The following is a 68,448-nucleotide window of genomic DNA, read 5'->3' on the forward strand; positions in this document are numbered from 1 at the left end:
TCCAGCAAAGCTATCATTTAGAATGGAAGGGAGGATAAAGTGCTTCTCAGATAAGGTCAAGTTGAAGAGGCTCATCATCACCAAGCCCTTATTATATGAAATGTTAAAGGGAGTTACCTAAGAAAAAGATCAAAAATAGGAACAGTAAAAATGACACCAAACTCACAGTTATTAACGACCACACATAAAACAAAAACGAGAGCAAACTAGGCAAACAACTAGAACATGAGGGTTGTCAATAAGGGAGTGGGAGGGGGAGAGGGGGGTAAAGGTACAGAGAATAAGTAGCATAGAAGATAGGTGGAAAATAGACAGGGGGAGGGTAAAAATAGTGTAGGAAATGTAGAAGCCAAAGAACTTATAAGTATGACCCATGGACATGAACTATGGGGGGGGAATGTGGGAGGGAGGGGGGTGGGCAGGATGGAGTGGAGTGGGGGGGGAAATGGGACAACTGTAATAGCATAATCAATAAATACATTAAAAAAAAAATAAAATAAAATGTTTTTTCAATGCGCTAACAGGATAATTACAATTTCTGGCAGATTGAAGTGTATACAAAACCTGCAAAAATAATGGTGTAACTTTGCTGCCACCAAGTGGTATGCCAGTGTTTTTGCAGTTGTAGTTTAAGTTTTTGAATGCTAATGTTCAAACCTAGTTCTGAAGTCACCATCACAAGCTCCGATCTCTGGTATGCAAATACTAGTAAAGACTTTAGGAATATACGGTCTTTTCCCATAACATGCAGGAAGCATTCACTGCATGATGATCTCCAGAAGAAAAACATATCATCTTGCCTATGAAGAGCATACATCTGTTAACAGAAAACAAAGGCAAATCGGAAAAGCTGGAAGATATATGAGAATATTCCTGTAAGAGACTTGAGAAGTTTTAAGGCTATTGGAAAGGATTTAAGTATTCAGAATAAAAACAAGAGAGTATTTCGGATACAAGTAACATTAAATAAACGTATGGATCTGAAATCGTCATGGAATGCTAGGAGGACCATACCCACAGTAAGGTTCATAGAGGTGAGAAAAAGTAGATTAGAAAGATAACTCAGGACAATCTGTGGTAGTCCTTTATTGCCAGGTCAAGAAGCCTGGAGTTTAGCCTATAGGTCACGGGGAGCCATTGATTCAGTATATCGTGCATTTTTACCCCATTTTAGATATAATCCCTCTGACACATAAATGCCTATAAGTTTGTATGAAATAATTTATTTCCCAAACTGAGAATAATCTGGCAGCTAGATCCTCTAATCCTTTACACTGAGTAAGTAATGTAAGGTAACAGAGCCCTGAAATTAAAGTCAACTAGCAAAGAACTGCCAAATATCCAGGGGTAAATATAAGCAAACAAATATTAAAAAGGATGATGACTGAACCTAAGAAGATGTGAAACCTTCTTCCTAATATCTTACTGAGATTTTCTGTTCTGACAGGATGGGTGTAAATTGTACGGAAGGAGAAGAATTCTAACAGAGAAGAAAGAAGAAGAAATTGAGGCTCACAGGCCCTTTTCACAGTAGAGTGTAACGAAGAGTGTGTTGGGGGAGGGGTAGCATCGGGCAAAGGAATGATGGACTCGGACAACTGCAAAGTGGGACATTGGATGTCCAGGTAAAAGTAAATCCAGCACTGAGTCTGTCTGCTTTAAATGGTCGATGTAAAATTTTTAAGAAAAACAGAAAGCTTATTGTGGGTCATATATAATTGGATGCTATACTGATTTGTTCATAAAAGTGAATTTACAGTGCATCCTGAAGAATTAAGGCTCTCCAGAGTGAGGTTCAAATAGCAGTTCCTCAGTCTTTGCATGTGCCAGATCATGAGGGAAACTTACACACAGCCGTCCTAAGGAGACATGGTAATTCTCAGAGAAATACAGAGACAATTCATTGTGTTAATGAAAACATTCTCTTAATTTAACATAATATACACAGATGTTTCTGCTCACTAAAAAACAGCTCTTTGTATTACCATGCAAAGCAGCGGTGGTTTGCCTTTAATCTCCTCCAACTCTCAAGCTGATTCCTGGGACCTAATGATGCTGAAAAAATGTTCCATCCCAGACTCCTTAGCAATAAGACACAGCAACATTAGTTATTAAAATATTTCCTTTAATTTGTATATTTTGTATACAAGTAAAATTCATAGGCAAGGTTTCCTCTGTATAATACAAAAGGAATATGAGGTTCTATCCAAATATTAGGATTAAAAATTAGGAATCATATTCCTCCATTAAATAGAAGCACCAGTGGAATACATTAGAGGGAACTCTAAAGAGTAGATTTATCTTGTTATTCCCATTCTGGCCTCTTAAGATAAAAGCTTAGTAATTAACTTTCGATCATGTAGTGCTCTGATAAATGCCATTTAAAGATACAAATTTTCCTCTGAAATTGCTTTCTTTGTAGTTTTAAGTTAGTGTTTTCATTGTTTATTTTATTAGTGCTATGCTCTATTTTGATTATTTTTTAACTTTAGTCATTTAAGGAAAATCTTTTATTTCCAAATGGGTAATTTGGTTTTGGTCTCTTCCTTGTTCTCTTGGCAATTATTTAGCTTTAAAATTCTAATTCTGTTGAACTGTAATCAATGAATATGGCCTGCACGTTGTCCCGTACTTTGGGAATTTATTTAAATAGTCTTTATGATCTAAATGATGGTCTGTTTTGTGCATATTATGGTGGTTGTTTGGGGAGGGAAGTATGTTGTCTGCTGACCATGTATGTAAATTAGATCCGTCTGGCTAATTGTGTTTTTGACACATTCTACATCTTTACCTTCTGACCACTTGATCAGTTGATTTGTGATTGCCAATTTCACCTTTAATTTCTACCAGTCTTTTTTTATGTAGTTTGAAGCTATGTTGGTAAATTATAAAATGTTCAGGATTCCTATCTTCTTAATGGAATGTATCTTTTAAAATATAAGTGTATTTCTTTGATCCTTTAAAGGACTTTGCTCTAAATTATCCTGACACATATTGCTAAATCTACATTTCATTTATATCATTTTCCATCATATTTTGCCTGCCCTTATTTTCAAACTTTCTGTATCTTGTTCTTGATTATGTCTTTTGAAAACATGTTTGTAGGCTATTGGATTTGCTCTTCTGCCAATATTCTTTGTCTATTTTTCTATTGGGTTGTTTGGGGTAGGTGGGGGAGATAAATATGAAAAGATGACCAACATCATCAATCATTAGTTAAATGAAAATTAAAACAATGAAATCTCACTACAAACTTGTCGTAGTGGCTAAAATATAAATGCTGACAATACCAAATGCCGACGAGGATGTGAAGCAACTAAAACTTTCTTAGATACTGACTAGAATGCAAAATGGCAGAGAACTCTGAGAAAACAGTCTGGTGGTTTTTTAAAAATTTAAACATATCATTTGACCCAGCAATCCCAAAGAAATAAAACTTACGCTCACATAAAAACCTACAAATATCTAGAGCAATAACAGTCATAATTTCCAAAATTGAGAGAAAAAAACAAACATCTTTCAAAAAAAGAATGAATAAACAAACTGTGGATTATGCATACAACAGAATACCACTCAGCAATTAAAAAAGAAAAAAAGGAGGAAACCATTGACCTACACAACAACATGAATCTCAAATGCATTATGCTAAATGAAAGAAGCTAGACTCAAAAGGTCACATACTATATAACAGTTTTATATGGCTTTCCGGATAAGGCAAAACTGTAGAAATAGAGTGGTTGCCTGGCATGATGGTTAACTTTATGTATCAGCTCAACTGGGTCATGGGGTGCCAAGATATTTGGATAAAGATTCCTTCTAGGTTTGTCAATAAGGGTATTTCTGGATGAGATTCACATCTTAATCTGTGGACTCGGTAAAACAGATTGCCCTCCCCAATATGGGTGGGCACCATTCAGGGCCTGAATAGAATAGAAGGGGGAGAAATGGAGCATTCATTCCCTCTCTGCTTGACTGCCGAGTTGGCACATGGGCCGCCTGCTGCACTTAGACTGGATTTCCACCATCAGCTCCTGTGGTTCTCAGGCCCTCAGGCTGAATTATACTACACCTGCTTTCCAGACTGTCCAAGTTGCATATTACAGATTATGGGACTTCTCGGACTCCACAGTTGAGTGTGCCCAATCCTTTTAATTAATTAATTAATCCTATTGATTGTTTTTCTGGAGATCCCTATTAATAAAGATTTTGCTGCCAAGAATGGGACGCTGCTGTACGAACAAATACCTGAAAATATGGAAGTGGTTTGGAAACTAGGTAAGGGCAGAAGCTGGAAGACTTTAAGTGTGCGCCGGAAAAAGTCAATATTGCCATTAAGGAACTTTTAAAGATAGTGATTCTGGTTAGGACTCAGAAAGAAAAGCAATAAGCTAGAGAAAATAGGGGACCTGTCAAAGATGCTCAGAGCCCTTCTCAACGAATGAGCCAAACGCTCCTTGCTCTTCCCTGTCAAAAGCCTAGGGAAGTATCTGATAGTTTAACACATGTAGAGAGTGTCACCTTCTTCAGTATTGTATCTTCAACATTATAGTCTTTTCATAGTCTTCTTCAATAATATATCTTCAATAGTATAGTCTTTCCAATTCTCCAAACCCTTTAGAAAATTTTGCTTGTATTTTAGTGTTTGAGGGCCAATCAACAAAAACTGATTCATGATGCCAGTACATAAAAGGAGATAATGGGCTGAAGAAGCAAATTCATCACACTTAATGCTTGACAAAGTGACGCTCCACACTACAATGTACATTTTAAACGATGCACCCCCCCTTGCTACCTTTCAACTGTTGCTCCTTCAAGCAGTATTTATAAGCAATTTTGTTTCTCATATATCATTTCATAGTCCTCTTCCCTCCTGATTTCTTCTTAAGAAATCATATTCTCTTATAAAACTCCCTCTCCTTATGGATTTTTCCTGAACTTTAGATTAAAAAAACTAAACATTCCCATTTTTTTACTATAAAATAAAAAATGCAGATATCCTTCAGCCCTGCAATACCTATTCTAGGAATTTCTCCTCCGGCAATACTGTAGCAAACTTATGTATCCTATAACACTATTTGCCACTTCTAAAAAATGGACATGACTGAATAGCCACATTTGAGAAAATGATTTATGGTGTATCTACCCTATGAAATACTATGCAGTCGTTAAAAAGTAAGATCTCTATATGTGTGTATATGTAAGATTTCACATTCGAGAGAAAAACATCTGTAATGCTTTGCACTGAAAGGTGTTTTTCTATACCTAAAAAAATATCAGGAAGCATACAAACCGAACTTTTAATGTTGGAGAAATATTCATGGGTTGTAGAATGGACTGGGCCCGTTCCAATTATATTTCTGAATAGGTTTATTTTACCTCAAATCTGTATTAACGTTGAACTATTTTTTCAATTTTTTACCCGCACAACTTTAAAACATATTCACCAGTTTAAAATTAAACCTCCTCAGAGAAAGCTATTGTCCCTCCTATTACTACTTTACTGTTTCATTTTCATTACTACAATCTGTGACTATTTTGTTTATTAACCTTTTTTACCGTCTCTCTCCCATGCAAAGTAACAGGACAGAGAACCCTTGCATTGTCTCAGATATAAGGTCTCCCAATAAACCATTCGTCTCCAGAAGCACTGAACGGTGTGGTAAATTCCAACACACGAGGAGTGGCAGGTACATTCGAATAGAAAAGAGTACTAAGCTCAGAGGAACGGGACACAGGACGGATTAAGAGAGAAGCAAAGAACTGTGCAAAAAAATAAAAATAGTTGAGTTCAACCCCGAACTCCACGGCGCCTCCGAGAAACAAATAGGCACGAGAAATTGGCGTCATTTTTCAGCGCCTGCATCGTAGGTACGGGAAGGGAATAGAAGTAGAAGAACTGGAAGTCACGTGATTCGTTATTAACCACCTTTCCCTTCCGGCGGAAAGAGCTTTACAGTCAGACCGACGAGGCTGGAGGGAAATTCATCTGTTCTAAAGGAGAGTTTAGGGGTACCAATATAAATTCATCGTCTCCGCGTCTGTTGCTTTTACTTGAAGTCTAACCTGGCGTTGTCCAAACCAAAGATGACAGCACGGGCGCGGGCTTGTACCGTAGAGACGCAGCCCTAGAAGAGCCCCGCGTGGCCGTCTCGGACTAGGTCCTCGCGCCAGCCCCGCGAGCGCAGTCCGGGGCGGGGCCGCCGCCTCGAGTTCCGGCCTCTGCGGGAAGATGGTGGAGGAGGGGAGTCTCCGCGTGGTTCGTTGTGGCGGCAGCGAGTTGAACTTCAGAAGAGCGGTGTTCTCTGCGGATTCAAAGTATGGGGCCACTGCGCTCGTCTGCGGGCCGAGGGGTGTGAGTGAGTCCTGGGATGCGGGGCAAGAACTGTCAGGTGTCTGGGCGAGCCCGGTCTCCACCCAGGGGCGCGGTGCGGGAGCGGGGGCCTGTGTGCAGAGGGGAGTGACAAATCCTGCCGTCCCGTGTGGACGCAGGTTGGGACGCGATCCCCGCTCCCGCAGCGTTTTACCCGCGCGAGTAGATTGAGGGGCCCGGGGCGGGGGGGAGGGAGCGGACCCACGTGCCAGAATCCGCTGGGCGCTGAGCAGTTAGAAATGGCCCAGGCACTGAAAAGGGGGACAAAACCGTGACTCGGAATTACAGAACTATTAATGATTTCTGTTTCTCCACACTTCCCTACCCACCCACCCCAAAGACATTTTGGCAACCTTTTGGAGCTTTGCGTGAAAAGTGGTATTAGAGTCTACGGAATAAAAGCATACCTAAGCCCTGGTGCTGACCTGGGTTCAAAACCTGTTTTTCCATTGTGTGACTTTTGCAAGTTTCTTAATCTAAAAATACGGGCTATTCTTACCTTTTTAATTCCTAAGTTATCACAAGCTGTGTTCCTTACTCAAAATAGTTTTACCTTGAAGATCATTCCGGATACTGCTGCTGTAATAATTTTTCTAAAGTATTGCTGTGATAACATTAACCTAACCTTATTTCTAATCTTAGCTCAGAAACCTATAATAGTCTTCTATTGTCTTAATTATAGCTCTTCTGTCTGGCTTTCCAGGCCAGTTAGCTCAACTCAACTTACCCAGTTGTGTTTCCTGATACTACCCTTTGTGCACAGGTTGCTTATTTCATAGGTGTGTGTGTTCTCCTTCTCTCTCTCTCATGTTAATTATTTCCTTGCTTTTCCTTGCATTGCTGTTCTTTTTCTTTCCCAGCCCTTAAATCACACATCCTTCAGGGCTTCATTTAAATCCAGATTCCTGCTTAAGAACATCCCTAACTTCCTACCTCTGCCTCATCATCAAAGATGATTGAGTCCTGTGTGATAGGCATTGTGATGAGTGCTTTGCACACATTTCTGTCTGCAAGGTTTAGGTATAATCCTTATTTACAGAAATGTTTATTGAGTGTTTGCTCTGTGGGCTAAGCTTGCATTTGCATGCATTGTTTCATTTAATCCTCATAATAACACTTTGAAAAAGTGTTATTTGCCTTATACAGTGGGTAATAATGAGGTTTAGAGAGATTAAGTAAATTCTTCAATGTCGTTCAGCCAGTACATGATAAAGCTGCCATTCAAACCCATTTGTGGTTGACTTCTTAAAAATGCACTTTTTGTATCTTACCATACTTGTGTTATTATTTATAGTAAGTGAGCACAGAATTCCTCCCCTCAGGAATGTCTGTTAGGGGGAGTCTTTCATAATACCACATGGTGAATATTGCAATAGAGCTAAGCCCTCCATCCAGTAGAAGCACATTGGGACTGCTGATCTGGAATGAGAAGACAAGGGAAGGATTGTAGTGGGACCCCTGAGCTGAATCTTAAAGGAATAGTCAGCAGAAAAGAGTGTTGTGTATACATAGCAGAATATTCAAAGGCATGGAGTGTTTCCTTTGGGGGCTTACATTCACATAGTTAAAGCCATTATTCTCTGCTGGGATCACGGAAAGGAAATTCCCTTCCTTTGGGGAATCATATCGGAATCGATTAAGGCAAGTTTTCTTGGCAAACAGTCTCCACTACCATCTCCAGGAAGCACTGTCTAAAGGACTGACTTGTTGATACTAATGGAGTATGTCTTGCTAGGGGAGGAGGTGGTTGGAGTTGTGAACCACTTGACACACTGTTAAATGAAAAAGTAGATCCAGTCAGACCAGGATCAAACCACAGAGGGCCTTAGGAGTTCGGAGTTTGGATCACATCCTGAAGGCAGTAAGTGGTGTGGTCAGATTTGCGAAACTCGTCTTATACAAGTAAGAAAGATGAATTGAAGGGCCACACCTGGAGGCTGTAGAAAGTCCTTAAGGGAGGTCCAGGCTGGAGATGCTAAGACTCTGAACTAAGGTACTCAGGGAGATGGAGAGGAGGCTCTAGCCACTGGGGAGACCAAGTACCCCAGATGTTTGGGTTCTCATGTTCTCTTGATCTTACTCAACAGTTGCACACAACCATGTTGTGACTGACTCCTGGCTACAGCACCTAAAAGATGCAACCTGATTTCAGAGAGAGGAACATGTGAAAAACCAAGTGTCTTTGAGAACTGAAAAATACTAGTTACGCCATTCAACATCAGAATATTTACTCTTATATTATCTTATAATAGTTTATTGGTTCATTTTATCCAGTTAATTAATAAAACCTTTGAGGTTCAGGCAAGTTCTGTTCAACAAACTGGATTAAACATTGGGAATCAAAGTAATACCTCTGGCCTCCAAGATCCTATAAGCAGGTAAGGGAGATAGATATGTAAACAAGTAATTTCAACACAATATGAAAATACTGGGATCAAGTCATGCACAGGATTCTTTGGGATCACGGAGGAGAGATCCAGCCTAAGGGTTCTGTGATTTGTACCTTCTACAGCGGATGGAAAGACACTGTCTGACGTGTATGGTGTTAAATGTAATTGGCACAAAGCAAACATTTTTTTATTTGACAGATACTAGAAGATTTTCATTTCTGAGCTGTGTCCTATGGTTATATCAGGAAAATAGTCAAACAAGTATTATCCCAACTTTATTACTCTTAACAATTTAGTAGCCTCTGTTACATGAGGAAAGCCACGCATCCAGAAAGACAAAAGCAAAACGAGCATTTTAACAAGAAAAGAACTGTCATAATGTCCTTGTACTTGGCTATAGAATGGATTGCACTGACTAGAGAGAACCTTTGACTTACTGTTTGTTAGCTGGTGTCCCCAGTGAACAGTGGAAAATTGGGGGACATGGGAATATGCTGCTGTTAGCAGAACCACTAAAAAGTAAGCCCTGATAGTAAGTGAATGCATAGCACAGTGTCTGCATCCGTTAGTGAGCAGACAGGTTGGTTAAGTCAGCTGTTTTTATTGGGTGGTTCCATAGAGCCTCTGCCCGTGGAACCCGTGATAGGTAAAACAGTGTCCTCATTAATACACTTTCCGGAGTTAATGAACCAATCAGTCTTAGATGTCCCCATAGACTTAAACAGCACACTAATTTAAATGTACACTTTTTAAACTGTTGTTTTGAAAGAAACCTTTGTTACAGTAGTATTTTTCATGGATAATCAAAGATTTTACTATAAAGTGTGTGAAGCTTCTTTTTCTCCCTAATTTCCAGGTTTATCTTCTGTGTCTCTGGGGACTTTGTTAAAGTGTACAGCACAGCTACAGAAGAACGCGTACACGTACTGCAGGGGCACCGAAATCTGGTGACGGGAATCCAGCTCAACCCCAACAACCATCTGCAGGTGCCAAACGATTTATAATTGTACATTTTAATACTGGCTTCATTGTTGCCAGAAAAATTTGAATTGAACTTGACTGGGAAGCCTTCCAGGTAATGATTAGGGAAAGAACTATGTTGATTTTCTGAATCACGCTATTTTTCACTTCTTTTTAATTATTCAAATAGGGTCACAGCCCACAACTACATTGTCTGTGGTGTATTCTGTGAATTAGTTGTTACCCAGAATGGTAATAGCTGTTACTTGACTAAAGGGGTTTTTGGCTGTATGAGTTTCTGAAATTCTGGGTTTGACATATAAGTGAATTTTTTTTTTGTAGGTCTTCTCTTTTATATGCGCTGTGAATATCTAAAAAGGGCATATGGTGTTTGTTGGTCCTCAAACTTATGTGACATCTGAACTCTTGTTTCTGGCACACTTTTTTTTTTAATATTGACCAGGAGATACTGATTTTGTAGATCTGTTCCTTTAAGGATGAGGCTTCTTAGTGTTAATGCAGATGTCACCTAATCTTAAGGCCAACATCTGGACAAACAGAAGGGCTTCTTTAGTCTGTGGACCAACCAGGTAATTTTAGGATATGCTTGGATCTCCCACTCCCTCCACACATCAGCTCTTCTCAGAATTCAAGAATAAGAAGTGGTCATTTTAATCCTGTTCATAACTTCCAGCAAAGCTACCACAGAGTTTTCTCAAAAATACCCTTGCTCTAGTTTTTGATCAAGTTCCACTTTTCTAGATTAGTCACAGCCAACTTGGAAGTTATTGCTTGATTTAAAAATGTATTTGCATTGTATTCACTGCATTATCACAAGGGAAGGAGGACATAAAGTAACATTGATCTTTTCTTTCCAAAACTAAATGAGCTACTCTTGAAGATCAGTTAAGTAGCTTTTCTGCAGGGTTCAAGCACATTTTATCCTTTCTGTCCTGTGAGAGTTTGAGAAAACAATTTATGATTATATATATAGCATTTGAATGTTTGTTTGTTTTTGTAGCAGAAATACCCTTTCATTAAAATTGGAATTTGTGAAGTCTGTATAACTAAGCTTTATAGCAAAATGAAAAACTATGTATACATTGCATAAAAGATCTATTTCATGGAACTGAAAATTTAATAAAATTAGAGGAGGACAACTTTAACAACAGGCTTGTTTGAGGTGAGGGGGTGGGTGCCAGAGATTTTGTGGACTTTGGAGTCACAGTATTTGTCTAACCATTGTTTTGACAGTGATTATATATTTCCCTTATTATATTTTACTAATCCATGTTTATGATTCTCAGGTTATATGTACTAATTGTGATATGTGTTTTTAACTCAATATAAATCATTTACTTGAATAGATCACATTTTCTCCATCATTTTTTATTTCTATAATTCCATATCCTCATTAGTAGAAACCTTAATTGCCACTTCCTTTCAAAAAAAAAATAAAATTTTTTATAAACATAAGCAAAGTGTTTTCACAATACCAGTAACAAAAAAAATGCAGTGACCACTGGGACAAAAATAAAAATGTGTCACTAAGGCCTTCTGGTGCTGCCAACGTAGAGTTCACAGACCAGTGCCACAGATGGCTGGTGGCTGGTCTGCAGTGGGACAAGTAGAGAAATTGAGTGTCCCAAAACTGTAGAGCATCCAAGTACATAATAACTTCTATTGTATTTTACAAAAGTATTGGTCCTTGATGGGTTGGAAATTTCAAAAAAAAGAACCAGACATTTTCAGGTCATTTGAGAAGCATTCCTTTAATGCCCATGTAAGGTAAAAGCAGTTCTGCTCATAAAAAAAGGAAAATAGCAACAAACTCTCAGTGCTTTTCATATCAATACCTTACCATTTCCCTCTTGAAGACAGAGGGTTGACTTCCCCCCCCCTCATTTTAATCTTTAATTTTTTTTAATTTACTGATTTTTAGAGAAAAGAAAGGAAAGAGGGAAAGAGAAACATCAGTTAATATGCCCTGGCCAGAGATTGAATCCTCAACCTTGGCATATTGGGATGGTGCTCTAGCCAAGCGAGCTACCAGGCCAGGGCTTTAGTTAAAACTCTAAATTGATGGATCTGCTTTCTCTAAGGAGCTGTGATGAGATTGTCATAAACAATATAAATTTTGCAAAAACAATACAAATGACTCAATCTCACTAAGGCGGATAATGAATTAATGAACAAAATGCCTTCTGTATCAGCACTTAATCCATTTGATATCATAATAAGTTCTACTTTTTAATCAATTTTGTACTATTTTTACTCTTTTAGCTGTATTCTTGTTCCTTTGATGGCACCATTAAACTGTGGGACTATATAGATGGCATTTTAATAAAGGTACGTGGATTAATCTTCATTTTTAGTATGTGAAAAGGAATGGCAACATATTTTAGTGACAGGCATGGCAACATAATTTTTTTTAATGGCAGACATATTACTCCCTTCCATAAGGCCTAATCCTTAGAGCACTCCTAAACAAGTGATGAAATTCACATACCGTAAAGCCAAATTTGACTATATAAAGATTTTAAACTTCTCACAAAAAATAAGCAATAAAACTGGAAGAAACTTTACCAATAAACATGAAGAGATATGTAACCTCATTAATCAATAACTAAAGAAATGTAAATTAAAATAGATGACCCAGCATTTTTCAATTGCAAATTGAAAAAAACTAGTGATGGGTAAAGTGTAGAGAAACATACTTCTGAGCGCAGTCAGTGAGAATAAAACTGCAATTGAGTGTCCTTGCTCCAGCAATCTCACCTTTAGGAATCTCTTGATGAAATGATGTCATGTAGATGTGGTTCTTAAAGCATTGTTTGTGGTATGAAAAAAATTGATTATAACTTTGATATCAGTTAAGATTTGATATTCAATAGAACACTATACGACCATTGAAAAGAAACAGCTGGATCTATGTGTATTAACTTAAAAGGTTACTTAACTTAACAAATACATACTGAGTATCTTCCATATCCCAGGCATCCTCCTGATAATTGGGTGTGCTCCAGTGAGCAAAATGGATAAAAATCCCTGCCCTTTATGGAACTTATGTTTGGGGGCAAGGGGGTAGGTAGATGGGGGGAGGACAGACAATTAACAATATAGTGCTTTTCATCTTTCAGACTTTCATAGTTGGACATCAACTTCATGCCTTCTTCACTCATGCCCGTGCTGAGGATTGTGTTTTTGTTATAATAAATAAAGAAAAACCAGGTATAGTGTAATTAATTTGTTTTGTATAGCATTGAGTGACTCTTTACATTTTACAGTTTCTCATATTCCAGAATGCCACTGCGCCCTTGTTGTCCTTCATGGAATAATGCTATGTTCAGAGTCCAAAGTACAAAGCAGCTTTGAGACGGTTACTGGCCAGGCAGCTAGGTTGGCTCACAGCTCATTAGTTAAGTGAGTCCTTTCCATGATTCTATATGTGTGGTGGGGGGCAGCGGGGTTGTTTGGGGTTTTTTGGGGGGAGGGGGCTGGAACAAATTTGCAAATTGTTATATATCATGTACTTTATCAAAATTCTGCATTAAGGAACAAATAAATAGTAAGTTCAGTTTTTATTATGTAGCCTTTAAACCATCTCTGAAGGATATTCCAAAAAAATATTCTGGAAATGGCAGCATTCTAAATAATTAAGTTGTCTTCCCAAATAGCTACTTTAAAGATAACACTTTTCAATATTTAGGTTCTGTTTTGTATATAAATACATGGATTCTTAATGTCTATCCACATGCTTATTAAAAATTCAGATTCCTGAATTTTTAGTCTCCGTGACTGACAGTTAATTGAGTCACTAGGTCTGAGATTTCGTATCTCCCCAGGTGATTCTGCTTATCACTCATACTTGGTAACTATTCTTCATACTCAGCCCATGATTTCTCAATTGGAAGGGTATTCCTGGCATGTTTGAGGAATAGCAGGGAGGCTGCATTGGAGTGAGCCAAGGGAGAAGGGGTAATGTAGAGCCTTGTAGGCCATTGGAGGGACTGGCTTTTACTTGAGTAGATAAAAAGCCATTGAAGGGTTTTGAGCAGATTGATACGATCTGACTTAGTTGTAATAAAATCACTGGCTTCTGCATTGAGAATACTAAAGGAGAAGAAGGGTAGAAGTAGGGAGAACGGTCATTTCTTCAAACACTTAAAATATGAAACGTGATTATGGTTTTAGGTTAGGCGATAGTGGCAGAGGTGAGATATATATGATTGAATTATGGATATCTTTTGAAGATACAGCCAAACAGGGTTTAATGTGGGATATGAGAGAGAAGTCACTTAAGATGACTCAAGGATTTAGTTAGTCTAAGCAACTGGGTAAATGGTGGTGCCATTTCCTGCAGTGGTCACTGTAAGGGAAGACGAATTTTAAAAGGAAAATCAAGAGTTCAGGGTTTAGGCATGTCAAGTTTGAGATGACTGAGAAGGCTTGAAGAATCAAGAGTTCAGAGCATATAATAAGGCTGGGAAACAGGAAGGTGGTAGACCAGTGTGTTGCTGAATTTTACATTTATTACAAAGTATAGGAGGATACGGCTGTTGTCCCGCAGGGAGAAATTTTTTTAAAGGGGATGTAAAGGGAAGAAGCAAGTCAGCATTGCAGAAAAGGAGGTCTATTCTATGAATGTGTGGCAAGTCCATAGCATTTCTAAAAACTCAAATGGTTTGTTGCTTTTGGCTGTTAAGTTCACCAATCAGATAGCATTCCATCTCCATTTTAGAGTTCAGCTTCGTACTTTGGAACATAGAACGTACCACTAAAACAAATTATCTTCTATTTCTACATACATGGAGCATGTATGCATATGAGTTGTGGAACTAGACTTTCACTTAAAATTTGTACGTTCAAAGGAAGAACCTAACTTTAGTATGTGAACCCTAACTTTAAGGCACATTTTGTTCAAGGTGGCCTAGAATTCTTATCTCGGCATCAAATGTATCCTAGAGTACTGGTTAACAGTTTCGTGTGAATGAATGCACATCTTCACTTTCTCCACAGAAGCTCTGCATTAATATCGCTTCCTTTGGCAGATGCATTTCAGCTGGTTTCAGTGAGACTGCCCAGACCAACCAGCCAGGAGATAGAAGCTGAGGAGCTCTCCCTTGTTTTGGATTACGTAAACCAGTCACCCAAGTGCATTGCCTTTGGAAATGAGGTAAGATTCCTTTTGTTGGTTTTGTTTTTTGTGCGTAAAATCTCTTTCCTACAGTCTTTCCTCTGAACATTTTTTTGTTACGGAGATTTAATATTGCCTTGAGTTACAGTATTTTTGTTAATAACTGAGAGGTCTGTTTCATTGCTCTAGCATGGATTCATGGTAAAGATTTTTAAGACTATCATAATTTTGTATAGTCGGTTGTATTGCTCTTGTGAACGCTCTAATTGTCCAAAGTACAATCAGTGTTTTTGGCATTTGCACTGATTTCCTAGTGTATCCCACATAAAAGCCACTTGAGTCTTTTCATTTTAGACTGTGTGTCTTTAGAAAATATGACATCCATGACAATAATATACCCATTGGGGAAAATTTGGAAATTACAATTAAAATATAATGAAATTAAATCTCACCAGTGATAATATATGACCAGTCTTTTTCTGAACTTTTGCCTAAACATACATACAACTTTTCCCAAACAGAAGTAGTATCTGTCCTTTTTTTTACTTAACATGGCAGCATGAGTGGTGCTTAAATGTTCACCAGAAATAATGACTGTGGTGGTCATACTACGATTCATTTAGCCATCACCTGTTAATAATCCCTTTATTAAAATCAAGTACCAGCAAAAGGCCCCAGTGATGTTATTGCAGTGGCATGTTTCTCTAGTCTTAAGTTTTATAGCATTAATTTGGCTTTGTTTTGAAAAGAGTTAATTTCTTAAGAGTAGACTGACATTATAAAATGCAAGTTAAAATCACAGTGAGATACCATTTGTGTTCACTAGAATAGCTAAAATTGAAAGAATGGCAGTGCTGAGTGTTGACAAGATACAGAGCAAAGTTAGACACCTTTACAGTGACCCAGCAGTCCCACTCCTTGGTAGAGAAATGACAACAGGAGCACAGAATGACATGTATAGAGTGATTAATATTAATAGCCCCCAAATGGAAATAACCAAATGTTCATCAAGAGAATATATACAATATAGTCATTCGTTGGAATGCTGCTTCTTAATAAAAAGGAACTAATGATACACATAAGAGCGTGGGTGAATCTCAGAAAAGTGATGTTGAGTTGAAGAGTTCAGACAGAAAGGTATTTATTGTACCATTCCGTTTGTATAGTGTTCTAGAACAGGCAGGGAAATGGTTATAGAAATCACTCTTTGCTGGCAATAACTGGAAAGAAGAACAGGGAACATTCCAGAGGTGAAGAAACTGTTCTAAATCTTGACTGTAGTGACAGTTTCATGGATATAGACATATGTGAAAAATTGCATTTTGTTGTATGTAAATTATGCCTTAGTGGGAAAAAAAATTAAACCATCTGTTTTAATTTTTATTGAATTTATTGGGGTGACACTGGTTAATGAAAGTATATAGGTTTCAGGTGTATAGGTCTTGAATACATCATCTGTGTACTGTGTGTTCACCACCCCAAGTCAAGTCTCCTGCCATCACCATTTGTCCCCTCTACTCTGTCCTACCTCCCTGTCCCCCCAGGGGACCATACTGTTGTCTTTGTGTCTGAGGGGTTTTTTTCCTTTGCTTAATCCCTTCACCTTCTTCATTCAGCTCCCAACCCCATCCCCTCTTAACAGCTGCCCGTCTGTTCTCTGTATCTGTGAGTCTGTTTCTAGTTTCTTTATTTTCTTCATTAGATTTCACATGTAAGTGAAATCGTGGTACTTGTCTTTTACATCTGAACCTAGATAGCCTAGTTTTAGGATTTAGGACCTAAGTTGTTCTTTTAATTTTCTGTGATTATTTTTAAATAGGATTATTCTATCCATAGCTAAACTATAATACATTGTTTTATATTAACATACTCTTATTTTGCAAAATACTGTTTTTACTATGTTAACTTTTATGACAGGAATATTTCTTCTTAAAGAGGGTTGACTATTTTTGTGAATGTTATATCTATTTTGAAATACCAGGGAGAATATGTTGCTGCAGTACGGGACTTTTACTTGTCTGTGTATTTTTTCAAAAAGAAAAAAACCTCAAGGTAAGAATGCCTTTTTGAAAGCTTTATGTTATAAATTTCATGTTACAAATGATTGTGAAATCCTAGGATATAGAGGTACTTTTGTTTTGGGGGGTGTGGGGTTTTTTTGAGGGGTGTTTGGTTGGTTTTTGGGGGGGTTTTTTGGTTTGGTTTGGTTTTGGGGCCTGACACCTAGTAATATTTAACAAATCAACTGTTAATTACAATACTATATTTTGCATTTAACTTTATGGGTTGTGGTAGGCTTTGACATATATTTTTTATTTAATCTATCACATGGCCCTGTAAGACAGATGTTACTTGTTTGCCATATTTTTTTTAATTTTATTTTTCAATTACAATTGACATATATTAGTTTCAGGTGTTCGGCAAAGTGGTTAGACATTTACATTAACTTACAAAGTCCAGTACCCACCTGACACCACACATAGTTACCACAATATCATCGACTGTAGTCCCTGTGTTGTTTTATATCCCCGCGACTATGTTATAACTACCAGTTTGTCCTTCCTAATCCCGTTAGCTCTCTCACCCAGCCTTCTAACCACCGCCCCCAACCACCCGGCAACCATCACCTTGTTTCTGTATATGAGTTGTTTTTGTTCTGTTTGTTCATTTATATTGTTTTTTAGATTCCAGTTTTTAACCCACGGTGGATGGGGTTGAGAGATCATTAGTCTCAAAAACCTGGGGAGCTTTTCTAGCCCAAAATGCTTGTACACCAAGACTCTGGTGTGCATATTTGTGTCAGAATTGGATTTGGCTTGAAAAGGCTTCCAGAGATAGTCCTCGCTGCCACGTTATAGATACAGGAGTGAATAGAAGCTTTGGGTTACCAGGGTTTAAAGTGAGTCAGAATTATCCAGGTGAATTTCACTGTACCTCAAATTAACATATTCTAAATGGGGTAATATCTTAGAGTTATAACGATGAATGAGACAGCATACGTTAACAGACTAGTGCTAAACACGAGCAGTCACTCTTCAGATGACGCTGTCTTTTAGTGCCCTCTTCCCTTTTACCACGTCAGTATTAGCATTTGGTTCGCTCTGCAGTATAACAAGGATCCTCACCTCTTTAGACACATTACCCACTTACCTCAGGTGTAATTTCATAGGCCTGTGCATATCTGATGCTAAAACTTCAATAAGAAATTTGAACAAACTTTGTCCAGGCAAAAAGCCACTAAAAGGACCATGTTTTCTTTGTTTCACAAAGTCAGTGGCCTCTGTAAACAAGTTATAATGGTAGAATGTTAGTCACACGAAGTATTCATTGCATATTAATAAATTTATAAAACAAAATTCTTATTTTGATCACAATTTTCAAAATTATGGATTTATATTCAATGAATTCTGAGAGCTCTCCCGTTTTCATTGATAAGGGTGAGAAATTCCTTTTACTTAACTACGTCACCACTTACCAAGTCTTTAATAATCAAGAAAACTTAATTTTCTTTTAGGTTTACCTTGTCATCATCAAGAAATAGGAAACATGCGAAGAACAATTTTACATGTGTAGCCTGTCACCCAAAGGAAGATTGCATAGCAACTGGTCACAAGGATGGCAAAATTCGTCTTTGGTCAGTTAGCTCATGAGGAGCATGGGGACGATTCTGTACTGTGTTACATTAGTGCTGCAGAACAGGGCGCTCTCTGGGTCCAGGGTGAAGGACAGCTCTGAGAAACCCCTGCTGGTGACAGAGATTAGGCCTGACTGACATCCTCCCTTTCTTGTATGACAGTGTTCTTCATTGCATAGGCTTAGTATTTTAGGGGGAGTGAAAATTTCTACTTTGCCTATAGTTGTTTTATTGAAGAGAACTTTTCTTGTCAGGATTTAAGTAAAAAGGAAAGTGACAATAGGGAGTATCTACATAACAGGACACAAAGGTGGCCTGTTGTGTATATCAGGTTGGCCAAGAAGTTTGTTTGGTTTTTTTGGTGAGATGGCTGTAGTAGCACTTAGTTGTCTTTAACTTCATTTGAAACAGTTTCATTAGATTGTATTGTGACAGCTGTCATGTCAGCATACATTAAAAAAACCTTACCAAAATAGGTGAATTTTTTTGTAGCTATCTTAATATTGAAGATGGAAAAAACTATGCAACATTTTTGGCATATTATGCTTTATTTCAAGAAAGGTAAAATGCAGTTGAAACGCAAAAAAATATTTATGCAGTGTATGGAAAAGGTGCTGTGACTGATCAAATGTGTCAAAAGTGGTTTGTGAAGTTTCACACTGGAGATTTCTCACTGGACAATGCTCCACGGTCAGGTGGACCAGTTGAAATAGATGGCAAACACATTAAGACATTAATTGAGAATAATCAGTGTTATACTACACGAGAGATAATCATCATACTCAAAATATCCAAATCAATAAAGTTATTGGTGAAAATGAAAAATGTCCCTTATTTTACAGAAAAAACTAGTTGGACTTTTTGGCCAACCCAGTAGAAATGACTCCAGTTAGAAATAGAAAATGTACTCTTTGGACATTAAGACCCGTAAGCTTGCTATTACAATTTATTATTTGGGGCATATATGAGGGCAGACCCAAAAAACTGGAATTTATTTACAAAAAATTATGTATGTATTCTTACATGTTTAAACTTAGTCACCTTCACAGAACTCACCATTTGATGGCAATACACCTATTGAGATGTTGTTTTCCACTGTTCAAAACAGTTTTTGAACTTGTCAGTCTTGATGCCTTTTAGTGCTCTTGCCGTTTTCTGTTTCACCTCTTCCACAACAGCAAAAACTTTCCCTTTGAGGACTTTTTCATCCAGGGGGAAAAAGAAGTTGCTCAAGATGAGATGAGGTGAATTGGGAGGGTGGGTTCAGGGGTCAAGCCATTTTTAAAAGGTCAAAAACTGCTGAACACTCCGTGTGGTGTGGGCAGGTGCACTTGTAAATCAGTCTTCAGGAAATGGGCAAACACATTGAAAGTGTCTTCAAAAAACAATTCACTGAAGCCGAACTCAGCCTCTCACAACAATGCCAGTTGGTACACTGATATAGATGGGTTCCTAGAACACTCACCTAGCAGAGGAACCCTATACTACAAGGGGTCCACCCTCCTAAAGATAATCACAGTTTTTCGGGGGAGGATTCCCCAGGTAGTATGTTCATTATACTTGGCATGCCATTATTTTTCTAACTTCTGCCTTTGATGAAATTAAAAATTTTGGTTTTCTCCAACAGGAGAAATTTTGATGATGATAAGAACTATACATACACATGTCTACACTGGCACCATGATACGGTTATGGATCTGGCTTTTTCAGTGACAGGTAAGTATAAGGTTAACAATTAAAATGAACTTTTGAAGCATGTGAATCAAGTATCTTAGCTTATTTGTAATTTGAAATATCTAGGATTGCATGGGCCAAATGACTTGTAAATACCTGTGTATTACCCCTGTGTTTAGGGAATTGCTCAGCACAGTACCATATACTTCAACTTTAAAAGCCCTTCAGAGTATCAGAGTGTACAGCTGTGTAAAGTCTCATCCTTGACCCTATGAAACAGGTTATCATCATTCTCATTTCACAGATGAAAGGAAAATTTGTAGTTGAGAACTAACTTGCCTAAGGTCACGTGGCTAGTAAGTTGGATTTGGACATAGGTCAAATTCAAAGGCTTGTTTTAACTGTTAGAGTGCCTCATTCACATTGACTACTTTAAATTAATTCAGACGTTTGTTCCATTTAAGCTGCACGAGAGCAGTAAAAATACCTCGTTGAAAATAAGATGAAATTCAACAGAAGTTTGGAGAAATACACTGTGTCTCTGATTACTTTTAACATGCTTACACCTTTGTGGTGAAATTAGGTCAGCATTTTTTTGACTGGTCCTCTAAAAAGAACTGTAATAGAACAACAATAAAAAAATAAAAGGAGAGCTAGATGCTCGAGTAGATTGTACCTGGAGAAAGTGATTTTTCTTTCTGCAAGTCTTTCTAGAGAATGCCAGGACAAGTCTTCTCCGTGTGCCCTAGATCCTTGAGACATTCAGGATCGCCTTTTCCAGCTGGTGTTGAAGAATAAATAGTTAGATTATCTGGCACTTAAAGAAAGGAAAAGAGGGAATACAAAATGCTTCTACCCTAAGCCAAGGCTTTGGTATGGGAGCTACTGCAGATAATCTTGGCTGTTAGACAGTTGAATTCTTGGGTTTATAATTTAAGTTGTGTGAGTATTTATAAATGAGAAGTAGTGGGTACATATAGTAGTACATGGTTGTCAGTGAGGTGTCACTATTGACCTTCTGTATTTATAAGAGAGTTAATAGAAGAAGAAAGGAATTAGCTGCCTGTATAAAAAGAAGTATAAATTATAGTAGTTTTGAGAACCTTTGTAAGTTACGGCAAATAAGAACAGTATAAACTGTTTCGACTGTGCTTTGAACCCAGACGTGCTGTATGTGAATACTTAATTGTCGCTTTTTTCTAATCCTTAAGTCTTTTTTCGGACCTTGGATAATGTTGACTAAAAGTGGTAATAGTGTTCCCAGTCACTGGGGAAACGTTTTCAGTATTTTATCCCTTAAAATAATAAGTATCTTCAATGAAAATACAAAAGTCCCATCAGTTCCTAGGTTGCTGAGTGTTTTCATCATGAGTATAGAATTCTGTCATTTAGTACTTTTCTGCATCTATTAAAATAATCATGATTTTCCTCCTCATTCTGTAAGTGGAGTTAATTACATTGATGTATTTTCCCAATATTAATACAGTCTCACATTCCTCACCTTATATAGTTGGATTCAGCTTGCTAATTGTACTGTTGGGGAATTTTCATCTGTCATGAAATTGGCTTGGAATTTTTTTATAATGTACCTGTTTTGGTGTAGGATTACGCTAGTCTTACGAAACAAATTGGGGAGTGTTCTCTTTTTGTTACTTGGAAGAGTGAAAGTTGGTCTATTTCCTCCTTAAATATTTGTAAAAACTCAGCAGCCAAGCCATCTGGGCCTAGAGGGCGTGTGTTTCATGGGGTTTTCCTTGTTAGGGGAGAAGAGTCGATTACCAGCAAACTAATCAGCCATTACTGGAAAGGAAAATGTCTGAATCACGTGATCTTTATTAAATCTTTTGTCTGGAGAGGATTAAAAGATTAAAAGATATGAACACATTTCTTTGCATATTTTAAAAAATAGTTCATTTCTCTCTACGTGGTCAGAAAATTTTAAATGCTGACTATTTTTTCTATTTTTTTTTTTCTCCTGAAACACTGTCCTTTCATTTCTGTGGCTGGATGAGAAGGCACCAGCCTGCTGAGCGGTGGCCGGGAGTCTGTGCTGGTGGAGTGGCGTGACGCAGCCGAGAAGAACAAGGAGTTCCTTCCCCGTTTAGGAGCCACTATCGAACACATCTCAGTCTCCCCGGCGGGCGATTTATTCTGTACTTCTCACTCTGATAACAGTGAGTCTGATTTGTTACTGGGAGGAAATACAATTTGTGTAATGCCTCAGTTATTTAGCATCTGTAAGAAATGGAAAATACAAGACCTCAAACTAAAAGTAGCATCAGATTTAATAAGCATTTTTTCTTTTATTCCTTCTCTTAGTATTGCCCCTTTCTGCCCCAAGATGCCACCAGAATATAGTATTTTCAGAATTTTATGCAAATGTAGGGCTAGGTATATTTGAGTTTTGTTGTGCCTCTTGTGTTTCAGAACATTTTCATGTGGAAAGATGTGGAGAAGTAAGGGAAGGGTTTTGAAGTAAGGGTTTTGTGTTTTCATAGACATAATGGCATTTTCAAAAGAACACTGGGATTCTCCTTTGACATAGCTGTTACATCAGTGTGGGAGTTCTGTAGATTCTGGCAGAAATGGAGGCAAGCTTGTATTCCTCCAAAACCTCCGCTCCTTCTGCTACTCTTCAGTCTGGATGTAGATCCCCTAGCTTATTGCCTCCTTTCCCTTCAAAACAGAATATAATGTGAGCAATCCATTAATGCAGTGACTCATTTCAAAGTAAATTATCAGTCTCTTTCAGGATATTTAAGTTTCTTGAATTAACACTTAAAAGGTATCCGTAGGCACAACCAAGAAAACTGGGAGTCTCTCACAGAAGCTCCCCACCAGTTAAATCACGAAGTATATTCCTGATTTTTCTAGTAACACACTGACTAAATTGAACATACTCAGTTGTTTTGTATTCTGGTATATTGCAGAATATTATAAATTAATTTTTTGTAGCTATTAATTTTCTAAATATGTACTTTTTTACCCACAGAGATAATAGTCATTCACCGAAACCTTGAGGCATCCGCAGTAATTCAAGGCCTAGTAAAAGGTATTAAACACAGTGGATTTGGGATTGTGCACATTTTATAAGTGGTTATTTGTCTGATTTCAACTGTTGTTTGTCACTTTTTTTGCAGACAGCAGTATCTTGACTGGTTTGATGATTGATCCAAGAACTAAAGCTTTAGTTTTGAATGGAAAGCCTGGCCACTTGCAGTTTTATTCTCTCCAGAGTGATAAGCAGTTATACAATGTAAGATTTTGATCCATAAATTTACCTTAAAACCAATGAAAACTCTTTACAGCACCACCAAGGTCTGTAACTTACTTAGTAGCTGCTAACACACGTCCTGTGGCTGTGTTTACTTCAGCAGAGTCAGTCCGGTCAGTTTTCTTCATCACGGCTGCCAGCGGAGTCTACATGTAAGCCCGTTGATAATCTCGGGCAGCCTCTCTTTGTCTGTTTTATTTTGTTTCAGACTACACTCTAGTTAACTGTCACACATATCTATGCTTTTGAGTCACAAGGGCAGGAAATGAGAGTACGTAGCTTGACAGTACAAATATGGCTCTGCTTTGTGGTGAAACTGTCACATGTGCATACTGAAGATAACATTTTCAAGGTAATTAAAGAGAATAGCTTCCTTTAATCCTGATACATGCAACCCAGACTTCCCACTTTCTCCTTTCCCCCCCTGAGTACCCTTTATGGGTTCCTATCATAGGAGCTGTAACACTTGGTCCCATTCTCTTCCCCACCTTTAAACCAGAGAAAGGAAACTTACTGATCTTTGTACATTTCTACTGCAGTGCCTGGAAATGGTAGGCATTTGATACGTGTTTGGTAAATAGGCAAGAGGATGGAATAAAAGACAACCATAAATAAAATGCTGGCCTACTTACATTATTTCTTTTTTTTTCGCTTCTTAAAAATTACCGATTTTATTTTTGCTCATGTTTCCAGCAATGTGAAATCTAGCCTTGAGATTTTATATAAAGCTATCTTCTTAGAAACAAGTAAAAAGTATTATTATAAGCTAAAGGTTCTGTTGTATCATATAAATGGGTCATGGTCATCACTAATATTGGAGGACATGGAAGAATTGTCACTGAACTGGTGCTGTATAATGCACTCCATTTTTATTGACAAATTTGATGTCCATAACTAACAATTAGTTTATTTTTCCCTTTACCTAAAAGTCAGTTACTATAGATTCTACAAGTTATGTATCAGGTGGTTAATTGCCATTTCTTGTATGCTTTAACATTTATATGTTTACATTAATAAGCACTTTGGTTTTTTTTAACCCATCAGTTAGATATTGTGCAGCAAGAATATATCAATGATTATGGTCTGATCCAAATAGAGCTAACAAAGGCTGCGTTTGGCTGCCATGGTAACTGGCTTGCAACGGTGGAGCAACGTCAAGAAAAGAAAACTGAGCTTGAATTGCAAATGAAACTGTGGACATTCAATAAGAAAACACAAGGGTAATGCTACTTATATGGCCATATCATTTCAAAAAAAATATTTTCCTTTCTGTTTCATGGTTTGAGATCTTAATTTTTAGATGTTCTATTGTGATAAGTTTTAGATTTAGATTAAATGAAGGGGGTGTTCCAAAGCCTTTAAGCTTTTGGCTCTGAGAAAGCACAGGTGTCCTCCAAGTTACAATGTCATCTCATTGCATCAATGAGGAAGCAAGGGAAAGTGAGACCCCCAAGGACATAATACCTAACTCCAGGCAAGTCTAGGACAAGAATCTAAATGTCTTAGTTCTTAACATTATACTCCCCCCCAAAATTATACCACCTTCTTTGGAAAAGTGGCAGTGGTAGACAAGAGACATGTAGTGTAGTGTGTGTTTTGATTAGATAGAGAGCCCACCAGTTTCTCATACCATGTCTGTAATAGTCATTTATTAAGTCCTTGCTTTGTGCCGAGAACTAGGCTTCGGCCTTTTGCACCCACTGTCTTACTAATCTTCACAAGAACACTAAGATAAGGCTGTTGTCTATGTTTTCACAGGTGAGGAAATAGGCCCAGAGGGATTAAGTGATTGTCTCTAGTCACCCCTCTTGTAACCTGAACTTTTGAAAACCACAACACTATTTTGCGCTGATGTTCTTCAAAGAACACGGTGCTAGCATAGTTTATCTTTCATTCACAACCATGCCTGGAAACAAGCTTTGAAAGGTAGTTTGGGTGGTTATAAACATTAAATATTGACCAGGGAAGTTTGATTAGGTAGTTTGCTTTCTGTATTTTCTTGCCACAAGTAGGGTCTTTTATAGTCATTCGGTGACTATATGCTTTGCTTATTTTCAAAAGTAGCTAGTGAGGTACCTGTATTCTATACAATTTTCCTGTAGAGTTTAGTAGAGTAGGCTTTTAAGTATCTTTTTTTTTGATGACCCCCGTTTTATAATCATTTTGTACATTAAGTTGACATTATACTTAATCCTCTCTCAGTTGTGTGAGTTGCACACAGACAGATGATGTGCTAGGACTCAGTCTACATGTAGCCGTTAGAGACAGAGCACTCGATTGTTTGTCATCCTAGGTGATAATGTATCTGTTGTCTGTTCTTAAAGATGCTATTGTAAGAGGTACAGTATTCAAGAAATTGATATACGACAGTATATCATGTTGTCCTGGTGTAAGAATAAATTGGTGGTTTCCTTCCTACTAGGTTTGTTCTTAATACAAAGGTTAACATGCCACATGAAGACCACATCACAGCGCTCTGTTTCTGCAACGCAGAAAAGTCTGAGAACCCCACCTTGGTTACAGCTAGTAAAGATGGTCACTTCAAAGTGTGGATATTAACAGATGATTCTGATATATACAGTAAGTTAAGTATATAGTATGCCTAAAGAGCACACAATTTTAAGAAGTGATATATTTATCTCCCATGAATTTGAATTCATCCTTGTAGGGTATTTTCTACCTTGTTTAATTCTATAGGATATTGCCTGATTTTAAAAGACGCAAGTTACTATTTTATTACATGCCTTTTCTCCAAATCTATACTCTTTTTTTTTTTTTATGACATAATCATGTGCTGATGATTCTATTCCAGTTTGTGAGGACACAGTAAAAAGGGCTTTTGCATTTAGTTTTCCACTGTTCCACTAGAGGGAGCCCAACCTCTCCGAGAAGGGGCATAACTTTCAAATCAGTCAATGCTTTGTAGCACTTCTAACTACAGTTTTGGGGAACAGGCTTTCTGTTGTGTTTGTTTCTTTCTTCTTATTGCTTACAACTTCCCTAAAATATTATCTAGCATTTATACCATTTCTGAACTCTGTGGTCTGTATTTCCACAGAAAAAGCTGTTGGCTGGACCTGTGACTTTGTGGGTAGTTATCACAAATACCAAGCAACTAACTGTTGTTTCTCTGAAGATGGCTCTTTACTGGCAGTTAGTTTTGAGGAAATTGTTACAATATGGGATTCAGAGACATGGGAACTTAAATGTACATTTTGTCAGCGTGCTGGGAATATAAGGTAGGTCAATAATTTGGGGAATATGAAATACTATTTTTTAAATTTAAACAGGTTTTTCTCCATAAACTTTAGTAATAGTTTAGGCTTTCTCTAAAGTTAACCTTGGATCGTCAGGCCAGCAGCTAACCAGAGTGTGGAAAGCTAAAAAATTTTTACATATGAACCATGTGCAATGATTTATCCTTTCTGAAATCAGGATTAACATTTAATTCCTGGCCTACAGATTCCTTTTCTTTGTACTAATACTTTTCATGGTTGTGCTGCATAATAATAGAAGCTGAACAGAAGCCTCTGTGGATCCAAACAATGCTCAACTCAGCAGTATCTTCTACTTACTTCACATGACAGCATTTGAGGGCAGAAGGGCAGATGGCTAACAAAGTTGTTCCTAATTCCCGCCATGTCTGATTCGGAATTTACTTTGTACAACTTCCTGCAGAATTCATAGTGCAAACTGTCCTCTTTAGGTAAATGAGCAAAAGGGGGTTTTTGTTAAATGACTATACATTTTACATATACTTTCTGTACGTCTTAACTATTATACCACACAGCTTATTAGAGAAAAGAACTGGTCATCAAACCTATTTTTCTAAAGAAACAATATACCCAAATAAGCCTTTTGTTTTGTACTGTTTAGTCCCTTTTCCTACAAGACAATTGAGAATGAAAACATACATGCCTATCTAAAAATCTGCTTTGCGTGAAGCCAGTACTGTGTGGGAAGTCTGATAGAACTGGCCTGTTAACTCCCCCGTGGTTTTCATCTAGGCACCTGTGCTTTGGGAGACTGACGTGTTCAAAGTATCTTCTTGGTGCTACTGAAAATGGAATTCTTTGCTGTTGGAATCTGCTCAGTTGTGCATGTAAGATATTTTTTACCATAAAGTGACTTGGCAAAGCAAGTAGGAATTGCAATTAAAGTTAGGCATTTTAGGACTTCTGGATTATATCTTCATGTCTCTACCCAGAGAATATATAATTTTTTAAATGGTATACCACTAAAATTTGGAGTACTAGGCCTGTAGTAGACTTGGATTATTTATAAATGGCCTTACATCTAAGTAGAATTCATTACCTCACCTTTTCCCAGTGTCTTCAGTGTGTGACTTTCTGCTGTCCTCCACACTCTCCATCCTCCTAACAATTTGAGGATCGTGTCTGCTAATTCATGCCGCACATTAACCTGCAGTATCCCTGACAGCTTTAAATTTAAATACAGCCCGCCACAACCCTCCTAACAGATGTGGACTCAGTGGCATTTGCTCATTCAAATACGTGTTTGGAAGGCATAGTGGTTGCTTAGCAATGAATGTATGTGATGGCATTTCTTTATATTCTTTACAGTAACGGTTGCCAACATGTTGCCCATGTTTAGTAGCAGAAAAGCCCCTGGAAGTAGTTGCACGAAACGATAACCATTTCATAGTGTGCAGAGAAGTACGTTCTTCTTCCGCTTCCTGCCCTCTCTTTACTGCAGCCTTCCACAGATAACTTCAGTGTGTCTGCGTGTGTATTTGGAAGTGTAAAGTCCCTCTTCCTAAGAACAATAGAATTGATTGTTCCAATGAAGATTTAAGATTGCCTACTTTAAATAACAAGCTTTGAAAAGCTTTTGGTAAACCCCTTAGAAGTGAATCGCTTTTTCTTTCTTCCCCAGTGGAGTGGAGTGCGAAGTTAGATATTAGAGTCATGGAACCTGACCCCAGTTCGGAGAACGTTGCTGCGGTCTCCAGGTCTTCAGTGGGTTCAGACTGTAAGTACAGATCACGCTTGGAGAGTAAGAGATCTGTTACCTCAGTTTTCTTTTTCAACGTCTGTTATCTAATTGGAGTCAAACTTGCCTTCCAGTCCGCTGTTTAAAGCCATTTTGCCAGAGGCGCTGCCCTTTTTTCTTGAGTTCTTAACCCAACGCTTTGTTACTTAGGCATTCATGCTTAGTTCTAGGAGAGTTTCAGCCCATTGCTCACTTTTCAACATGGCAGTTCCTACTTAGCCATCAATTCCAAGCGATTTCACCTCTCTGAAGTATTCCACATTCCTCTGTAAAGCCTTAATCATTCCTCCTCTGTGTCCTTGAAGCGCTTGCTGCACTTCTGTTCTAGTGTGTGAGGTAAAAAATCGCTTTGATATTTTGGTGTCTATCTGCTGCATTATGCTCTGGTCTCTAGAGCCAGGATTCCTTTCTCTTTTTTATCTTCATGGCCGTTGTTCCTAACCTGCTTGGCACATAGTAGGTGCCCAGTAGATACTTGTTGAATCAAAGCTTAAAATAATCATGACCTGGGTTATTTACTCAATGGGGTAAGTCCCAGGATTAGTGGGGTTTGCCAATCTGAAGTTAAAACTAACCTTTGCGTGCAAAACATTATTGTCTGTTTGTTTTTCTCTGTAGTGTTTGTATTTAAACCTAGTGAGCCAAGGCCTTTGTATATTCAGAAGAATATCTGTAGAGAGGAAGTCCAGTGGGGAGTGTTTGTTCCACGAGATGTCCCTGAATCATTCACCTCAGAAGCTTACCAGTGGCTGAACAGATCACAGTTTTACTTCCTAACAAAGTCACAGGTAACCATCCTTCCTCGAATAAGCCATCACTTTGCACTGTATACGTAACTGTTGGTTGCTTTCATATTTGAGAGTAGTGGCCCACGGAAGGTGCAGTAGTTTTATTGAAAGGTGTCTGGCTGGTGTGTGCCCGTGCACCGCCGTCACTGTCCACACCTGTGAGGCTCTGTAAGTAGATGTTCATGTAGCATAACAAAGAGCTGGCCTCATTTTTCTGACTTCAACATCTTACTGAGGTTTACACTCTACAGCTTATCTTTTGCATCATTAATCAATCTCTCTTTTCAGAGTTTATTGACATTCAGCACAAAGTCTCCAGAAGAGAAACTCACACCAACAAGCAAACAGGTATGTTTTAGCCACTTGTGGCAGAGTGCATTGCTTCCCTACAGAGATGAGGTTATCTTGTAGAACTCAGCGAGGAGAAAAAAATATTTTACCTGGCCCTAACATGGAATTAAAAGTCGTACTTTTAAACTACTTGCCTATCTTGAAGTAATATTCTTGTAAAGTACAGTTCTGGTTTGTAATATCAGTATTATATGCTTGTGATTTAAAGAGTCAAGTAGTTCTACAACACTTCTCAGGAAAAACCTTTTCAACAACAAGCTGCTTTCCTGCTTCCATTGCCCACATTAGCTCCATATCTCTGAAAAGCATGTATATATTGCTAATTTTGGGTTCTTCAGACTGAGGTATTGCCTGGTGGCTCTGATCTGTTGAAGTTACAACTCTTTTTCACACAACCACTCCCCACACAGACACAGCACACACATCACACACACACATCCTTCCTTTTCCAGTTCTGAAATGTAGGTAAATCTTAAAGTTGGTCAGGTGAGTCAGTATTCATCATGTTAACCTAGTGAATACAATTGATAGGCAAGCTATGTAGTAATAGGTGGTTTTTTCCTTTGTGACCAATTTTTTTCCTTGGGAGTTAATGATTCTTCCTTCATTTGCTTAGTAGTTTTCTATTTTTTCTCACCTAATTCACCCCAAACTATTCTAGTTGTGCAAGTTTTCTTAGTATTTTCAAACACATTAGGTACCCTTTTTTAAGTCTTGATGAAATATTTTTAAAATGAGTCTTCTGACCTGCTTCAGCCTGGACTGATTGCTCTATACACCTGATGCACAGAAATTATCTTGAGATCTGCGTTCATCCTCATTCAGGAGCCTTGTTCCACCTCTGCTGTAATAGAACCCGCAGTTTTCCTCTTTCTCCGGTCCCTCCCTTGCTTTCGTGAAGCACATTTTCTTGAGGCATGGGAGGTAAAGACCCATGTTTGGAAACGTTTTTATTTTCTCCCACCTGATTGGTTGGTTGAGTACAGAGTCCTAGGTTGAAAACCATTTTCTCTTAGAACTTTGGAAGTGTTTTCCTCTTAGGTTAAAGTTTCCAATGTTACTAGAAGCCCAGTTACCATTCTTATTCTTTATCCTTTACTCATTGAATTCATTCAGCATCTTTTCATTGACCATCCACTATGCCTGGATGTTAGAGACACTTCGATGAGCAAGTCTGTAGACCTGTGGTGTTTACAGTGTAACAAAAGGTATAGACAGTAAATAACAAGGATAAAGTAAGTTAATATGTAGTATTTTAAGTGATAAGAATTATGAGGAGAGGAATAAAAGCAAAAGGACAAGTAGGGTGCTGCTTGCCATTTTAAATAGGGGGGTGAAAGTCTTAATGAAAAGAGTTTAGGTTTTATTCAGGAAATGTGGAGCCTCTTCAAGGGTTTTAATCAGAGAACTAAGGAAAAATTAATTACTTCTTTGCCATCATTTTCTCTGTTCTTTTTCCAGAATCATATTATTTAGTGTTGGACCTTCTAAACTGGGTGCGCATTTATTCTTATTTTTCTGTTTTCTGGGAGATTTTCTCATTTTTATAACCTAATGTACTTCTCTCTCTCTTTCTCTCTCTCTCTCTCTCCCTCCCCCCCCCCTCCATCCCCCTATATACATATGTACACACATACACATACACACTTTGGACTCTGTTTTGGGAGGTTTTCATCAGAATCTCATGATCTTTAGCTGCCCGCTCTTACTTAAAAGTGAGAATGGGGAAAACAGCCCTTTGGAAGTTCTGCCTAGGTGAAACTTATTCTCTGGTCTCTGCTGAAGTATTTTGAGAAAATCTTCAATGTCATTATTTTTTAGCGCTTCTGCTCTTAGGCTGGTCACGTTGCCCAGATAAAATTCTTCTAAGTTCCTATCTGAAGGATGTCAGCCTGGCTGCTGGTGTTCTGCAAAGCACCCCCTGTGAAGTACAGCTGCCTTCAACTGTGAATGCACTACCCCCACCCCCACCATGTGGTCCAGTCTAAAGACACACCTTTGTTTCAGTCTCAGATACGCTCCAGTCCTTTACTGGGGCCAAGGCGAGCTGTGATTCTGAGTGCTCCCTCAGTGGACCCAACAGCCAGACTACCTGGGTTTTCCATCCCTTTACGGATACACTATATATCTCAGCATCAGTTCCTGAGCATCTGCAGGGTTCTGCCCCATAAATAGGGGTACTTGGCTTATCCCACAGGTAGCTTAGAGTCCTCCTTTCTCAGATCTCTTAAGTTACTTACCACCCTTCAACCTGCTTTCCCACTTCCAACATGTTACATTTCACCCATTCACGGTGGCTCTGGGCCCTTTTGAAAAGCCCTTTGCTGTCATCTGTGTAGGATCTGGAGGGAAAGCAGTGATCAGTGGGTGTTTTGTTCTGTCATCCAAGTGTCCACTGTTAGCGTTTCTCATAGGAATTGGGCTGCTAGGCCTCAGTTGCCTTACCTATAAAATGAAAGATACCAGAAAGTTCTAAAGTTCTTCCATCCCTGACCTTTTATGACTCTGTAGTACTTCTTATGGAGTCAAAGGCAGTTCCTCCTCTTTATTGAGGTACTTTCCCTTTGTCTCACATCCTTACAGCTGCTAGCAGAAGAAAGTCTTCCGACAACCCCATTTTATTTCATCCTGGGAAAGCACAGGCAACAGCAGGATGAAAAATCAAATGAAGCTTTGGAGAATGAACTGGTACAGCTACCCTTAACAGAAAACATACCTGCCATTAGTGAGGTAAGTAATTACTAAAGCAACCCATGTGAAACAGGTTAAATGCACTGGCGTGCCATAAATTAGACTTTTTGTACATCTCTAACAAGTAACTTTTGAATAATGATTTGTATGTTGTATAAGTTTTAAACCAAATAGCATAAACTTGGGATTTTCAGATTAAACTTTAGGTGAGGAAGTTGTTTATATAAATGTAGGAAGGTAGGAATAGATTTTTCTTGGTTTGTTTTTTCTGTGGGGAAAGGCTGTCGTGTTTGGCTTTGGGGATTCAGTCCTTTAGATAAAACCCTGTTTTTCTGTTTTTACTCCAGCTGCTTCACACTCCAGCCCATGTGCTGCCATCTGCTTCTTTCCTGTGCTCCATGTTTGTGAATTCACTGCTGCTCTCTAAGGAGACTAAGAGGTAATGTAGTTCTTAAAATATGGTCAGATACCCTGTTTTGGGAAAAAGGGTGACTTTTGTTACCCTTTTTTAGAATATTCTTCCACTGTATTTCTCTTTATTTTAGATTTAACATGTAGTTAAAGGACATAGAGTTATTAAGTCAAGTAAATAAAATACATTGAAAATAAGTGTTAGAAAAAAGATCTTCTGTGTGTAGATTTTAAGGATTTGATGTTTAATTCAAAATTATACTTTTTGTAGATTCACCTGCTCTTTTATAAAAGCCCCATCATTTTTAAACTACATACGATAATAAGATTATTCATTTACTTTGTCTATATGATTATATATCTATGTAGATCTTAAATTAGAAAGTTATATTTAGAAATATATATTTAATATTAAGCTTACATTTTATTCTGTTACTGTTAAAGTGCTGAAGAAATTCCTGATGATGTAGATATGGAAGAGGAAAAGGAAAGTCACAGTTCTGATGAAGAAAATGATTTCACTGAAAAGGTCGAGGATATAAATAACACAGACTTGGGAGAAGACTTTGTCCATCAGTTGTCAAAATCGGAAGAAAAGGAACTGAGAAAATTCAGGAAAGTAGATTACAGCTGGATAACTGCTCTTTAAACCTTGGAGATGAGGGAGGGTTCTTGCACTTTTTTTATGTGTTGATAATCCAGAAATGATTATTTTAATGTTATTTCTGTTTTTAAAATAAATATTGACAGGCCTTTTTAAATAACGGGTAATATGAAGTTGTATTTGCATCATGCTTTCTAGTTGCTGGCTTCATTCATGTAGATATCTCATTTTGTTGTTGTTCTTGTCGATACTGTTTTTATTAAGCTTGACCAAAAAATTCATTTGGGCCAAATATGATCTGAACTGGCAGGAGGTATTTTATAGAGCTGACCCATCTCCCTTGGTGTATGTGTTTCTTTTGGAAATTTAGAGAATTTGATTATGTGGTATTACACAGACCCCACTGAGGGAATTGTATAGTAATATGGATTGCCTAAAATCTAAAAAATTCTGAATTCAAATCATTTGGCCCTAAGCCTTTCAGACAAGGTGTTATCCACCGTACTTTCCAATACAGATGCCATGACCAACTGGGAAGATAAGAACCAGCGGTGTTACTGTCAGCGCTGAGTCTGCGAGTACAGGCGCACCTCGTAAACACTGCGGGTTCGGTTCCAGGCCACCACAGTAAAATGAGTATCGCGGTAAAGCAGGTAGTAACCTTTTTGCTGGTGGAAGGTTTTGCTTTCAATTTGTAGAAAACACAATATCTGTGAAGCACAATAAAACGAGTTATCTTATACTGAGTCAAGAACAACTACTATTTAACCAAAGTCCCATTGCCAATAGAAGAGACTCCATCTCTATATTATGTAAAAGTATTGAAATTGCTACATTTTAACCACTTAGCATTTGGAACTTTTCAGTACCCTGATAACACTTCTTTAAAAATTACAGTAAAAAGTTAACATGGAGGTGGAGTGGGTAAATTCTGAACTCACCTTCCATAAACACATCGGCATTACAACTAAACTATAGAAAAGCCATCTGAGAACCACCTGAATGACTAGCTGCACATAATTCCTGTAATTAAGGGTATCAAGAAGTCGCATTGAGACAGATAGGAGGAGCAGAGGAGACATGCTCCAGGCAGGTCCCACACCCACAGTGTGGTGATTAATAAACAGGAGGGATAGCTTGGCTGCTGAACTACCCTAGAAAGTGTTTGGGATCCCAGCCTGGGGCACCGATGTCAGGAAAAAAATTCCCCATAACATCTGGTCTTGAAAACCAGCAGCAATTACATTCAAGAAAGACAAAGGGAGATTCTTAGATAAACTCACTTGATCCAGCAGAGTCAGCAGCTCCAAAAGCATCTGGGTCATACACAGAAGATTTAAATTGACTAACTCTAGGGTGAAGACAAGGGGTAGGGAACAGGGGAGCTCTCAGGACAGAAGCACTGGCAAGCATCACTAGGTGAGCTTTCCTCCCACCTAGCTGGCCTGATACAGACAAGCATAAAGTCTGTTCTCCATTAACCTGGCTAACTGCTTGTCCTGCCCGACCTGGTCAGAGCCTCTTGCACTATCTCCAGATCCTACACCCAAGTGTCAGCCAGCCTCAGAGTGCACTGCAGTCTCTCCACAACCTCACCGCGAAGGCCAGCCTTGGCTCACTATGGCACCTGCCAAGGAGCCCCAAGACCAGCTAGCACAAGCAGCCAGATTCAGTTTGCACTATAGCTCCCAGCAAGTGGCCATAAGCCTGGTACAAGAGTCATCCAGTCTTGGCTTGCAGTTTAGCTCCTACCAAGCAGCCCCAAACCCAGCACAAACTGCGATCTCTGTTACTGCATTGCAACTCCTACCAAGCGGCCCCAAACCTGAAAAACCAGCCTCAGGCCACACAGCCCCACCCACGTAGCTCCACAACTGATAGGCCAAACAGGCAGCATTGGCTGGCACCAGAGCCCTGTTTCATGCCACTCATTCCATGGGGTCACCCTCTCCCACCTGTAGAACAGCTCAGTGCACTAGTATAGCCAGGCAGCCTAAAGATCAGCCCCACCCATCGACATGCCAACTGCACTAGAAGCCCAACTACATACAATAGGAACCCATATGGACATCTTGCAGCACCTGACTCAGTTGGCCAGGGGGCACCTATATAAAGCTGCTTTCGAGACTGAGAGGTGAATCTACTGAATACATACAAACACAAAAAGTGGCTGGAAGAAAATAGGTCTGGATGTACGTACACTGCCTACAAAAGACTTCAGATGGAAAGACAGACTGAAAATAGATGGAGTATATTTCATGCAAACTGAAAAATAAAACAATTATTGTATCAGATAACAAGATAAAGGCATAATGAAGAAGGATCAATCCAACAAGAGGATATGACTTGTAAGAATGTGCATCCAACATAAGAGCTCTAAAATACATAAAGCAGATATTAACACACGTAAAGGGAGAGATCAACAGTATTATAATAATAGGGGATTTTAATATTCCACTTACATCACTGGCTAGAAAGACATCCAGACAGAAAATCAACAAGAAAATGATGGCCTTAAATGACACATCAGATCTGGTGGACTTAATAGTTATTTACAGAATATTCCACCCAAAACAACACAATACTGACTCTTAAGGTGTACATGGAACATTTTCCTGGATAGACCACAGGTCACAAAATAAGTCTCAATATTTTTAAGAAGTTTGAAATCATACCAAGCATCTTCTCCAATCACTACAGAAACTAGAAATCAGTTGCAAGAAGAAAGCTAAAAAATACCAACACATGGAGGCTAAACAACATACTAGCAATGAGTTAATGAAATCAAAAGATAACAACAAATGAAAATAACACAATGACCAAAATTTGTAGGACACAGCAAAAGCAGTTCTAAGAAGGAAATTCATAGCAGTACAGGCCTCCCTTAAGAAACAAGAAATGTCACACAATCTAACCTTACACCTGAGGAGCTGGAAAAAAAGAAGCCAAATTGAGTAGAAGAAATGGAAGATCAGAGTGGAAGTAAATTAAATAAGGACAAAAAATAGAAAAGAACAATGAAACCAGCAGCTGGTTCTTTGAAAAGATAAAATCAATAAACCTATTTCCAGAATCAAGTAAAATTAATAAAATCAGAAATGAAAGCAAAGTAACACCACCACAGAAACACAAAGGATTATAAAAAGGTACTACAAATGGTTATACACCAACAATTTGGACAACCAGGAAGAAATGGACAAATACCTAGAAACCCATTTCTCCAAAGCAGTCAGGAAAAAACAGAAAATCTGAACAGATCACTAATAACAAAATTAAATAAATAATCCACAAAACTTTGGAACAAAAGTTCTGAACCAGACAACTTCACTGGGGAATTCTAACATTCAAAGAATTAATACCTACACTTCGCAAACTATTCCAAAAAATTGAAGAGGAGGGAAATTTCCCAAACTCATCCTATGAGGCCATGGTTTCCCTGATGATAAAACCAGACAGACACTGCAAAATACTAATGCCCCTGATGAACATAAATGTAAAATTCCTCAACAAAATATTGGCAAGCCAAATTATTCAGCAACACCTTGAAAAGATCATACATGTGATCAAGAGGGATTCATTCATTCATTCCAGGGATGCAAGTTTGTTCAGTATCCACAAATCAACATGATACACCATATTAACAAAATGAAGGATAAAAATTACCATATTTTGCTGTGTATAGTGCATACTTATTTGCCCAAATTTTTGAGAGAAAAATAAGGATGCACATTATACATGGATATAAGGCTTACATACGATGGGTATAATAATCCCATGTATAATGTGCACAAAAACACAGGTGCTCACTATACACAGCAAAATATGGTATATGATTTTATCAAATACAGAAAAAGCATTTGACAAAATTTAATATTATTTTTTTAATTCAGCAAAGTGGGGATAGAGGGAACATACCTCAACATAATACAGGCCATATATGACAAACTCACAGCCATCACAGTGATGAAAAGCTATATGCTCTTTCTCTAAGGTCAGGAATAAGAAGGATTCCCAGTCTCACCATTTTTATTCAACATAGTACTGGAAAGAAGAATAGCCACAACAATTAGACAGGAATAAGAAATAAAAGGCCCCTGGCTAGTGTGGCTCAGTGGATTGAGTGCTGGCCTGAAAATCAAAGGGTCACGGGTTCAATACCCAGTCTAGGGCACATACCTGGGTTGCAGGCCAGGTTCCCAGTAGGGGGCATGTGAGAAACAACCACACACTGATGTTTCCCTCTCTTCTTCCCCTACCCTCTCTAAAAATAAATAAATAAAATCTCTTAAAAAGAAAAGGCATTTAAATTGGAAGGGAAGAAATAAAGTCCTCACTATTTGCAAATGACATGATACTATATATAGAAAACCTTAAGGTGTCCACCAAAAAAACTATCAGAATAAATAAATTCACTAAAATTGCAGGACACAAATATTCAGAAATTGGTTGTATTCTTATAATGAACTATCAGAAAGAGAACTTAAGGAAATCCCATTTACAAGTGCATCAAAAAGAATAAAATGCCTAGGAATAGATTTAACCAAGGCGGTGTAAGAACTATACTCTGAAAACTGTGAGACATAGATGAAAAAAAAAAATAGAAGACACAAAAATTGAGAGAAATGCCATGCTCGTGGATTGGAAGAATTAATAATGTTAAAATGTCTATTTTACCCAAAGCAAGGTACAGATTCAGTGCAATCCAATCAAAATATTATACCAGTGACATTTTTCACAGAACTACAACAAAAAATCCTACAAAAGACTCCAAATAGCTGAAGCAGTATTGAGAACAAAATGATCTGGTTTCAAACTAGACCACAAGGCTGTAGTAATCAAAACAGTATGGTACTACCACAAAAAACAGACGTATATCAATGGAACAGAATAAAAGCCCAGAAAAAAAAAAAAAAACCATGCTTCTGTGGTCAATTAATCTATGGCAAAGAAGGCAAGAATATACATTGGGGTAAAGACAGTCTTTTCAATAAATGGTGTTTGGAAAACAAGACAGGTACATGCCAAAAATGAAAGTAGACCACTTTTGTGTACCATGTACAAAAATAAAATGGATTAAAGACTTAAATGTAAGACCTAAAACCATAAAACTCCAAGAAGAAAAAGTAGGTAATAAATTCTTGACATTGGTCTCAGTCATATTTTTTTGGATATGTCTCCTAGGTCAAAGACTTCAAAAGCAAACATAGGCAAATGGGCCTACATCAAACTAAAAACCTTTTGCATCTCAAAGGAAACCATCAATAAAACAAAAAGGCAAACTACTCAACAGAAGATATTTTCAAATGATATATCGAATAAGGGGTTAATATCCAAAATATATAAAGAAGTCGCACAACTCAAAATCAAAAAAAGTCCAATTAAAAAATGGGCAGTGGACTTCAATAGAGGTTTCTCCAAAGAGGACACATAGATTACCAGCTGGGAAAAGACGCTCAACATCACTAATCATTGGGAAAATGCAAATCAAAGCCACAAAGAAGTATCAGCTCATACCTGTCAAAATAGATCTTACCAAACAACAACAAAATAAGTTCCGGCAAGAATCTGAAGAAAAAGGAATCCTCATGTATTGGTGTGATTGTAAATTAGTGCAGCCACTATGGGAAACAATATGAAGATTCCTCAAAAAAATAAAAATAAAACTACCATATGACCCAGCACTTCTAGGTATTTATCCCAATAAATTAAAAACACTTATTCTAAAAGATAAGTGCACTTCTACACTCATTGCAGCATTATTTACAATAGCCAACTTATGGAAGCAACCTAGGTATCCATCCATAGATAAATGGATAATACAATGCAATATTGTTCAACCATAAAAAAGAATAAAGTCTTGTCATTTATGACAACATTGGATGGACCTAAAAAGTATTATGTTACGTGAAATAAGTCAGAGAAAGACAAATACCATACGATTTCACTTATATGTGAAATCTAAAATAAGTGAACAAACAAAATAAAATTGAAACAAACTCATAGATACAGAGAATAAACTGATGATTGCCACATGGAAGGGAGGTAGGGGGATGGGTGAAAAAGGTGAAGGGAATGAAGAAGTAAAACCCCTCAGTTACAAATTTAGTCTTGGGGATGTAAATACAGCATAGGGAATGTAGTCAATCACATGGGAATAACCGTATGATGCCGGATGGGTGCCTAGACTTACCGTGGTCACTTTGTAAGGTATGCAGACATCTTATCTCTATTTGTACACCTGATACTACCAGTAATATAACATTGTATGCCAAATAGAATTTTTTTAAGTTTAAAAATTAATTTTTAAAAAAACATAAAAACAGTAAATTATATCAATCACAAGGACACATCTCAATGAATGTTCTAAAATTGCTGCAAATGGCTTTTTGGTGTGTTTTGTGTCAGTATCCAAGTAAGGCCTTTACAGCTAAATTGAGATGTAACTCAAAACTGTACAAGTCACCCGTTTAAAATGCACAATACCGTAGTTTTTTTTTAAAGAATATTCACAGTGTTGTGCATCATCACCACAATCAAACTTTAGAACATGTTCATCATCCCAAAACTCAACAGTCACCCTCCATTTCTCCCAACCTACCAACCGCCTCATGCCCTAGGCAGCCACTAATATTTCTGTCTCTATAGATGTGCCCATCCTGGACATTTCACGTAAATGGAATCATTCAATATGTGGTCTTCTATTTACTAGTTTCCTTCACTCAGTGTCCATGCTGTAGCATGTAACCATCTTGTTGTTTCCTTCTCTCCTGAGTATTGTTTTCTTTTGTACCTTGGAGTGGAATCACTGAGTGACTTGGTAAGTAACTCTGTGTTTAACCTTTTGAAGAACCACAAGACTTTTACAAAGCAGCTGTGCCATTTTACAGTATTTTCATTATATGGGGTATAAATCATTCCACAGGCTGATCTATTAAATTTAGGTACCTTTACAGGGTCAGTTTCTGAGGCCAGTCTTTAAGATTTATGCTAATTTAGGAAGGATTCTCAGCTGTCTCTTTTCCTGGTTCTTTCTGGTGAACTATCTGGTTTGTAGTGTAGCTTATTGCTCACAGGGAGCTACTAACTTTACCACCAAACTCTGCGTTGTTTTCAAGAATATCTGCAGGCTTGAACTGCACTCTATTTCAAGTAACACCAGATATTCTTCTGGACTGCCTGTTGCCCCTGAGCAAAATCTCTCAGCCACTGCTCCAGACTGCAGGCAGTTCTAGAGGCAGGTACTTCTCGCAGAGTGACAATCTTATACCCTGGGCAGAGACAATAGCCTCTGGTCTTTTGCTTGTTTCTCCTGGCCTGGAACCTCTGTCCTATAAGACAAGGGTAACCAAGATTCCAGTATTCACAGCCTACTGAACGTGGCGTAGAGGCTTCATTCTATGAGGGCTTAGAGGAAGGGAGACCCCAGGCTCCCAGCTACACTCGCCTGGCATTTAGCCTCTTCAGCACGGAGCTGGGGCCATGAGAAATGCTGATGGCCTCCCCTTAGGGAGCTGAGGGGCAGGGGAAGGGTAGGCCTGTCTTGTTGGCCAAAACTGCTCAGAGCGAAGCTTCTATCACACTGGGCAGAGAGAAAAGGGGACAACTTGTGGCTTGAGTGCTACAGATTCTCATTGTTCCTGCTGAAATTTATTAGATTTTCTTTATTACATGTTTCTTAATTTGTTGTATATATACCCTTAAAACAGTTTCTGGAGACTTTAAATAGTTGGTTGTATTTTAAATATTTTTTTTTTACTAATTATGGTTGTTATGAGGAATATGTCCACAGAACTCATACTGCCATTCCAGACGTAGAATTCTCTTAAGTCTCATTTAATCTACATTTTCTTCTCTCTCCCTCTTTTCTCTTTCTGTGCACAGTTTATGGAAGAAATCAAGTTTGTCCTACCGAGTTTCTCACTGAGGTCACAGGCTACTTTGACAGCTTTTAACATGACCCTCTGCCCTCTGTGTGTCCTGTGTGTCGGCAGTTGTATCTAGAGTAGCACCATCCAATAGAAATCCAGTGCACGTCCTTGTATAATTTTGATGTTCTAGTAATTAAAATGCAAAGAAAAAATCAGATGGAAACAATGTCATATAATCTATTTTATTAAACTCCCAAATTATTAATGACTTATTTTATTAAATCCCATATGTATAAAACACTATTTGAACATATAATCAATTTTCAGGATATTTAATGATATTAATTACAGGTTTTTTCCATACTAAGTCTTCAAAATCCAGTGTGTGTGTATTTCACCCTTAAGGCACATTTCAGTTTGGCTTAGCCGCATTTCCAGTGCTCAGAAGCTACATGGGGCTAGTAGCTACCATTTTGGAAAGTACAAATCTGGAAGCTAGATTGACTTAGAAACTTTAGTTAAAAAAGAAGGATTGTATCAGCATTCATTTTGGTTTTGTCAGCCTCCCCACTCCACCAGGGAGTGGGACATATGGACTTAATTACAAATGAATTTCATGATTATCTTTCCATGTTGAAACATGTCTTTTTAAAATAGTGATTATTGTATAATCTGAATAATTGCTTTAAGTGTGGATTTAATTATTTTTTCTAAAGGGTTGATCACTCATACTAAAACATGACAGCCTTGTGGAGGAAAATTATTCTAATTCCTCCTCCAATATAAAAAAAAAAATTTCCCAAAGACAACTATATAGATAAAGAGGAAGTGGCCACTCTTCCTTAAAATCTGGACATCTGTTTTGAAGATCTGTAATGCTACCTCTGTTCTTTTTTCCACAGAAAACTGGTCCCATCATAGTAATTGAACCCATAAATATCGTTCCCGTCTATACTCCCTCATTTTTCTAATTTAGCTGTCAAGGCCTGAACCCATTACTCTGACTAGTGTGGCCTATGCTTCAGGAAGTACACTCTCAGCCTCACTGGGGGATGGATCACATGGTAACCACCTAGATGCTGTGCATTTCACACACATCACACTTCCTCTATGACAACTCCACATGTCAGGTACTTGCCCAACTTCGCAAATGAGGAAAAGGGCTCCAGAGAGAGCAAGTAGCATCTCAGTCCTTGGGCTCTCAAGAAGGGGGGCTAAGGCATGAGCTCCTCTGTCCCAAATCCTGTGCTCTTTCTAGAATAGCACATTGTCTCCCAGACACTTAAGACAGCTGGTTAGTATTACAAAGGTAATTAGGGAGGAATTGTGATCAACAAACAATAGCCAGCTCACATTTAGGGCTGGTGCCAGCTGCAGACAAAAGCTAGTGAGCTCTGCGACTTGGCTAAAGTCGTTCAAGCTGAGTTTCAGCACCCTTATTTGTAAATGACGTGCTCCCTCCCCATGTAAGTGGTTTTGATTGTCTGCCCTGTGCTGTTATGTTTCAAAAATAGGAAAAGTGTATAAAATGTGGATATGAGATTAAATGTTGTATGAGATTATTCACTTGATTATATACAAAAATTTAATGAAAAGTCGAGGCTAATTGAATGACTGTACATTAATTAGAATAGACTCATTGTTAATGTGCTACAATAATGTTCTTTTTTTTTCCTTATAGGAGCACACAGTATAAAAGTTGGCTAGTGTTTTTAATGTTGTGGATAATGTATCTTAAATAATTCCAGATCTTCGTATTATGACTATGGTGAAGCCTTAACAAAAACCTATTAAGCTAAACATAACCACTTGGTTTAAATTAATAAAGCCCTGATTGGTGGCACTGATTTTTCTGTGAGGCTGCTTTATCTGAACTACTACTTCTGAAAACTGTGTGTTCCTCTGTTACTTGTCAGGCTTCTCAATAGCCATGAAAATGGCAAAATTCTCTTACATCAAAGACAAGGTTCTGTAACACCACAAAATTCTAAGTGAAATGGTAAAGATAAGCCCCAGGAAGGATGTAGGATCCCAGGTAGATTATTTACCTTTGAGAGGAAAGAGAAGTAGAAGTGAAATAACTGGAATTTGATGGAAGGGTACCATGGAGGGGGCTATGAGTAGAATAGAATCGACCAGAGATAGATAGTCAATGAGTAAATTGCTCAAATTGCTTTTGTTTTTCTGAAACCATGAGCAAACAACTTAATCTCTGAATTATAGTTGCTTCATCTAAATTGCAGGATTGGACAAAATGATCTCCTCCAGCTCTGATACTCTGTGACCACAAAATGAAATTAGATCTCAGAGTGATGCATGATAGCCCCCCACTCACACCCCATACCCCAAATGCCAAGAATCTGGTCTTGCAGGTACTAAACTTGTGGTACCTGTATACAACGAGGTCTGTTCAGGAAAAGTCCAGTCATTGTTAACATAATGAGAACGGTTTATGCGACATCAGTGTAACCTGGCAGTCAGATGAGAGGGACTGGAATCAGCATGCACGAACAATGACAACTTGACTGCGCTAGTCAGTGCGGGTGGTAGACACCACTGAGTGAGCATGTGTATTCTGTGGCTGTTGCATTCAAAATGTCTGGGTGAGTAGAGCAAAAAATCTGCATCAAATTTTGCACTAAGCTTGAACATTTTTCTGCAGAAACTATTCAAATGATTCAGAAGGCTTTCAGGAATGATGCAATGAGTGCAGCAGACATAAAAGTGTGGTACACACATTCCAAAGATGGTCGAGAATCTGTTGAAAGTGATCCATGCTCTGGAAGGCCTGCAACAAACAGAACACCTGAGAATGTTGAACGTGTGCAGGCTGCAATCCACAAAGATGGGCGACTGACAGTGTGAGAACTAGAAGCTGATCTGGGGATTCCAAATACTATGGTGTCCAAGATTTTGACACAGGATCTTGGCATGAAATGTGTTGTGGCAAAATTTGTTCTGTGCCTTCTGCTACCAGAGCAGAAGGAACATTGTGCTGCTGTTGCTAATGACTTGATTCAAACCACTACCAATGAATCAGATTTCCTCAAGAAGGTCATAACTGGAGATGAATTGTGGGTCTACAGCTGTGATCTGGAAAGAAAGGCCCAGTCATCCCAATGGAAGTCGCCTGGTTCTCCACGACCAAAGAAGGTGCAAAGTCGTGCTGATCAAGACCATGTTAACTGTGTTTTGATTGGGAAGGTGTTGTCCATCATGAGTACACTCCTCCAGGCCAAACAATTAATAAGGAGTACGACCTCAATGTTCTTTGTCAGTTGAGAGATGCATACAATGAAAATCAGCCACACCTATGGGCAACTGGTAATCAGCACCTTCATCACGACAATTGTACCTGCTCATGCTTCACATCTTGTGCAGAGATTTTTGGTGAAACATCAGATCAACCAGGTGACTCAATCTCCCATACAGACCATATTTAGTGCCCTGCAACTTCTGGTTTGATCCCCAAAACTAAAATCACCTTTGTTTTTTCTTTATTTTTAAATATATTTTATTGATTATGCTACCACAATTGTCCCATTTTTCTCTCTCCTTTATTCCCATCCATCCTGTACCCCACCTCCCACTAGCATTCCACCACCTTAGTTCATGTCCATGGGTCATACATCTAAGTTTTTTGGCCTCTCCTTTTCCCATACTATTCTTAACCTCCCCCTGTTTATTTTGTACCTACCAATTATGCTTCTTATTCCCTGTAACTTTTCCTTTTCCCTCACTCTCCCCCATCCCCCTCCCCTCTGATAACCCTCCATGTGATCTTCATTTCTGTGAATCTTGTCTAGTTGTTTGATTAGTTTGTTTTTGTTTTAAGGGTTTGGTTGTTGATAGTTGTGAGTTTGCTGTCATTTTACTATTCGTAGATAAGTAAAACTTCTTTTTCTTAGATAAGTCCCTTTAACATTTCATATAATAAGGGCTGGGTGATGATGAACTCCTTTAACTTGACCTTATCTGGGAAGCACTTTATCTGCCCTTCCATTCTAAATGAAAGCTTTGCTGGATAGAGCAATATTGGATGTAGGTCCTTGCCTTTCATGATTTCAAATACTTCTTTCCAGCCCCTTCTTGCCTGCAAAGTTTCATTTGAGAAATCAGCTGCTAGTCTTATGGGAACTCCTTTGTAGGTAACTGTCTCCTTTTCTCTTGCTGCTTTTAAGATTCTCTCATTATCTTTCATCCTGGGTAATGTAATTACGATGTGCCTTGGTGTGTGATTCCTTGGGTCCAACTTCTTTGGGACTCTGAGCTTCCTGGACTTCCTGGAAGTCTATTTCCTTTGCCAGACTGGGGAAGTTCTCCTTCATTATTTTTTCAAATAAATTTTCAATATCTTGCCCTTCCTCTTCTCTTTCTGGCACCCTGTGATTCAGATGTTGGAACATTCAAAGTTATCTCAGAGGTCCCTAAGCCTCTCCTCATTTTTTTTGAGTTCTTGTTTCATCATTCTGTTCTGGCTGAATGTTTCTTTCTTCCTTCTGGTCCAAACTATTGATTTGAGTCCGTTTCCTTTCCATCACAGTTGGTTCCTGTAGAATTTTCCTTTATTTCACTTTTCATAGCCTTCACTTTTTCCTCTATTTTGCAACCATACTCAACCATTTCTGTGAGCATCCTGATTACCAGTGTTTTGAACTCTACATCTGATAGGCTGGCTATCTCTTCATCGTTTAGTTGTATTTTTTCTGGAGCTTTGAACTGTTCTTTCATTTGGGCCATATTTTTTTGCTCAGTGCACCTGTTCCATAGTTAGGGGTGAAGCCATAGGTATTTGCCAGGGTGGGACAACCTGAGTTGCTGAGTTGTGGTGCTGTATGTGGGGGAGGGGCCGGGGAGGAAACAATGATACTTGCTTGGCTCTTGGCCAGGTTTCAGTCACTTCCCCAGCTACCCACAACTGAATTGGGCCCTTCTGGTGCTGATTCCTGGGTGGGTGGTTTTGTGTACCTTCTAGGACCCTGTAGGTCTCTCCAAGGAACTCTCCTGTGAGGCTGGGAGTTTCTCCTGCCACCTCAACCCCCACAGGTGTTTTCAATAACAGGTTTTGAGGCTTTATTTCCCCATGCTGGAACCCTGGGTTGTGTGGTCTGTCTCGCTCCCCATTTGTTCCTCCTGGTTTATCCTCATGCAAATGTGGGACTGTCCAGCCTACCAGCCACTGCCTTGCTGCAAGTCCTCTCCACCCTGGCTGCCTGTCTCCACCCCTCCTACGGGTCTGGATGAATGTGTCTTCTTTCACTCCTTGGTTGTTGGACTTCCATACAGTTTAATTTTCTAGCAGTCCTGGTTATTTTTTGTTTTTAAATTTGTTGTTGTCCTTCTTTTGGTTGTGCAAGGAGGCAAAGTGTATCTACCTACGCCTCCATTATGTCCAGAAGTCCTAAAATCACCTTTGAAAGGGAAGAGATTTCAGACTATTGATGAGATTCAGGAAAATATGATCAGGCAGCTGATGGCAATTCCCACATAAGATTTTGCAGAGTGTTTTGAACAGTGGAAGAGAGGCTGGGAGAACTATGTGAGGTCCCAACATGCCTGCTTGGAAGGAGACTGAGGTGTCACTGTCCTATGTACAATTTTTCTTGTATCTTTTTCAATGAATGTCTCTATTTTTCACAGTGCATGGCTGGATACTTTCTGGACAAACCCTGTATACATACGTGTGTGTGTAAGTGTATCTATATATACAGAGTTCTAGCTTATCTTAGGTTCCCATCTCTAGGCATGACACACCTCTAGCTTGGAAACTCTTTAGGAGATCAGAGCACATAGTTCACAAAAAGAAATAATCAGACATGAAAGCACACCAGTTCCTCCCATTGTCGTGTCGAGGTTTGATCATCCTTGTTACTCAGCGGTTGCCTACTTTAACGGAAGGATGAACATAAGTGCTATGAAAACAAGCACTTTAAATGGAAATATTGCTATTATATCCTATCTCACTTAGGAAGACAAATTTAAACTTATTGTTCCCTCAGAAATGTCTGTCTGCAATTGTGAAATTTGAGTCCATTAGTCCAGCTTTACTTGGTGAGCAACAACTCCGGCCAGAAAGACCCCTGGTCTAGGAGTTGAAAGACCACTAGCTCTACTCTCCCTTTTAGTAACTTTGTGTTTTTATTAAGTGTATTTAAGGCCTTAATTTTTTTCATATTTAAAATAAGTGAAACTGTGTTTTATTAGATGGTCCTCTAAAGCACTTTCTTGACTCAAATTGTGATTCTCCAATGTGCCCAGAGTTATATTGGCCCTATTCAAAGAAATATGTGTGGCTTTGCAGGTTAACTGCAGCCTCCTTTGATGCTGGCGAGAAGAGGAAACCTGGAGCTTAAAAGATTTCATTTCTGAATAAGAGAGTAGATCTTGCACCTTCTTGGGCTCGGGATGCCCTTAGCTTGAATCTCTGCAGACTTTACCCAGGAGAGCAGAGAAGAGTCCGAACTCCTCATCAGCAACTTCCCCAGCAACTATGAGAAACAGTAAAGAGTGGAATGAGGAGGCAGGCTGTATGACACACCAGGGGCACTCATGTTTGTTGAATGAAGAAGGAGAAAGGAAAGTAAGAGAAGTAAGGTTTACAGATCGTGGAGGACGGTGAAGGCTGGCATCATATAGCCAGAACCCACAGGGGTTAAGACGGATGCGACTGTAACTTTTTGCAAAAGAAATATTTATCATTTAGATAGCCTGGGAACAGAGCAATTATGCCTCCAGTTTTTCCCTGAGTCTGCAAAAAATCCTTGAGCTTTATCTAACTAACCCTTATAAAATAAATGCGGAGACCATGTTCAGGGTCATTGTCTCTCCATCAGAGGACAATGCTCCACCTGGCCCCTGCTTTTCCTTAAACTGTGTCTGTGTCTTTCTTAATCTCCCATCTACCCCCTCAGGGACCTCCTCCCCGAGCTGGTCACGGCAACAGATTTTATTTATATTCAAAGTCAAGGTGAAAATGAAGGGCCAAGCTTGCCATATATACTCAAGTCTACTTCCCAGGATCCAAGTACTCTCAGAAACCACTGAGGAGGTATGCATTATACAACACGGGCAACATGGTCCATGAAGTTTAGTCAGGCAGTTGAGTAGCCAAAAAAAAAAAAAAATTTGAGTATGTGATTTTTAGTCTCAAAATAGTGTTTTACTGTGTATTTGAAACTGCTCTCCACTTCCTTCCAGGAAGGAAGGCTGGGTGGCTTTGTATCCACAATGACTCCTAAAAGCCATTGCTGTTTCATCCTTGCGTACGAGCACATCCGTTGAGCTTCACGAGGGACTAATTCTCACTCCTGCCTTCATGGTTTTGACCCTGTTTTTTCTAGTCTGCTTGGAACCTCACTCCAGCTACCTTACCTCCAAGCCTTCTCTCTTTTATTTTCACTTTCCCCATTCCACTTGGCGTAGGAACATGCTTACACTCAAGTGTCTTCAACCTTTGAAATAAAATCTCACAGCTTACACATTGTGTTGTATATGAATCTCATTGTTGGCTTTTTTTCTCACCTCAATTGCTTACTTTTTCTTCTTATTTTGCTCTTTGTTAAATCATATGTATTTCTGTGAGCTATCTTAAGTCTTTTTTGGAAACAGCTGAATATAGGGACATGCAGATATGCATATATCCTAATAGGTATCATGTCCAACTTGTCATCCTGTATCTAGTAAGTTCTAAATGAAAGTCTGAGAACTGAATGAGCAAATGAATGTCTTAATTTATGAGGTAACATGCAATTTAAAAAATGAATCAAAGTGAGATTTTTGTGGTAAGACTGACCCTCTTTCTAAAAAAGTTATTGTGGATTTGCAGATCTTAATTAGCCTGCTCGCTCTAGTAACCTAGTCATTCTATTAACCAATTCTGTAACAACCACTCTTCTCAGAAAGATGGGCAGGTAATGTATGGATGGTTGCAAGCCGGTCTCAACAAACAATGGACTGCGAGTCTCACTTGGAATGAGGACCCATCTCCTCTCTGGGCTCCAGTCACCTTATAACCTCACAGGGTTATTATGAACATTAAATACAGTCATGTATGTTAAAGCCCCTCATAGAAATATAAATTTTTGTATAAATGTTAAGCTTAAGTCAGTTGGAAAATTGAGTCACCCTAGCTAAAATGTGTCCCCTTGAACAGGGAGAGTATTTTCATTGCACTTGGGGGATGAATCCAGCAAGAATCACCTCCATTTTGAGGTTAAAACATTTATATTGCCAAACATATTGTATCTGTTTTTTGAATCAGTTCCTTTAAGACAAAACAAAGTGCAAAGTATAAGCTCTAGAATGAAAAGATCTGACTATCAGTAGCAGGTACCAGCCCTCTGATTCCTGAGCTCTATGTAGCACAGACTGAAGTAGAATTTTGAATGAATCCAATTTATGTAATGGAGGTTTAAATCAGCTTTCAGCGCACCCAGGATCACTGAGTAATCATCCTATCTGTTCTTTACAAAACACAGATGCAAGATGAAAAGCAGAATCACAGCCGGCTCGTAGCTCTCTGGTGCAGGATGACCTACTGTAAAGCTTGTCATCTGCAGTCTCACTTACATGGTACTGCAAAAAAAAAAAAAAAGTTTAACCTCAGTCCAATCATGAGAACACAGACAAGTCCAAATTGAAGGACGTTCTGCAAGACAACTGGTCTGAACTATAAATGGCAATCTTGAAAGAAAATGAAGCTAGGAAGCCATTATAGATTGAAGGAGACTAAGATACATAACAACCAAATGCAATGTATGATCCTTGGTTGGATCCTCAATTGGGGTGGTGGGGGCTCTAAAGGACATTTTTGGGACATCTGGGGAAAACTGAATATATACAAATTTTAGATACAGGATTGTATCAACTTTAAATTTCCTGAAGGTGGTGAGTTGTAGTCATGCAGCCATGCCCTTGTTCTTGGGAAATACAAGATGAAATATGGGGGTGGGCAAAAGCAGGGTTACAGCAGTGAGTACATGAGACAGTTTATTCTTGTATTATTATGTATTAATTATTGTAGTATTTACTATATGAACAACTGTAAACTATGAACAATTTTTTTGCCCACCCTTGTATTTAGGTATGAAGTGTGATACAGACCATTTAAAATTGACAGGTAATGTATATGGTTCAGGGGAAAAAATGATGTGAATGAGATATAGATGGCCACTCCTAGCTCCAAGAGAATCTAGAAATCAAACACATGAAAAAGAACAATAGGTTGTCTTAGATCAATTTTGAGTCATCCTCTGGAGCTGGGCAAACTGCTGCCTATATTAGTCAGCTATTACTGAGGTAATGTTCCACAACAAGCACCCCCCACAAAATCTTAGTGGTTTTATAAGAATAAGCCTTTGTTCCTCGGTTGTGGGCCTATAGGTCGCCTATGACTCTGCTACATTTGGCTGGGATCAGTTGGGCTTGGATCTAGGCTGCGTGTGTTTTCATGTCTCACCCACATATTTCCTTATTCTGTCACGACTCGCCATCTAAGGCATAGTTTCCTCATTGCAAATGGTAGGTGTACAAGAAGCCAGATAAAATCACACAAATTTAAAGTCTCTGCTCACGTCATGTCCAGTAACATTCCATTTGCCAAACAAATTACCTGGCCAAGTTCAACACAAAATGGGCAGGATATATACTCTGCCTACTCCAGTGGAAAGTGCTACAAAGTCACATGCCAAAAGGTGTAGATGTATAATTCTATTGCAGAGAGATAACGAAAGATTGGGAACAAAAATCCAATCTATTTCCTCATTCCAAACAAATGGGGCTCTGACAGCAAGAGAGAAAGAATAGCTGTTGGGTAGCCATCCAATAGTGTCTTCCATGCTGTAGTCATCAAAAGAAGTTTCAGAAACTTATTTCTATGGTTTAATTAGCAGGAAGAAGAGGAGGAAGTAAGGGAATAGTAGTTACAAATTGCTTTCAGGGCAGGATTTTCCAGCTAGAACATCGATAGATAGTTGAATATGCTGATATAGACTAAACAACATCTCAAACTCTGTTTCACCGTCTGAATTCCTGCTAATAGCAACATCTCTGATGCAGGACACGCCAAGCACTACGCTAAGGCCTTTACATGCATTATCTCAGTGTATCCCCACAACAAACCTATGCGGTTTATTCTCACTTCACAGCTGACAGGTCAAGTGATTTATACTTACTATAAATGGCAAAGCTACGATGGGAACCCAGGTCTGCCTGATTTCATTCACTCAGGCATCCACTACTTGCTAGACACTGTGCTGAGGATGCAGACCAGCAAACAGCCTCTGTCCTCCAGGACTTCAGTTCTTACTCTCTAAGCTCTGCAGCCCCCTGAAAATTACCTGTCGACTGAAAAACGAGTTCAGTGCAAGCATGTGTGTTATTTTAAAAATGCATGTACTTTTCTACGGGCTTATGATGTCATATATCAATGAACCATCAAACCAACTACTAAATAAGTACTATTATTCCCCATTTTAAATACTAGGAAACTGATATACCTGGAGGTTACCCAGAAAGTGATGGAGCAGGATTGGAAACCAGGCACTCTGACTCTAGAGCTCGCCTTTTCACCAGCACAAGCAACCCATGATTAATAAAATACAGGTTTATTTAAATATATGAGTATCAATGAATCAATATAGTTTTATTCTGATGTATTTTTCCAATAAAAGATACTAGCTATACATGTAATCACATAAAGACCTGTAAAATATTTTGTTAAAAAGGGTTCCTCACACTTGAGAAACTTAGAGTCATGGGTATGGAATTTTGAAAGTCGTTCAAAATTATAAACTAAGAGGGAAAATACTAAAATCTAAAACAGTAAGTGTGGCTTCTTTTTCCTTATATCTCAGAGACTGGATTTCAGTCATTCCTATTTTATTCGTATTTGCTGTTCACAAAATACTTTGTAATTGTTAATGAGTTAGTACATTCTAGCGATAATGGTGACCATTATTATTAATGTCACTTCCTGTGGGAGTGCGGGAGGCACCATTGGAACCGGCTGGGTCTGCGAACTCTGCTGAGTACCCAGAAGTTGGGCTGCAGTTCCAGCCACTTGGGCATCTGGTCCCCGGCCACTTGGCGGCACCCGAGGCGTGCCCAGCGCTGCAGCCCAGCTACCCTAGGCGGACCTGCACCGCTCTGCGCGGTCACTCCGGGCCCAACGCAGAGCCCACGCCTGACTCCGCAACTGCTTGCCGCTGCCCGGCACCCCGGGGTGCCAACAACTCTAGAGTAAATTTTTTGAGAACATAAAACAAGAACATAGAGGTGGAGTGAAGCTTGTACTTCGGAAAGTTAGCCTCACTCCTCAGCACCGCACAGCACAGAGCTCTCCGGGATCCTCCTAGACGAAGAATGAACGACCACCCCCTCGCCACCCGCATAACCCCGTACCCTCCACAAGTAGGAATAATACGTGAGCATCTCTTAAAAGACTAGGACAATCAAATTTGGGATGGGTATGAGCAAATCCTCAAACTAGCAGAACAATATGAATCTTTTGTAAAATTCACACCTGGTCACCTCACCAGATAATATGACAAGACTGGAGAAAGCCAAAATGCTCTGTGACCTAAAGCATTTCTGAGGGCACATTTAATACAACTTTAAAGACATTAAAACTTTATGGTTGCCACAAGCCTCTCTCTTGTGCTCATCCAATAAATGGCTGTACCCTACTGGGGACAGATTTTCTGAAAATACCCAAAGCAGCACTTTAGCAAAATACTTCTTCAGTGCACTGAACAAATGGAGTTTCCCCAAGCACAGTTCTGTAAGAGGTATATGTATATGTCTCTGAAGTTATTATTTGTATTGAGCAAATATTTTTTATCTTGGGGTTCTGGCTGTTCAAAACATTTGTTTGGTCTACAGAAGAGGGATGGGTGATATCAAAGTATCCAATAGAAGTGGCCAAGTGCTGAGAAGTGAAGTAAGAAGAGGACTGAGAATGAACCATTCATTCAGCACAGTGGGGGTCACTGGTTCTGTGATAAACACAGTCTCCTTGGAGTGATAGGAGAGAAGCCTGATTGGAATGTGTTAAGAGAAAATATGAAGTCAAGGAATGGAGTCAAGACTATGGAAACCTCATTTAAGAAGTTAAACTCCAAAGTAAATAGGTAAATAGCTTGGTCCTTTTAAGAGGAGTGGAGTAATAGAAAGGTTTTGTTGGGTGGCATTTCGTTTTAGATTTCCTGTTGTTGTTTAAGGACAAAAGGTACTAGACACATTTTATAGCAAAGAAAATACTCAGTGAATAACAGTTTGATGATGCAGAAGAAAGCCGAGATAATTGTGGGAGCAGTGGTTTCTCTCTGCTGTCAACACCTTGCCAAACTCTAGCTCAGGTGAAACTCAACTGTCGGCCATGCTCCTGAACACGAGCAGGTGAACATAGTGGGAGAAAAGTACACAGCTGGTCTCACTTAAAATCCATGACCACAAATCTCAAAAGATCACGTAGTATAAACCAACAATCCTACTATACTTGCCTAACACGATGACTTCTCTCTCCAAAATGAGTACATCACACATCTCCTCTCTCCAAAAACTTACTTATAATCTTCTTCTCCTTCACTCGCCTCATACATCATGGGAAAAAAGGAAGCTATTAGATAAACATTTTCTCATCTTCCCACCACCAAATCTACCTCCTGTTCCTGCACCTGACTTCTTCCTTCTGTCTCTCCATGTGGTCCAGACCCTACTTCAGTGTAACAGTTAGGACGTGGGCTACACTTGTTAACCCAGAAAAAAATTGAAAATTTCTAAAACTATACATAATAAAAATTTGACTAAAATTAATGGAAGAATTTAATCTCTTTGAAAATGTTAGATTTGCCAATTTGGCCTGGGAAAATTAGATATGATAGCAATAATGCATCCCAATAAAGGTCAAATACAATATACCATCATCGATAAAAATCTTCATTATAAAATGTACACAGAAAAGCTGTCCTCCAAAGAAAATAATTTCAGTAAAATAAAAATGGAAGGTTAGTAGAGTTTACCCTTGAATAACACAAGGGTTAGGGGCATGACCCACTGCACAGTTGAAAATCTGAGTATGACTTTTGGCTTCCCCAAAACTTTTGTTGCTTGGTATCCACAAAGGATTGACTTCTCTTGCCCTGTAGGCTCTTACATTTCTCTTGTAATACATATCCCTTAATATTCACTAGGAAGAACTTTAGTATCTTGTTAAAACTAATTTCAAGCCATTTTCTGCTCTGCATTTAAGGATCTTGGTGGTAGCCACTCCATCCTAACAAGTAAAAAGCTAAACACACTGAAAAATCAACAACTCTTCTTGGACTCATTAGAGAGGGGAGAACACAGGGCAAATCTCTGCTCTCAACATTGGCGAGACTGACAGGCGAATACAGAAAGTCATGGCTTATCAGAGCTGAAGCTCAGTTAGCAGAAATCACCTCAGGAATGGGTGCCAGGGTATAAAACTTGAACTACATTCATAAATGCTGCCAGCTCAGTGTATAAAAACTCCAGGGGATCCAACCATAGGGGGCCCCCCACAATTTTGTGAGACTTACCTCCAGGCGCTTGAGCAGGTTCCAACAGTAAATGTTGAAGAAAAAATATCCCCTCCCACTTTCAGCAGGGTGAACAAGAAGGAAACCAGTTTGAAATATGCCAGAGTGGTCTGTTCTTAACGAGGCCTGCTCACAGGAGAAACTAGTTAACCAGAGCCTAACCTGCCTGGAGTATCATTAGATCCTAACTCACCTGTGGGAAGTAACTATGCACTCCAGTCACCTCTACCCTTCCAATTTGGGGGAAGGAAAATACCAAATGAGAGCTCATTCTAGCCACCCTGTCCCACCTACAGGGGGAGGAAAAACCTGAGAAACACTTGCGAAGTTCACGGGCCAGAGGCACAGGATCTCTGAAAGACCGAGAAGACTGAGACCTAATCATGGAACTATAGAATGCTCCCCCCACACATACTTTACCACCACTAAAGGCCTATTTACAGCAGTTCCTTTCACCCAGTATATTATGTCCAGTTATCAAAAAATTATGAAGCATACTAAGAGTAAGAAAAAAAAAGTACAGTGCCTACATGGTATTCTAATAGATGAATGAATCACGTTTTATTTATACAACCTCCCATTTATGTTGTTTAAATTCTCCACTATTCTAAAACAATAAAAACCTTGCACATATATATTTGTAGAATTAGACAATAAATTTCCTTAGGATATATTTCTAAAAATCATTTTCCAGAAATTTGAAAATAATAGATTATCAGCTAGTTTAATAAACAACTTGTCAGAGAAAAGGAAAAGAACATGGGGGGGGAATGTGGAAAGAGGAAAAAATGCAGTTTAGGAAAATGTATGACCACATATTTTCCTTAGAAAATAGAAAGAATTACCACAGAAACCATAGAAAGAATTACAACTAGATCTCAAAACAAAAAATACTTAGAACTATCAGAAAACCAAGCTGTATGAAAGTCCAACAACCTACGATTTAAAGAAGCCACATTCATCCAGACAGGTAGGAGGAGCAGAGTCGTGGAGACAGGTGGAAAGGCACAGAGACGCAGTGTGGCATGGAGAGATGGTGGCAGTGGCAGAAGGGATGGTCATACATTCACCTGGATAAAGATCAGGAGAGATATCTTGGGGGCCAGCAATCCCAGCCCAGGACAGGCTGCATGGCCCAGGGTTCCAGCGCCAGGAAGATAAATCCCAATAATTCTGCCTGTAAAAACCAGTGGAGTTGGGGTAATGGAAGAAACTGTCAGATTTTCAGGAAACATCATTTAAAGGACCCGCATGGACTTAGAACATACACAAACCCACCACACTGGGATTCAGCACCAGGGCAACAGCTGGGAGGGCACCAGTCATATACAGGAAGTGGATGAAGTGACTGGAAACAAGGCGAGTGCCTGGCAAACCTGCAGAAGCCAGGCAGTGGCACTGTTCCCTCCCTAAGCCCTTCCCCCACACAGAGCCACAAAGCAGTGAATTGGGTTGCTCCACTCTGGAGGTTACCTAAGGCTCCATCCCACACAATTTACAGGTGCCTTTTCTATAACAGGCCACGCTATTAAAACGGGGAGACTAAGCAGCTCTATCTAACACAGAGAGACAAACACAGTGAAGCAGCCAAATTGGGAGACAAAGAAATACAGCCCAAATGAAAGAGCAAAAAATAACACCCCCAAAAGAACTAAATGAAACAGAGATAACCAACCTATCAGATGCAGAATTCAAAACGCTGGTGATCAGGATGCTCAGAGAACTCATTGAGTACAGCAACAACATAAAGGAAGAAATGAAGGTTACACTGAATGAAACAAAGAAAAATCTACAGGGAACCATCAGTAGAGGGGAAGAAGCCAGATTCAAATCAACGACTTCGAACATAAGGAAGAAATAAGCATTCAACCAGAACAGCAAGAAGAAACAAGAATGCAAAAAAAAAAAAAAAAAAAAGATAGTATAAGGACACTGTGGGACAACTCCAAACGTACCAACATTCCATTTATAAGGATGCCAGAAGGAGAAGAAGAGCAAGAAATTAAAAACGTATTCGAAAAAGTAATGAAAGAAAACTTCCCTAATTTGGTGAAGAAAAAAGAACACAAGTCCAGGAAGCTCTGAGAATCCCAGATAAGTCGGGCCCAAAGAGGACCACACCAAGACACATCATAATTAAAATGTCAAAGATTAAAAATAAAGAGAGAATCTTAAAAGCAGCAAGAGAAAAGCAAAACAGTTACCTACAAAGGAGTTCCCACTAGATTGTTAGCTGATTTCTCGAAAGAAACTTTGCAGGCAAGAAGGGACTGGCAAGAAGTATTCCAAGCGATGAAAAGCAAGTACCTACAACCTAGATTACTCTATCCAGCAAAGCCATCATTTAGAAAGGAAAGGCAGATAAAAGTGCTTCCCACACAAGGTAAAACTAGAGGACTTCATCACCACCAAGCTATTATTACTTGAGATGTTCAAAGGATTTATGTAAGAAAAAGAAGAAGGTCAAAACTATGAACATTAAAATGGCAACAACTGAATCTAAAAAAGCAAACTAAGCACACAACCAGAACAGGAACAGAATCATAGATATGGAGATCATTTGGAGGGTTATCAGCTGGGACGGGGTGGGGGAAGAATGGGGAGAAAGATGCAGGGATTAAGAAGCATAATTTGTAGGTACAAAATAGAGAGGGGGAGGTTCAGAATGGTATAGGAAGTGTAGAAGCTAAAGAACTTATTTGCATGATGCATAGACATGAACCAAGGGCAGGATTGCTGGAGAGAAAGAGGGTAACCGGGCAGAAGGGCAAAGGGAGAGAATTTGGGACACCTGTAATAGCATAATCAATAAAGTATATTAAAAAACAAAGACACTGGTCACCAGGAGACAGGGGTAGGAAAGAGGCTTACTTTTCATTGTACACCTATTTATATTATTTGAATTTTATCACATGTGTGTGTGTAAGAAATTCAAAAATTAAACATTTCAAAAAACGAAATTATGTAAAATATTTTTTAAAAATTAACACTGCCAAGGAATGTTAGATAAGTAGAGTAGAGGTCTTGGGTGGGGTGTTACTCATTTCCCCAAAATGAATAACGGTTTCCTTTAACTTGAAGGGGGAGTAACACTTTTGAAGTCTAAAACTTACATAAACAAATGATAAAAAAACATATTGTCTGAAGAAAATATAACAAAGCCCAATGGTTTCCTACAGAATCCTAGGAGGCCCGGCCTCTGGCTCTGCAGGCAGGCAGGCTAGAGGGTGCTGTGGTGCAATCCTAATGTGGTTCCTATTGCCAGAATTTAGGAATAAAAGTGCCTAAAATACTCTTTAAACCAATAAAAACCTGTGGGTGAATAGTTTGTCTATAGTGACCCCACTCCCTAAAGTAGCCTTTCAGCTGGAAAAGCAAGAGGGAATTAATAAATCTTAGCTGTTTAAGTAGAATAGTATCTTTTAAAGGAAAATTCATATTATAGAACTGGAAGAAAATTTAAAGATCATCTAGGTCCATAGTTTTTAGCAGGAAATCATTTCTGAATTGCCTGTGGCATTTTGGGTAATGGTCCATGATTTTTTTTTTCAAGTTCAAGCCCAGGCCTTTGGACCCTGTGGCATTGGAAAGTGATTCTTCCTTTATTAGTTGTCTCGCATTTCCAAATTACTGCTCAGTCACCTTCTCTCAGAAGACACTTTTAATTCTCTCTAAAAAGTATATCTGGAATCACTATATCCTGGTCAACTCTGCCAACTCATAAATACATGTCCTCACTCCTGATCCCTGAAATAAGTTTATATAGTATAAATTCTGTCTATCATGTATTGGGTTTATTTCGACCTTCTCTAGCCTCTCTTTTTTACACGTGTGTTCCTGTTCATTCTAACTTAAAAAGCATTAATTTGAGCGTTAAGATGACTGTTTCAATGGGAAAATATATTCTTGGGTCAGATTACAAAGTGGTTGGACTTCCAGGCCAAATCACCGGAAACCATTTAATCTATAACTTACCTGAAGCATGATGCCAATGGTCCTTTTTTCAATTATACCTTTATTCCGTTGAACTACCATTGAATAAGCATGGCTTGGAAAATGCCGATGTGGTCCTGATGTAAGACACCATCAACAAAAAAATTCTCTTAACTTCAGTGGGAGGCATGGGTCAAAAAAGGGTCGCGGGGCACAGGTCTCAGTGATCACTGCCTGCGTCTGACACTCTTCTGGTCCTCATGTGTATTCGTGGTTTTGTACATTCAGTAGGCATTTATTATCCTGGAAAATTGTGTGTAGTGGATCTCAAGCTAGAGAAAGGAAGTGGAGGGGCCCTTCATTTTACCATAATGAAAATTGGGTAAAATCAAAGTTGGAGCAGTTAGGTGAGACAGTGTTTAGTAATTAGATGAGCTGAGCCAAAGTAAGTCAGCCTACAAAACATTTCAGGTTTTCTCACCCAGCCACCCCAACCATTTTATCTAAAGTTAGCAGCATATATTCAGGGAGTATTAGGGCAACAAAAAGCAGAAATGCAGAAGATTTCCCTAAATCTTGTCACAGCATTGTCAAGGTGAAAGTAAAAGAGTGTGAGAAGACATTTAAGATGGAAAAGTTAGCAAAGGTCATCCGGGCACCATTGGTGAGGGCAGCGGTCAGTTCCTACAGCCTGGTTGGCTGGGGCTTGTTCTGGTTCATTTGGAAATGATTATAGGAAGTTTTCCTAAAAATAACAACATGGTAGCTGCTGTTTACCAGTTTCCATCACCTCATAAACAGGAACATACTTGGACAAAATAAAAATCCCAGTTTCGACTTACATTCCTAACCCCCTGCCAACAGCCTCTCAAAACTGCATATAAGGTCACCAGTGAAGAGGCATCTGGATGGATCTGTAAAAATTCACCATCACTACTAAAACACTAATTCCATGGTCTGGTCCAGCGTCAACGAGTCATTCGCAACCTATTTGTAAGGAAAAGACAACAGTATTTATTGTGTGGACAATGGATCATTGACACATTTCCCTCCCGGAGTATTAATGTGTTTGCTTATAGTGGACATATTCACTGCACAAAGACAAATATTCTCATTCTGAGCAAAAGGTAAATACTGCTGGCAGTGTTTTCTCTCTGAGATGAGATGAGCTTTACTATATGGGTGGAATATTGAGGGTATTGGGGAAATCATCAGAATAAATTATGGAATAAGTAGCAAATGTTTCATGGTAGCTGGCTTATATAAGATAGAAGCTATTACCTGTTTTTCTGACTCACTGAAGTTTCTCAGTTCAAGAGGCAAAGACTGTACCTAGCCATCTGACAAAGGTAAATATGTAAATCAAAGGTCTCTCTTCCAGTATAAGAAAATCTAATACAGATAGAGGCATTTCCCCAAATTAGGAGATAAACACATATAAACACAAATGCTGTGATATATGTTGTATATGCTATATTTGTAGCTGTGGTGCAATCTACATCATTCTTTAGGTATTGTTAACCATAAAGATCCAAATTTCGACTTGACCAAGTGAAGAGAAGCCACAGAAATTATCTGACAGTGTGATAAGACAAAACTTGGCATCGCAAAATCTGGGATAAAATCCCTGTTCAGTCTGCTGTTAGCTGAGATAACTTGGTTAGCTCCCTAATCCCTCCAAGCCTCATTTTCCATGTTTGTTGTTTAAAAATAGCTACTTCAGAGGTGTTTGGGGCTCAAATGACATAATGAAAATGTATACACTTTGAAAAATATAATATGCTGTACAAATGTTATTTGAAAACATTTAAAAAATAAAATCTGAGACAACTTTATGCCTAAGCAAGGCTTTGAGGAATAATTTAAATAATCAGAAAAGAAGAGCACTAGAAATTGAACTTGACACAATTGAGTACGAGATGGTCACAGTCCATGCTCATTTCCGATGCCCGGTGTACCTACTTTAGGATACCCGTGCTCTGTGGCTGTGGAAGACCCACTCCACGGAGACCTGGAGGCCAAGAGGAAATCTTCAGGCTCTTGAACAATCATAATTAGTTGGTTTCTTCACCCCCTCTCTGTACTGGGTTCTGGGGATGCAGAAAGGACTATGCAGGTAGTGCTCTTTGGAGGACCACCTCTAAAGAGGTAGAGGACCTTTGCCAAGGTACTACCTCTTCTGGAGCTTAGAGTCTAGCAAGAGAGACACAAATTAATAAAATATTCACCCAAATATATAAAAACAGTGAAAACCCTTTAAAGAAAAAATTCAGAAGACTCTGAAGCATGTGAGGGAGGGATGGACGTGATCTATTTTGGTGGTGTCAGGAGGTTTTTCTGGGGAAGTAGCATTTTGGCTAAACCATGAAGAATGACCAGGACACAGCCAGTTAAAGTGGGGAGGATGGGAGAAATATTCTAGGCAGAGGGAACTGCCTTAGTAAAAACCTTGAGACAGGGAGAACTGAAAGGAAGATGTGATGATACAGCACGAGGCTGGTGGCCGCGGTAGCAGCAAGCAGGCGCTGGTTTTTAAAAGCAGAGGTGACAAGGTTACTTTTGAACAATAACACAGTGGAGAGTGAATTTGGGAGCAGGGAGTTAAGTGTGAGTAACAGTAAGTTTGATTAGCATGGTAAGTTTGAGCCAATGAAAAGAATTTGATAGCTTCTAAGAGGTATGGGTGACATCCCATATCTATGGATGTAGATTAAGAAAAAGGTTTAGAAACAATCTTAGAGGCTCCAACTTCTTTAAAAAGATTTTTTATTTATTTAATTTTTAGAGAGAGGATAAGGGAGGAAGAAAGAGAGAGAGAAAATTGATCAGTTGCCTCTTGCACACACCCCAAGTATTATTGAATCCACGACCCAGGTATGTGCCCCTACCCGGGGTCAAACTGGTGACCTTTCGCTTTGTGAGACAATGCCCAACCAACTGAGACACACTGGTCAGGGCAGAGGCTCCAACGTTTAAGGTCTTAATAAAGGATGATAAGTCTGAAAAAGAAGAGGTGGGGATGTAAGAGGGACATTAAGAGTCATAGAAAAAAAAAATACTGCTGAGTGGTCAAGAAAGATGAAAACAGGAAAAAAAAAAAAAAAAAAAGCTCATTTAGTGACCTGGGGGTCATTAGCAAGAAATACATTGGAGGAGACTTAGGGACAAAAGTCTGGTCAGAGAGAGAGGGAATAAGGAAATGGGTCAATCTGTTTAAGAAATTTGGTTTTAAAATTAGAAGTAAAAGATCATGGCGGCTAATAAAAAAGATAGGCAGGAAAATACTGGGGAACATTTATTCATTTCTCAAGTCATAAGAGTCAATCCCTTAGTCCGTTGGTCTAGAATTTCCCTCCCTTTGATATGAAGTGATGTTGGTTCTATCCAGACTATTGCCTTAGAGAGCGCTTGAGTTGGAGAATGGAGATTGTACCAATATATGTAAACTCCAAAATTTTTTTAAAATGTGTTATTTATTCACTGACTACCCACTACGAGTAAGCCCCACACCAGGTTTATAGTCTCTAAAAGCCAGTCTCAGTGGTATGGTCCCAGAAAGAAAGAAAAAATAAAAACATGTAAAATTTCTACACATAGGTCCGGGGCTTCCCTCTTATTTAAAGTTCTTTCCCCAAACAACTCTGCAAACCATGTCTTGTTCCCTCCTAATACCTCTTGTGTTCTCTGGCTGTTCCCTCCCAACCCCCTCAGTCTTCACTCACTTGGAAACTTCCAGTCCTGCACTGGGCCTCCACCACTTTCTTTATTTCAGCCATCATGACTCACTTCACTCATCCTTCTCTCCCTGCAGAGAGACTGGCATGGAACACCCAGCCACCGGTGTCACCCTGTCTGTGCTGTGGCTGACGAGATGAGGTCCAGGCCCGCGTGCCACTCTGCGAGTTCTCTACTGCCACTCAGTGGTAATAGGCCACAGGTCAAGGGTCGGCAATTGGTGCTTGTCTTGTAGTTTCTCCTGAGCTCAGCTCCAAACAGAGGTTCCACACCTTCCTATAGACCCTCCTTCTAGCTGAAACTAGCTGATAGAGTATCCAAATATATTTTAAAAATGTAAATTTATTTTCCACTACTGACCCAATTTATTAGCTAATTAACTGAAACAATTACAATTCCTAAACAGCCCTAAAATTTTATGAAACCAAAAAAAAATTAAGAATGCTTTAGAAGCCATTTCCCTGATTCTTGGTTGCTGAGCTCTGGAATCCTGAGTACATATATAAGGGTTATTTATATCTTTGGGGAATGTGTTGGCACCTGTGTCTGAAATGAAACAATGACAAATAATTATACATGCTGTCAATGTATTTTCCAATTTAAAAATAACCCATAACTGCAGTTAGAAGGTTGCACACTTTAAAATACAAAGCAGGACATAGGGGTGGTAAATAAACACACAAAATGATACTGAACTTCATTAGCCATTGATAAATGGCAATTAAAAGCACAACGAAATGTCACTATATGAGTATACCTATCAGAATGGCTAAAATTTGAAAAAAAGTGACACCACCCAATGTTGGTGAGTATATGCAAAAACTATATCACATATACATTGCTGATAGGAAATAAAAAGGTACAGATACTATGGAAACCAACTTGGTGGCTTCTTATACAAGTTAAATATCCAATTACTATTTAACCCACAGATTGCAACCTTGGGGCATTTATTCCAGAGGAATTAAAACTTACCATATAGCTACACCAAAAGCAGTACATGTATTTTCATAGCAGTTTTATTTGTTTTTATTAAGTATATTTCATTGATTATGCTGTTACAGTTGTCCCATTTTTCCTGTTAGCACCCCTTCCTTCCAGGACCCCCATTCCCTCCAGCAATCCCCCCTTAGTTCATGTCCACGGGTTGTACATATGAGTTCTTTGGCTTCTTTATTTCCTATACTATTCTTAACCTCCCCCTGTCTATTCTGTACCTACCAATTATGCTTCTTATTCCCTGTACCTTTCCCCCCCCATTCTCCCTCCCCACTGATAACCCTCCATGTGATGTCCATTCCTATGATTCTGTTCCTGTTCTAGTTGCTTGCTTAGGTTTTGGTTTTTAAATTCTGTTTTTGATAGTTGAGAGTTTGTTGTCATTTTACTGTTCATAGTTTTGATCTTCTTTTTCTTAGATAAGTCCCTTTAACATTTCAAATAATAAGGGCTTGGTGGTGATGATGAACTCCTTTAGCTTTTCCTTGTCTGGGAAGTACTTTATCTGCCCTTCCATTCTATATGATAGCAGCTTTATTTGTAATAGCCAAAAACTTGACACAGCTCAGATGTCCTTCAACAGATGAATAGTTAACCAACTGTGGAACAACCATGCTATAGAATATTGATCAATAATAAAAATTCAAAAGCTACTGACATTTGCAACAACTTAGATGGATTTTCAGATATATATGCTGAGTGAAAAAAGCCAGTCCTAAAAGTTACATAATATATTATTCCATTTATATAAAATGTTGAAATGACAAAATTTTAGAAATGAAGGGAAGATTAGTAGCTGTTAGTGGTTAGGACTGGGGGGTGGGCAAGAAGTGAAGAGAGAGAAGTGGGTATGGTTATAAAAAGGATTCTTGTGATGATGGAATTGTTCAACATCTTGACTGTGGTGATGGGCACAGGAACTGTATAAAATTGTGCAGAACTAAACACACACACATATACACAAAGAGTACCAGTAAAATGGGGGACACTGAATAAGATGAGTGGATTGTATTAATGTCAATAAACTGGGTGATAGACTAGTTTGCACAATGTTACCATTGAGAGAAACTGGGGAAAGTATAAATAGTATCTCTCTATATTACCTCTTACAACTGCATGTGAATCTATAACTCTATCAATAAATAAGAAATTCCAGTAAAAGAAAATACAAAGCAAATTTTCTTACCTCAGTATTTATTGCCAAAGTACTTCTCTAAGCAAAATAGTGATGGGGAATGATCATTAGTAAGTAAATATTTTGCCACATATAGATTGAGACAGCTGTGTCAATAGGACATTCTACCACAAGAGCTGGAAAATGAGAGTTGAAGCATTTTTTATGCATATAGTCAGTGAATACTTTATATTCTTTTCGAATAGTATCCAACTAACCAATTCACTATATGAAAGCCGCAACTATTAATTTTCCCCAAGCCTTGTTTTTGTGGTGATCCACTTCTATGAAAATGTAAGAAGGAACTTCCATCTGGGCAGGATTTTGCAAACTGTTTAACTTGCTCAACAGAACTTTTACTTTGCTTCCTATACAAGGAGTAGCTACATGAGGAGCTCATATCACTTGATAAACCAGAATTCTGGGATTTTAGGAGCAGACTTGGTTTGGGGTTCTCTTCTTTGCTCTTCTTCTCATAAGCTCATCTGGGATACTTGAATCATGATAGGGGAGCTCATTGCCCCAGCTTCTCCACAGTTTCCCTCTGTAGCAGTCAAATCATATAAAAAAATCCAATTAGTGATTTCCTCTAACACAGACATACTTTCACAGGTTTGACTTAACTTTTTTCCTTCTGTTTTAGAAAAGGTTGTTAAAAAGAAATAGCCACATGAAGACTATTTCTGCATTTCCTTAAACTATGAATCGAACGTACTGCCTACCATATTATTAAATGTCTCTCATGTCATTGTTTTGATAAATTGCATTTACAGTGTTGAGGAAAATAAAAATTTCCCTTTGGATACAAAGGTATAATTCCTAGATTAAATAATGAGAAATTTATGATCTAACATGATTTATTTTGGCCCAGGTTACCAAGAAAGTCAGATTTAAGTTTTCTGTTTATTTATTACTTTTAGCCTAGCTATAGATAATTTCTCTTCCCCTACCCTATTTGAATAGAATTTGTCTTAAAAGTTGTATTTTTAGAATTTTATTAAAGATTTTAGCCAATTTGAATTCATTTAACTTTGACAATTTAATAATAAAATAACCTTTATGATACTACTTTAAGCAGTATTTATTTTACTTCTTTTTACAAAGAGATAAACAATCTACTTGAAGGAAATAGACCTAGCAAAAGGACACGTGCAGGGTTACTTAATGTATTTGTGTTTCTATTTACTTTAAAACTTAAGACCCAGGAATGTTAGTTCCCTATTTTAACAACTTCACAGATGTCCTTTTATTTCAAAGAAATTGATTGCTTGAATCTAAATTCAAATTGCCAAATATAACTTATATAGTGGCCCTAAAACAATAAGGAAAAAATCTGCCCAAGATTCCTCTAAACAAATTTCTGGCCCTAGGAAAAAAAAAAAAGAAATGACTCCCATATAAATATATTTTCTGCTTGTGTATAAGCAAAATAACAGAGAAAGAAAACTTATTTCTGATCTGCTACTTTGCAAAACAAAAACCAATGTCAAAGGACAGCATATATTTCTTGGCTTTATATAACCACCTTTTCTCTTCCCTGCTACCACAGGTTCAAGGACAGGTTATAATTCTGTATAAGCTGATCCAAGTCCCTGCCTGAAGTGTGTTTCCCAATTCCCTTCCATCTCTATTCCCTGTTTATATCAAAAGTGACTTCTACTGGAAGTTCAGAGAAAGCTGGGTAGAGACCACTGAGCCATGTGGCCTTCCAGCCTGAGCCTCTGTTTCCCCTTCCAGGGGCCATCTTTATCTTGAGTCTCTCAGCTGTGGTTTTCTTTCATTTCTTTTGACAATAGTTCTCAGTGTCAATAGTTCCAGGTGGTGGATCTTGGTAACTCCTCTGGTTTACTATGGCCTTCTTTGATGAGCGCTCTTGCAGGTGCTGGTTCCAACCAATGGTGACCATCCTGTCAGCAGCGCCCCTCCCTTCTGTACTTGTCTACCATGACCCTACATCGCAACCGAAGATGGCTTATTCATGCCAGTGCAGGCAGCGCCTGGCAAAGGAGAATCCAAGCATCGTTACCCTGCTCATATTCCAGACCCAGATCCCTTCACTCATGAGATACTTGCTCCTCTTCTTCTTGTTTCTGGATTCCTACTTGACTTTTGCACCCATAAAAGATTTGGTTTTTCTGATTTTGATCCCCAGCACTCTTTCTTAGACACATACTATATATAGACTAGCTCTCTGGATATCTCTGATTCTTACAGTTAAATAGTAACTACGTTGTGTAGTGCCCCACGGCCTGCCTCACCCTCCTTTCAACCCCATTATGGGGCTCTACGGCTCTTTCCAGGGTCATAGTCAAAGCTCCTTCTGAATGCTAATTCCCATTCCTTTCAGAAAGCTACTCCCAGTAAGGGCGTGGAGGACAGTACTCGGAGCTGCCTCATGGACTTGTCTCCTATCCCTTCCCGAGACAGGGCCTAAGCTTACTCTTGTCACAAACAAGCCCTCGAGATATTTGAAAACGTCTACCCAGGGGATGCTGTGCAGATTTCAGCACTTCTTTCTATCCAATTCAGATATGAAGGCAGCTTGACCAGGCACCAAAATTCTATTTCATTTTTCTTGCTCACCTAGGGCACTCATCCAAACTGGATCACAAAAGCATCCTTAGCTATTCCATAGTTCAGCAAGCTGGATAAATTTATTGAACTCTAATGTTCAGATTTGTCACCACTTATACTGATGATTTTAAATATTCCTCTTAGATGGTTCCGGTCACAATGGCCTTCTTGAAATTCTTCAATTATACCAAATACATGGTAACAGGGCTTACTAGGCATAACCTGATCAGCTTCTGCTCACTCCTCATTCTCATCTTTTTCCACTTCCTTTCTCACTTCAGCCATGCTGAACTCCTTCTGGTTTCTCAAGTACTCTTACTGGGATCCAGGATTTCATCCTTGTTTTTGCTTTTGCCTAACATAACTTAGCCCCCAGCTCTTATTCATTTTTATAACAATATCTCCTTAGCCCATGTTTGGTTTGTATAGTTTATCTGTGGGTATACACGGTAGGGAGCTACAGAGTATCATGATTTAATGGGAATTAAAATTACATCTGTTTAGCATTTTTAAAATGTTACCCTGATTACACCTGTTTGCCTGTTGGTCTCCACCCTTAGACTGCCAGCTTTGTGAGGGCAGAGACTGTGTCAACATGGTAAATGGTCAAAATATATTTGTTGAATGAATGAATAATCAAACTATAATTTTCTAATAAATCCCTCCAACAAAGTGTCTCACTTCCACTGAGATCGGTTACTGTCGATATAATTCCACTTTTTGTGAAAATGGAAAGCCTACCCTGCTGGAGTAGCCTGACCCTATCTCCCTACACCAGTCTCACAGCTAGACTTTCCTGTTCTGACACAGACGTAAAGTGTGGCTCCTTGGTTTTGAGTGATTAACTCCCTGAAATCAGATGAAAGCTCAGGTAGCAAATACATCACCATGTTCACAGTCAAAGCATGCAGGCTTCAGCGGAAAGGTAATTGAAAGCCATTCCATTCTTTGTTCTCATAACCACATTAGCTTTGACAGTTTGTAGTTCAAAACGCAGAAACCTCAACGTCGGCAGACAGTGTTATCTGGAAGGCAATGTCTGCCCAAGTACTAAATTATTATCTCATTCCCAGGAAATGCTCTCCCCATCGGTTACTTTTGTTATGGTTCTACCATAAGCTTAAAATTGAGAGGGGTTTTTATAAACAGTCGCATATTTTTAAGGAAACTTTAAAAGCAATGTTTTTGAGAGTCAGTGAAAATGGCACTAAGAAGATTTCAGTTGTTTTTCTCTGACCAAAGCCATCCTCATTTTTGCTGAATCACCAACCAAGCTATGCTTTCTTTTCTTTTTGTTCTCACTGAAATA

At 38.7% G+C, this 68,448-nt stretch overlaps 1 protein-coding gene across 1 annotated transcript; it reads left to right on the forward strand.

Moving 5' to 3' along the window:
- The first annotated feature begins 5,935 nt into the window (after positions 1-5,935).
- Positions 5,936-33,457, forward strand: WDR75 (WD repeat domain 75). The gene is made up of 21 exons (XM_024564006.3): positions 5,936-6,315; positions 9,617-9,746; positions 12,004-12,069; positions 12,861-12,951; positions 14,772-14,896; positions 16,839-16,909; positions 18,372-18,491; positions 20,119-20,207; positions 22,181-22,339; positions 23,158-23,217; positions 23,306-23,421; positions 24,484-24,659; positions 25,862-26,019; positions 26,498-26,678; positions 27,447-27,541; positions 28,336-28,431; positions 29,071-29,240; positions 29,529-29,588; positions 32,175-32,321; positions 32,630-32,721; positions 33,138-33,457. The coding sequence occupies exons 1-21, from the start codon at positions 6,230-6,232 to the stop codon at positions 33,340-33,342; spliced, it is 2,493 nt and encodes an 830-aa protein (XP_024419774.2). The 5' UTR covers positions 5,936-6,229; the 3' UTR covers positions 33,343-33,457.
- Positions 33,458-68,448: the final 34,991 nt, after the last annotated feature.

This window comes from Desmodus rotundus, chromosome 2 (genome assembly GCF_022682495.2).
Source record: "Desmodus rotundus isolate HL8 chromosome 2, HLdesRot8A.1, whole genome shotgun sequence".
Lineage (NCBI taxonomy): Eukaryota > Metazoa > Chordata > Mammalia > Chiroptera > Phyllostomidae > Desmodus > Desmodus rotundus.

Excerpts from the sequence above, each read along its gene's own strand:
- WDR75 (XM_024564006.3), top strand. The coding sequence starts at position 6,230 with ATGGTGGAGGAGGGGAGTCTCCGCGTGGTTCGTTGTGGCGGCAGCGAG. Across the intron at positions 9,747-12,003 it reads ACCCCAACAACCATCTGCAG|CTGTATTCTTGTTCCTTTGA; the intron begins GTGCCAAACGAT and ends TTACTCTTTTAG. Across the intron at positions 20,208-22,180 it reads TCTGGCTTTTTCAGTGACAG|GCACCAGCCTGCTGAGCGGT; the intron begins GTAAGTATAAGG and ends CTGGATGAGAAG.